Source organism: Pinus tabuliformis, chromosome 2_1 (assembly GCF_031772625.1).
Source record: "Pinus tabuliformis cultivar Carrire ecotype Pingquan chromosome 2_1, CPIR1, whole genome shotgun sequence".
Taxonomy (NCBI): Eukaryota; Viridiplantae; Streptophyta; class Pinopsida; order Pinales; family Pinaceae; genus Pinus; species Pinus tabuliformis.
In genome coordinates this window covers 740,729,726-740,801,814 of record NC_142299.1, presented here as the reverse complement: position 1 = coordinate 740,801,814, position 72,089 = coordinate 740,729,726, and the positions used below count along the sequence as shown (strand labels likewise).

Sequence of the window (72,089 nt, the reverse complement as noted above, 5' to 3'; positions counted from 1 at the left end):
CAGGGAATGAAATTCAGGAATAGTTTCATCTGGCATTATGACCCTCATGGGGTTATAAATAAGCTCAGATAAAAGGTCAAGCTGGGACCTTCCATCCACTACCTAAGACTTGACATTGAACAATATGTTAATCAGTCAGAATGGGTAGAGAATACATTGATTGACATGGACAACACAGTTGTGGATGTGGAGAACACCATGATTGATTTAGAGAACTAATTTGACCAGAGCTCTTTCCTACAAGTTCCAGAGTTGGAAGAACCAATGAACATCCCTCCTATCATTTAGACCCCTGCCAATGAGGAGAAGAATCCTAAAAGAAATAGGGATGAAGCATCAAGTTCTACCATGGAAATGACTCATGAGTAGTTCAAGCTAAACAAAAGACCCAAATTGAATCCTCTGTCTGAACAGGAGGAGAACATTGCATCAGAAGAAATGATTAACACTGAGGCAATGGGGAAGAGAAGTAAATAGAAAATAGAGACAAATACATCAGCAGAAACACAACAGCCGTCTACTTCCAACACACAGATCATACAGAGACAAAAGAGTGTTGAGGTGTCTTCCTTTGTCAGGCTAGCAGACAAGGAAACATATATCAAAGAACGATTTAAGGAAATAAAAATGAGGAACAAAAAGCTGAAGGCAGACACATATGTCAACTACCTGAAGATGACACCACCAAACAAGAACAGATTGATGTCAGCCTTTGACATCAAAGAAGGAAAAATGCGGGTGTTATTCCTAGAGCCCACTGTACAACAGCCCAAAACCTTAGCAGACTACAAGAATACCAATTTTGAGGTCTTGGCCAGGGATTTTCATCCCATTGATCAAATAAAATTTCACAAGCAGGCTGGAGAAATGATCTACTTCACCCTCATAGTAAAGGCCATGGCAACATTCAAACTGAAAGATTCATTGGACAATGTGACAGCCCAGTACAAACTGGAAAAGGCCTCCTCTAGCGCCAAAGACACCAGGATAAAGTCCTTGGATGACTTGGTTATTGAACTGGGCCATGACCGAAAGGACATCTAAGCTACTGAATAGTTAATCAAGAAGAAGAATGAGGATATTGCAACCCTCAAGAAATAGCTCAAGCTGCCTCAGTTACAACACCCATAAACAAAGGAGGTCTCAAAAAGCCAGACAAATCAGGAAGAGATGATGGACTTGCTGCTGAAACTCAATGACCAGTTGAAGGAGATGGAAAAGGAACTAGATAGCTTGATTCAACTCAAACAAGCTCGTATTGATAGTGCTCCTCCAACTATCATTCCAACAGTGACCACAATTGTACCTTCCACTCTCGCAACAACATTAGCTCCCACTGGTCCAATGGCCATTGCATTTCTAGCATCAACTTCAACTACATCAACAACAACATCAACTGGAATAGGTACCACAAGTGATGAAGCAAATAGGTTGGTCAAAGCAATGGAATAAATGTCCATTCACACCAATGAGATGAACAAATTGAAAGATAAAATCAGTATCCTTGAGACAGATTGCAAGCTTGCCCAAATTATGCATAAAGAAGAGCAACAAAAGGTTGCAAGGATGAGTGAAAGGATAAAAGGCCTGGAAAAAGAACTAACCTTGACTGAACCAATAGGAAAGCCTAAAGAGCAACTGTGGGCCAATATCATTGACTCTATCAATGATATTTGGCCATTCATCCAAGTCATATTTGAGAAGATAGATTTAATAAAGCAGGCTACAGAAACCATTGAAAAAGTTAAAACAGAACTTGGAGATATGCCAAAGGAAGCAACAAGAATCATCCACTTCCTCAACTCCAAGAATAAATATGAACTGCAAGATCTTGAGAAGCCTGACAGGACAGGTATAATTTTGGAAGTCGGAAGAGTCCTCACCAAGAGGAATTTGATGTTGAATTTAGAAGATAAGTGTTAAAACACCAAGCCTATAGTAATAGGAATCTTGATCTAGCCAACGGGAATTGTATCGTGTGAATCAAATGCCTTGCAAGTACTCTTGGTGATTTGGATATCATCATGGGTATAATGCATATTAAGTAGGGTGTCATAAGAGATCATGTTAACACTAGAACTATAATCAACCATGACACGCTTAATGGAGCATGGACCCAAAACGCACTTTAGAAAGAAAATAGGGTCACGAGTAGTAATAAGATCATTGTATAAGGGTAAGTACACCAAATCGAAAACAAAGTTCTAAGAACCTAGGGGCACCATTAGAAGTGACTCGATGCACTTAGGTGATGGTTTAGAGGGATACTTAGGTGAGATTCTATGTATGTGGTGGTCCTGAGGAGTGTCTTGCAGAGATGTGTCAGTGGCGTATGTTCCCAGTGACTAGTACATGGCCTGACTAAGCACATCTTATAGTGAGGGACATAAATAGAGTAGGTCTATAACAGAGATATTGGCCTTTAGCTTAGAAAAAGAAGCTACTATGGAATAGGGCTGAGTGAGCTACAAAGAAGGTTGACCTAAAAGATGCAATAACTAAGATGACTCAGGCTAAGTAAGAGGCATAGGATGAGTAGCGGGCAAAGCAGGTGGATTAGATAGTGGATGGCCTACTTTGATATGAGTAGTGATACATACGTCAGCCAAGGTTACCTCCTCAATGAACCCTATGATGAAATGTGCCTTTTGGATAGGAGTGCTTTGACCAGGTATAGCAGGTGCCATAGATGTAGATAAGGAGGTGAAAGATGAAGGGGACTAGCCGGATGACAACATGGCTAATAAACTAGCAAGCAATGACTAGCTATGCTGAGGAAATGAATTTGATATGTGTGGTTAGCCCGCATTCTTAGGATGGAGAGGCCCCTTTTGCTTTTCTTCTTATTGTTGTTGCTCACACTAAGCCCTACGATAAGCCATACACTACTCTATGTTGTGGTCATCAACCTAGTGGTATTCATATCATTTGTTAGGCTCAGGTCTAGTCCTACCCATACCTATCTAAGCACATCTGATCCTACTATGGAGGAGTGAAAATGTCTATAGGTGGTGGTGTAGTAGCAATGGGAGGAGCAACAATGGGTATTGGTTATGTCTAAGGCTATGAGGTTTGGTGGTTACGCTGTAAGATCTAGATGGGTGGTTATTATTGTTCAGGAGGCTATGCTGGGGAAGCCAGTGGCTATGTAGTAGATGATACAATGCCAATATGTGAGGACTCTACTACACCATCCCCTACAACGTTGTGCTCATGGTTCTTATCCCTTTACAGCCTAGGAAGGTCAATCATAGCATGAGACTCAAAAGAAGAAATATTGCAATCATATTTGAGAAGGTTATGATATACATAATAGGCCTCTAAGGCTAACACCTTATCCATAACATCCTTGAGCGATGGTAACTAAAGGTTGGTCGAGCAACTCAAGTTCCTCTCCTTATCAGTCGAGCGTGCTTTCGCATCCTCTTTAGGGGGTCCGATGGGAAATCTATCATCAGGACACAGAAGTCGATTTGATCTTTCATGAACATGGCACTTTGAGAACGTTTACCTATGACTGGATTGACCCGATTCAAGGCCTGCATCCCGCCATCAACAGCACCTACCGCACCCAAGAAGCCTTACCACACGCCCTACCTTCAAAGCCCTTGCCCTCGGAAGCGCAAGACCTCCGGACCTTACCCTTCTTTGAAAATAGATGTTAACATATATAAGATCAATTACGTAGTGGTTTCAGAAAAGAGAGATTATATACGCTACATGCCTTGAAATCTCGACCCACAAGGTGCCGCTTGACCGTAAGGGAGAGGGCAATCTCACTGTCATCTCCCTTACGATCAAGGGCAACTACTTATAATATAGTACGATCGATCAAGTCATGGTGGACTCAGTCACTCCCTGGTGGTGGAATCAGTCCAGTCCAGTATCAGTACATACACTAGTGGGATAGTCCAGTACTGAATGGATATACCAGTCACCTGATGACTGAAGCAACCGAACCATCTCACACCGAACCGAACCACCTAACCGTCAGTCTGAGCTCTCTGTAACCGTCAGTCTGAGCTCTCTGGATCAGTCAGGGTGAACTTCAATGATCGAAAGCTCCTTTCTTTGCCTTTCTTCTATCAATGTGGGATTGTCAGTTCATCTATCCCTACCATCTTGATCTATTCAATAACGAGACCCGAGCAGCAGACCAACCAAGGGGAAGATAGATATCACATACTTTGAGGAGAGATTGACCGGGATTCCTCCAATTTGTTGACTTTTGTCCATGGAATTGGGATCAAGTCACGAGGTATTGTCAAATGCTAAAATCCCATTTTGATGCGAATTTCCCGGGGTTTTCTCACTATCGATGTGAAATCCCTCACCATATGAATAGTGAGTGTGCTAATGCACCCTCTCCTGGATAGTCGAGTGTGCTAACGCACCCTCACCATATGAATAGTGAGTGACCCCTAAGAAGTAAGGGCCCTGGTTGCTTGAAGCTCTATTTCGATATCTTACACTACTGACTTCTGTGTGGTCTTCCTGACTAACCCATCAGATAGGGTATACTCCAGCTTATACTGACAACATGAATTCATACATATACCAAGTTGGACTACAAAGAAGATCTGGGAGAAGAGATTCATTTCACTGATGGGAATGATTCCTCAACTTCTCAGCCCACCTCTTCCTAACGACGAGCCCGATGAGCGTATCAATGGACTGACCTGTGAGCAGTGTATCAATGGAATGACCCGAGCAGACCAAGGGATCAAGGCAATAGCTACGCGCATCAAGGTGATACCTACACCGAGCGAACCTGACCGTACCGAGTGAATCATACCTTACCGTAGCGTACCATACTGAGTGAAACCGTGCCGAACCAAGGGAAGCCTATGATATCCCATACTTTTAGGCTCAAATCACGGGATTTCCCACTATGGAGTTCGATCTCTGGTTGCTGCTTTCAGTCTCTGTTCCGATATCTGGAATTGGACCAACAAACCAAGAAAGAAAGGAATGAGACACCTTGTGGGATTCATCCTTCTTCCTTTGGTGATTCTCTTTCAGGAACATTTCAATCAATGATTTCGGGAAGCTTTGTGACTGGGATTGGGCACCAAGAGAAGCAGGAATTAGACACCTTGTGGGATTCATCCTGATCCCTTTGGTTATTACTTCTCATCACATCCAACTACCGATCTCTTTCTATGAGTGAAATCCATTCTATAGCTGATTCCCATATGCTTATATAGTCCAATCAATTGAATGGCGATTCATCCACTAGAGAAGGGGAAGACTGATGCTACTACCGATACCAGGTATCCAGCAAGCCATACCGAGCTGGGTGAAAGAGAAAAAGGAATGGCACTAGCTAGAGAGAAGGATCAGACTGACTACTTGAAACTCTCATACACAGGGAAAGAAGGACACTACGGGTGAAAGATAACTGGAATGAGTTGAAAGAGAAGTGAAAAGATCATAGGAATGCACCATAGGGCTATGCTATTATCCTGCCGAGGGAAATCAACAGAGAGAGCCCGTACCGAGTCGAGGTTAATGAAAGATCACTGGAATGAATGGTTGAGGTAGAGGGTGAGGTTAAGGAAAGCTCAGCTAAGTTATCCCGTGATCCGATCGGGTCGAATCGGATCGATAAGAAGAACCGTATCGAAGACCTACCGAGCAAAGGTTTCAAGAGCACTGGAATGTGGTGAACCATACCGAGAGAAAGAGTACACACAGGAACCAACCATCAGGGGACATTCCTGATGAAGTCAATCAGAGAGGGAGTTATCTAATGGAGTGAGTGAAGACTATACTCTTTCTAGACTCTCTTTGTCCTCGAAGACAGACTCTTTCTCTACTAGATTTGTCTGTGATCAACTCTCTCGCTTCTTGCTTTGGTTGATGTCTATCTCGAGGAATGTGATTCTTTATCCCTCCCCATACTTTTATTGTAGTTCCTTCTCAGTGGAATCACGAACTGAGTGAACCATCCCGAGCGAAGGGATCAAGAGAAGAGGAACGGAACAGAACATCAACTACTTATCTCTTTCTTCCGAGCCATGGGACTATTATTCCACTACTGACTTCTGTGTGGTCTTCTTGATGGACTGATCTGGTATTCTCAGTCGACGAAGCTCAATACCTACAGCGGAAAGGTTAGGGTATAAGATTAGGACATATTTAGTGCTCTTATAGCTATAGATAGGCTCAAATCACGGTCTTTTCTCACGAGAGACGTTCCAATCAATGGTTGGATGATCAATGCCATGGAACTATTCCACTGCTGACTTGACTGACTAGCGGACTATCCTACTACTGTACTGACTGATACTGAACTGGACTGGACTGACTGTACTGACTTGACGGATTAACTGATCAATCCGGAAAGCAAACGAAGACTGATGGTTAGATGGTTCGCTTGGTGTAGTGTGGAAGACAGAAAGGGAATGTACCTATAGGATAATATTGACTACTTTCATATCAACTCCTATCAAGGCAGGGAAAGCAGACTGAGATACTACTACCGATACCGAGCGAACCATACCATATCGAACCTACCAAGCCGAACCATACCATACTGAGCAAAGGTTGAAGTGGTCGAGCGATTTTCATTCATTAACCAATCAACGATTTAGCTACCAACTTTCTTACTAATAGGAAGAGAATAGTAGGGAATAGATACCGGAAACAAGATTCCATATAGAGGGGAGACAAGTCATAGTTTCTCCCACCTCTCCTTATCTCCGCACCCACCACCTCGATATCTCTCCTACTATTACCTCCGACTACGATAACTACATACCACCTATAATAAGAAAGGAGATCAAATACAACCACTACTATTTCTTGTACGAGACCCACCTCTCCATGTACTCCACCCAACCTAACAACAACTACCCGCAACAATACTAATACAGGAACTCATTAACTCTAACTAAAGAAAGAGAATGATAGCCACCACTGATAAAGGAACTGATTGACATATATATTATACGTATTAACAATGGCAAATAATGAATGAGGGCACTTAAAGAAAGGGGAAGCTGTTTCATGGTCCACCGGGGAGGGATGAGCGACGGCATAAAAAGCAAGGTATGGATGATCGGGTGATGGCTCGACTGCTTTCCAGATAAGGCGATCAGTTTCTTTATTCCTCCCCTTTCTCTATTCTTTGGAGTCCACCCGGATACTCATATATAACTAGTGATACGCACCCAGATAAGAGTCCCTAACCCGATAAGGCAAGACCTCACTTTCAATTCAAATTGCCCCTGAAACTCAGCCTTACTTGGTGGGACCTTCTTACTTTGGTTCTTACCTTTGGTCAAGGCTGAAGTTCAGAGAGAAAAGCAGCCGTCGTCTTAGGTGTTTTCTGCCATAGAAGGGTCAGTGCAGTGGGATCAGCCAGCAGTCGAAAGAGGTGATCGCTCCTCTCCTCTCCCTCTCCTCTCCCTCTCCTCTCCTTATCAGTCGAGCCCCCTAAAGGGTCCTTAACAGTCGAGCACCTAAAGGTCCTCTCCTTAACAGTCGAGCCTGCTTACGCATCCTCTCCCTATGGTCGAGCACCTAAAGGTCCTCTCCTTAACAGTCGAGCCTGCTTACGCATCCTTATGGTCGAGCACCTAAAGGTTCAATTTACTTATTGGGTGGGGGGGCTATGGTCAAGCCTGCTTACACATCCTTAACAGTCGAGCACCTAAAGGTCCTCTCCTTAACAGTCGAGCCTGCTTACGCATCCTTATGGTCGAGCACCTAAAGGTCCTTATCAGTCGAGTCACTAACGTACCTCTCCCATAGGTCGAGTCACTAACGTACCTCACCCTGCCGGGGGCATGATGGCGGCCTTAACAGTCGAGCATGCTTACGCATCCTACTAATTTGGCCATTTTAGCTTGGCGGAGGTTTTTCAAGCCAGCAGCCCATTTCTACAACCCACCTAGTCTGGAGGTGGGCGAATCCGTCAATCCATAAATAGATTTATTGTATTACCCATATAACTCTGATGCTTGGCCATATCACTCTAATGACTGAGATTCTATATTATATATGTCATTTCAGACAATGAAAGAGAAAGCTTCCGAAACACATCTATATCGCCATTTCTTTAAGGCTAGACGCGCCCAAACTACCTAGCTCGCTGGGTAAGCCTAAAATGGCCATTTTCACGTGGCTCCATGACAATAGCGTATATAAAGAAACGGCATCGAAAGTAAGGTACAGATTCGTGCAGCTGTTCTCTCTTCCAGGAAGAGGTATGGAGAATGAAATGGAAGGGTACAAAATGAAAGGATAACTACGTCGAACGAAGTGGAAGGACCTAACTCAAACTAGACGACTTTTTTCTACGGGGGCTTGTAATCAGGTGGCTTCCTTCCGTCCGGCTTGTAACCAGGCGGCTTCCTTCCGTCCGGCTTGTAACCAGGCGGCTTCCTTCCGTCCCGTGGTCCCTCAAGTTTCGTGACACCCCTATTCCTTCTTCTCGCCCCTCTTTTCACTTCCATATAAGTTTCCAACCGCCGGCGCTGCCGATCCGGGTTTTTCAAGAATTTCCCCACGATGAAGTCATATTCTGCGGCATCTTGCTCAAATACTTCCGCATCAATATTACCTCTCTGAAAGGCGTGCTCGATGCTCTCGGATAAGATTCTTTTACACAAGCGGTCCCACCCCGCTATCCCCCTAACCTCGACCTGGACGGACGAGGCGACAACAGCTCGGATTCTCTCTCGTAGGCGGCGGCGTTTGGTATGCCCATGAATTTTGAGGGCCCCGTTATAAACTATACTCTCGAAACCCTTATCCGTCTTACGGAGGGTGAAGCCCTCGACCAATGCAAACCCGTGGACATCGGGAAAATGTTTCTTGTCCGTCGCCAGGGATACCTTGCGCGTCCAATTCAATTCTTTCATAACACGCTCCGACATTGGAAATATAGTTATCTGCCAGAATTGGTTGTCTTTTGCTCTCATTGTTCGTTCAGATGAAAATCTCACCATCTAGGGGCCCGTTTCCCTAGAGGCATACCGAAAAAACGATAGAGAAACCCTCTCCTGGACAGTCGAGTGTGCTTACGCACCCTCACCATATGAATAGTGAGTGACTCCGTCCCTTCTTTATTTCGAAGTTGATATTAGTTTCTCTATCTGGTGGAAAGAAAGTGACCATCCTGACCCTCACTTAGGAGGGAATTAGCTCTAACGGAGTGCTGTTTCGCCGAGAGAGCGCTTCTCCCAAAGTTCCTAGAGCTCAAGCGCTTCGCCGTGCCGAAACTTGATCGAAATGACATATATAATGTAGAGCAAGAGCCAATGAATTTCTCACAGAATCATGAGGCCCAGAGAACTGGGGAGGAAGGGGGGGTAGGGGGGGATGGGAGGGGGCGAGCCTAACATTTCACTCTACAACTACGTTCCTTCAAATTGTGGGGGCCTAAGCTTGCGGACCCTTCAAATGAAGGCCGCCATAAAAGAAACGATGGACGAAATGGTCGATCGATATTTCAAGGCCCGAGACCGCTACCACTTGATCCAGCCTTTCCCGAAAGAGTCTCTTCGCATCGCCGAGCCTACTCGAGATATCCATTATATATGTTATTTTCGTTAGTTCTACTTATTTCTTTCTTCTATAACACTTGTTCGAAAAAAAAGCGAACCACTCTCTTTCTCTCTCTCTAGATAACATCAGAGAACCTCTCTCTACACCGACGCTTAGCTGAGCGCCGTACCTCTCTTTCTCTGTGACCGAAGGTAGGCATTCTTTCTTTCTTTCTCACTAGATAACATCAGAGAACACCTATCTGGTCTCGAAGTAACCAATACTGGCATTTCCAAAAAGCCGGGCTTTTTTCTGGTGTGGCTTGGCTGGGCTGAGCTCCTATATATAGTCTTTTTTCTGGTGTGGCTTAGCTGGCCTAGCTCCTGAGCCTGCCCAATTTACTGACAAAATCTAGTCCAAGTTGGTTCCCCACCCATGCAACGTATATAATATATCGAATAAATTCCCCTCCTAACACGCACTGTGGATGGAGTACCGCTCACTGCACGGCTAAGGGAACTCTGTCTTGTATGCTAAGATAAAGTCTTCGGTACAACTCTTCTTTCCTCCGTTCACTCCTCTCCTAACGCAGGCAAGGCAACAAGAAAGCTCTTAGCGCTTCAGTCTTCCATTCCAGGTAAGCAATGCCCTCCTGTCTGTCCTTCTTAGAAAGTAGGTAAGCCTCTCTCCTGTCTGTTCACAAATCGTCTCTTTGAAAGAAGGAGTTCCGGTAAGCAAGTCGGATGTCTCCTAGCCAGCCTGCCCTGTCTCTTATCAAATCGGCTGTTGAAAGATCGGCTGCTCGAGTGAAAGTAGGAATGCCGGTTCTTGGTAGGATTCTATAATGCCTCCTTCTGCTTTTTAGACGAGGAAAGCAATCCAATCAGTGCGGTCAGTCCAGTCAAGTCCTTGACTTCGGTCGTAGGTTGAAAGTCAAGAAGTAGCTGCTCTCCTAGATGGACGAATGAGGATATAGAATAGAACAAGGTAATCCGCAAGTATCGAAAGAGCAGGTAATTCCATCTAAGGATGAGAAAGAGCTCTGCTCTCTTAGGCAAGCAGTAGGGCTAGAAAACTCGTCGATACCATCAGTAAAGTTCGGAAGACTACGACTGATCCTCGAAGTATAATGAACGGAAAAAAAAGCATGTCGTTCCAACATATGATCTTTATGATACCTGATATTATTTCTCGGATACCTGATTGTATTCGATCAGGACCGGATCTGATTTAAGGAATCAAATGGGTGGGAAATGTCTATTATATACCTAGATGGATGTATAATATGCTCATCCTTTCGGATCAAATGTGATAATTGTGAATAGGATTGAATCAATTTGCGGTTAAGTCGAATGAGTCAATGGAGAAAGCTATATGACTTGAATCATAAGTAGACCCATAGAAACGAGCTTCTGTTCCTCGTTCCAATTAAGCGAGCGAGGAATTCCCTTTACTGATCAGAAGTTAAGAGCAGTTTAGTACCCAATATCGGGAGGTTTTCCCTGAGTAGATCAGGGATTTATACACTCACAATGAGTCCTAAATACTCGAGTACAGATGTGTAAGATAAATAGTGTACTGACCAAGTTTATTAATTCCATGAGTCAGGAGAGCGATTGGTTGCCAGGATAAAAGATTTTCGTTCTTCCTTATGACGAATGAGATCCTTGGGTAGTAAATCTATAAAACATAGAATATTGATATCCGGATATATCTCTTTTTTCCTATCTTGTTCCGACTAGATCGCACCATGTATTTTATCAGAAATAAAGAGGTTATTCTCATGAACGAGGGCCATAGCTGAGGGTTGAAAATGGATGAGTTCCATAGATGCAGAAAGGAAGATAGCTTTTGGCAACAATGCTTTTTATATCCACTCTTTTTTCAGGAAGATCTTTACGCAATTTCTCATGATCATTATTTGGATGTATCAAGTTCCTCCAGACCGATGGAACATTTATGTTCCAATGATCAATTAAGTTTCCTAACTGTAAAACGTTTGATTGGTCAAATACGTCAACAAAATCATTCAATTGTTTTATTCGTGAATTGCGATCCAAATCCATTAGCTGATCGCAAGAAGAGTTTCTATTCTGAATCGGTACTAGAAGCACTTACATTGGTCCTGGAAGTTCCGTTCTCTATATGGTCAAAATCTTCTGTGGAAGGGATGAATGAATGTAAGAGTTTCCGGTCGATCCATTCAATATTTCCCTTCTTAGAGGATGAATTCCCGCATTCAAATTCTATATTAGATGCACGAATACCCTATTCTATTCATCCGGAAATTTTGGTTCGAACCTTTCGTCGCTGGATCCGAGATGCTCCCTCCTTGCACCCATTACGATCTGTTCTCTATGACTATAGAAATAGTCCAGAGAATTTACAAAGATCAATTATTGTTGTCCCAAGAGTAAATACAAGATTCTTCCTATTCCTGTTGAATTATTGTGTCTGTGAATGCGAATCCATTTTATTTTCCCATCTTAAATGAGCCTTTCATTCACGATCGTTGTCTCATGGATCTTTCCCTCAGCGAAATCATTTTCATTGAAAGATAAAACATATTATCATTTTTTCTCGTCGAAATTCACTGAAAAGTATCTGGTCGTTGAAGGATCCTAAAATTCACTATGTTAGATATGGCGAAAGACCTATTATAGCTATAAAGGGTGTTGATCTCCTAGTTAAAAAATGTAGATATTATCTTCTAATTTTTCGGCAATTTTATTTCCATCTTTGGTCCGAACCGTATAGGGTCTGTTCTCATCAATTATCCAAGAATTGTTCTTCTTCTCCAGGTTATTTTTTGAGGGTTCGGATGCACCCTCTTTTGGTCAGAAACAAAACGCTATATGAGTTATTCATCCCCATTCTTATTACCAATGAAATGGATCCAATAGTTCTGATTGTACCAATAATTGGATTATTGGCTACAGAAAAATTCTGTGACATATCAGGGCGGCCAATTAGTAAATTGTCTTGGACCAGTCTAACAGATGATGATATCCTCAATCGATTCGATCAAATTTGGAGAAATCTTTTTCATTACTACAGTGGATCCTTTGATCGAGATGGTTTATATCGTATAAAGTATATACTTTTATTATCATGTGCTAAAACTTTAGCCTGTAAACATAAAAGTACGATACGTGTAGTTCGGAAGGAATTAGGTCCAAAACTCTTTAAAAAATCGTTTTCAAAAGAACGAGAATTTGATTCTCTGCCTTTTTCATCAAAAGCAGTGGCCCGTTCGCAGAGAGAACGAATTTGGCATTCAGATATTCCCCAGATAAATCCCCTAGCTAATTCCTGGCAAAAGATACAGGATCTAAAAATAGAAAACTTATTTGACCAATGAAATGCTCTTTGAGTAATTGCCTCGATTCATAATCATTTTTATTTTTCTATCCGAGAACTAATAGGAAATAGATACATTACATGGTGAAAGCCGTGTGCAATGAGAATTGCAAGCACGGTTTGGGGAGAGATTTCTCGCTCTTACTGATACTGAAGAGTAGATCATCCACTCCATCCGACGAGCTCCGGGTTCGAGTCCCGGGCAACCCGGATCAAATTTCTGATAGGTACCTCTGTGCACTTATTCTGGTTCTGGATCTAATCAAGTTTTTTTTAATATTTGTTTCTATTCACAGGGAACGAACTATCGCACTACGGGTTCTCCAGAAAGGTGATAAATAATTGATATTCCACTCATATAAATTTATTAATAATTTGGTTCCAGAATTGCGTTGCACTTCGTTATAGCGAAAAAAAAAATACTTATTCGATCCTATCTGTTCTCATTCCAATTGATCTTCCATTTCTGGAACCAGGAATAAATAATTTGATGGAGTATCTAACCACAGATAGATCTATAGAGTGTGGAATATATCTAAAAAAGATAGAGTCTATCTAAAATACCTCTATATTCTATCCATATAGTATAGATTCAGTATCTATCCCGTTGGAATAGATATTTAAATTCCATCCCAGATATTGGTTGACATTGATACATGGATCATATTATACTGTAAAATAACAAGCCTTATGCTTGGGAGCCTCTGATGATTTTATAAACTAAGTTCTGACCATGACCACAATTATAGAAAGACGCGAAAGCGCAAATTTATGGAGTCGCTTCTGCGACTGGATCACTAGCACTGAAAACCGTCTTTACATTGGATGGTTCGGCGTCTTGATGATCCCTACCCTATTGACCGCAACCTCTATATTCATTATTGCTTTCATCGCAGCTCCTCCAGTAGATATTGATGGTATTCGTGAACCTGTTTCTGGTTCTCTTCTTTATGGAAACAATATTATCTCCGGTGCCATTATTCCTACCTCTGCAGCTATCGGTTTGCACTTCTATCCCATCTGGGAAGTAGCTTCCGTCGATGAATGGCTATACAATAGGGGTCCTTACGAGCTAATCGTTCTACACTTCCTACTTGGTGTAGCTTGCTATATGGGTCGTGAGTGGGAGCTTAGCTTCCGTCTAGGTATGCGTCCTTGGATTGCTGTTGCATACTCAGCTCCTGTTGCAGCTGCTACTGCCGTTTTCTTGATCTACCCTATTGGTCAAGGAAGCTTCTCTGACGGTATGCCTCTAGGAATCTTGTTCACTAATTATCAAAACGCGAGCAAACACGTATTATGGCTAATAGGCAGCAGGACCGGTTTGAACCAATCGATTCCTCAGTTGCGGTTGACCTGGTTCCAGCACCTAGCACCATTAGCAGCAGAGAAAGCATCTAAGCCGTCAGTAGCAGAGGAACTGAAACGATTATGTTTCATAGTTATAGGCAATAGAGCGCTTGACCTTCGCCCAGGCCCATAGCTCATTGTTCCTATCGACCCAGCGACAGATCGAGTTGGAGATTGAGTGAAATTACCAGTTCAAGGCCCAGATTCATGCAGATCAATTGACTACCCAATTAAGGCCACCTTTTCTTACTTGGTGGGCAACGCCACCTGGACTATGAATTTGAGCTGCCGAGGGATTGAACAATCAAAAAGGGAAAGGAAGAAAGCCTTATCTCAGGTATCTCTTTCACTAGGAATTGAGAAAGCATCACTCATCTTCGATTTGCAGATGACTCAGCATGGTCGGGCAAAACCTGAAACAAGATGGTGGGTAAGCGACTCTACTAGCTTACTAGTTGTCCCAATGCTTAGCCCCGGACTGACTCAACAGAATTAACAGCATCAACGTCTGCATCACTCGCTTAATCTACTGGATCAACAGAATAGACAGAAGCCAAATGCTGAAGCTTTATCACATTTATATACCCTCTAGAAAGCCATTACCCTCATTCTTACTACCTAAGGCAGAACCTCCTTCCATCGGACATCTCCCTTTCTCTCCTTATCAGTCGAGCCTGCTTACGCATCCTTAACAGTCGAGCATGCTTACGCATCCTACGAGATTGGCCATTTTACCTTGGCGGAGGTTAGGGAAGTTTGACTTCTCATTCAGAGAAGTACGGTGATTGGATTCGAGAAAGCGTAATTACATATATAATATATGCATTCACGCTCTATCGATCGAATATCGTATACAAATAGATATATATCATTATATATGTCATTATGCATTCATTCGTTGCTCAATATTCCAATAGGAAGTCAAGGCCCGGTAGGGTGAGCTTGCCGAACTCTCGACAAAGGCCGCCATCGACTCACTATTCATATGGTGAGGGCCGCCATCGCCGCCATCGAGATCTAAGATCTATTTACCCACCCACCCAGCGAAATCCTCTTCGGCGAAGACCCGAGCATAGGTCCGGTATTTTGTTTGGATGGTCCTTCCTTCCGACAAGATAGAGAATTGTAGACCTTCCTTCCCAAACAATCAATCGGGGGTGAAGGATGGAACCGAGGGTGAATGAAGGCTTGAACGGTTGAACGATTATTATAGTTGTTACTGATGGAGAGTCGAACTCCAACCCGACGAGGAGCACTGGAAAAGAAAGAACAATCGAACCCGAACCTGTCCTCACCCCCGCCCCGGTGAAGGATGGCTGCTTAACATCCGGAGGGAGGCAGCTTAGCGAGGGATATTTCATTTCTTTCGATTCTCCGCTGGGAGGGGAAATTAGAAAACCCTCCGCAAGGGAGAAGGGTTCTAACTAGGCTCCTCTAGTATGCGCGTTATTGCTTTATGGTGAATAATTACTATAGTTTCAGATATCTTGATTCATTCTTCTTCTGTTTCTGCTCCTCCCAATGATTCATCCCCCTATTGGGTCCCATTTTTTCCCTCCTTTATGGTTGGATAAAAAGAAGTGCTCAATCCTTTAGGAGAACTAAAAGTAATCATCTTTCTTCATATCTCTACCATTTATAATGCGTAATGCCCAAACCATTGTGATAGAGATACATAAAAAGAGCTGACTAATCTAGTGCAATTTGATCCTATTGATGAAACCCCCTTCTACATCTTAGTAGCTCAAAATAGGATCAATTCATTCATTAACAGCTTATATATGGTAATATTAGCCTGTATGTAATATTATTGGGAGCTATAAATATATTTGGATGTCTCCCCTAAAATTGGAAAGTCTAAATAATAATCATATGGGAGATCATGGATCAGAAACATAGTTTCGTTCTAGATATGTATATAATCAAACCATCCAATCAAAAAAATTATAAAGTGATGGTATAACCATTTATTGTTTGGAATCTAGCTGTTCTGATTCTTCCCATCGTAAGCGAAATAAGCGAAAATTTACATATATTCTTTGTACAATAACGCATGTGACTATTTCCAATTCTCTTTTGGAACAGCAGGATCTGAACCCACGACCTCCATCACCCCAAGATGGCGCGCTACCAAGCTGCGCCATGCTCCGTTATAACTATCAACCAACATAAAATTGATTCAAATGTTAATGCCCGAACTTAGATCTTATTTGGACTTATATTATATTCACAGATCACTCCCTCTGCTAGACACGTTCCATAACATTGACGATCTGGTGTAAATAAGCTAGTATGGTCCCTACGAAGCCGCCATGGTGAAATTGGTAGACACGCTGCTCTTAGGAAGCAGTGCGAGAGCATCTCGGTTCAAATCCGAGTGGCATTATTTTTCCAGGAAGATCTCATCAATCACTTCTTCCTATGTAACAATATATGTTCAATCTATTTTCATTGTGATGGATGAATCCTATCTTTCCATCATAGATCTCATTCGGGAATAAAACGAATAAATGAGTTTATTATGATATTCATAACTTTAGAACATATATTGGCTCACATCTCTTTTTCTCTCATTTTGGTTGTCACTCTCATTTATTGGGGAACCTTAGTTTATCGAATTGAAGGACTAAGTAGTTCGGGAGGAAAGGGCATGATAGTTACTTTTCTTTGTACAACGGGATTATTAATTAATCGTTGGCTTTATTCAGGACATTTACCGTTGAGTAATTTGTATGAATCATTCATGTTCCTTTCCTGGAGTTCATCCGTGTTCCATATACTTCTAGAAGTACGGAGTCAAGATGATCGGTGGTTAGGTGCAATCACCGCGCCAAGTGCTATGTTAACTCATGGGTTTGCTACTTTAGGTCTTTCGAAGGAAATGCAACGATCCGGAATGTTAGTACCCACGCTACAATCTCATTGGTCAATGATGCATGTAAGTATGATATTGTTCAGCTATGCAACCCTTTTATGTGGATCCCTAGCATCCATAGCTCTTCTAGTGATTATGTCCGGAGTAAATAGACAGGTTATTTTTGGTGCGATGGACAATTTATTTTCCCGAGCCATTCTTCCCAATGAAAATTTTTATTCACATGAAAAGCAAAAAAGTGATTTGCAATACACTGTTTATTTTTCATCAACGAATTATTGTAAATGTCAATTGATTAAACAATTAGATCATTGGAGTTATCGTGCGATTGGTCTCGGTTTTTCTCTTTCAACCATAGGTACTCTTTCTGGAGCAATATGGGCCAATGAAGCATCGGGATCTTATTGGAGCTGGGATCCAAAAGAGACTTGGGCATTAATTACTTGGACCATATTCGCAATCTATCTGCATACTAGAATGAATAAGGGTTGGCAGGGTGAGGAACCAGCAATTGTGGCTTATTTAGGATTTTCTATAGTTTGGATCCGTTATTTGGGGGTCAATCTATTAGGAATAGGGTTACACAGCTGTGGATGGTTGGAACCATAAATGGACCGAATTCCTGGAAGGAAAAGGAAGGATAGATTCGATCCAGTTCTTTTATGTGATTGATAAGTGACATCAATAACTGGTACAAGTTATTTCAAGTAGTGATTATAGAATGATGGAATCACTACTTGAAATAACTTGAACTATATTAGATTCAAATAAAAGAAAGACGATTTGAACCATTCCTATCATTACCAACCACAGCGAAAAGAAATATAAAATGAGTATGAGGTAGCAATTCCATGTTTGAATTAACCCATTCCCTTTTTTCAATGGAACTCCGGCTATTGAAGCATACATGTACTATAATAATGCGCTTACCCATGTAGGGTAACCGGGTATGTGAAAAAATTGGCGATTTCATTGTATAAGCGATGAAGAACCCTAAATAGAATACTATTTATTATCCAATATTCCTGAACCTAATGTTGGTCTATCAGATCTATAGAGACCTATACTTAAAGCTCCAATTAGCGGAAAGATAGAATTACTCGCAGTGTATTGTGGCCAAATAGAAACGTCTTTCCCCCCCCCCTCCCTCCGTACGGATAGAAGTGGGTGAACGAAAATTTATTCCAGTTCCCGCATAGGAAATAAAGGTATAATATACTGAGGATAATTGGCTACTGTATATTGCTAACATCAGTAAATGCAACAATCGAGGATTTTGAGTAATTGGCCAAGCAACTGAAATGGCCAAAGTGGTAACAAATCCTGTCAAATAGGTCCGATGGAAAATCCGTCAATTCCCATTCTCCAATGAAAATCAATAAGTCCAGTTATACTCTTTATTCTTTCAATTGGATCAATAATTTATCAAATTGGAAATGGTAATGGACGGAATGTATATATAATGAAAAGGAGTTAGAGTAAACAAATACCTAGAGTATACCATCGAATCAGATCATTCCCTCCTTCTATGGGTGGGAAATAATAGGACTAAGGAACCCCAGATATAGGCAAACCAACAATTATAGTTGAGCGAGCCAAGGTAATTCGCTCATTATAGAAGATACTTTGCATCTCCACTGATAAAAACCCATACTTGAGATCTTGGATCAAGTATGGGTTTTTATCAGTGGATAAAAAAAAATATTAATATGAAATGGATTTAACCTTTTTTATTGTGCATATTGATCAGTAAGCTAGACCCATACTGCGCGTTGTCTCATGCCATAAATAAACACGTACACTCAAGAAATCTATTGGACAAGCAAATTCACACTGCTTACAACCTGCGCAGTCTTCTGTTCTTGGAGCAGAAGCAATTTGCTTAGCTTTACATCCTTCCCAAGGTATCATTTCTAATACATCTGTGGGACAAGCTCGTACGCATTGGGTACAACCAATACATGTATCATAAATTTTGACCAAATGTGCCATTGGATCTCCATTAGTTAGTAAAAAGTTTTAATTTGATAAGATCATATATAGCCAAATCTTCTAATATATGCCCAATAAAGATGGCTAATAACGGGATATTATGAATATAAAACGAATCAATAATTGTAATCTCCATTATATTTGGAACTGATCTGTATTTTTTGGATCATTTCGATCCCCCCAGATCACCCCGAATATGGTCCAATCATGACAGGTAATTTTCCTAATGATTTTTATATGGATCAATCATGTTTTTGATCGACCGTAATACTATAGAGATTTTGATAGATTCTGGTCATATAGAATAGATATATCTTCTGAGATATACCTTATTTTTTGATAAGGTATAGATATACCGATATACGATACTTCATCACCATTTCGACAAATGAAATTGATCGATACGAATTGATTATATGATACGATGTCAGTAGCTAATAAAATAGCTGTTTCAGTGTCTACAATAGCTATAACAAAGATCGATAAGATGCCCTTGGACGGCTATATTTTAAGATAATCCGAATATGCTACTGAATTTGAATCGACCGTATGCAGTATTGGCGACACATAAGTGCTCTAACCATGTTTCGACTCGTAATACCAATAGATAATGAAGAAAGCACCTCGAACTCGAATAAGTGTATGCTCGAGCATAATAGATCAACCCCTTATACCTTTATCTTCTCAGATACAAAAGTTATATTTAGTTTTTTATTTTCCATTATCTAATGATCTTCTATTATAAGATCAGGAATAGAATTATACTTCTCATCATACTTATTAGACGAAAAATATATCCAAGTGGATTCATTATGTGCGCGAGAATTTCCAATATTCTGACTCATGATCGCATTCACTAAAAAAAAAAAAGTGACCTTATCCACATACCTAATCGGATTGAAATATTTGTATTTCAATGGATCTGGGAATTACATGAACTGGTCTATAATTCCGTTGGTTGATAATAGACTTTGATCAATAATACATGTGACATTCTTAATCAAATTATAAATATCCTGATCCTTATTTATGATCCATCCAGAAAAAAGGTATGGTCTCGACCCATCAGTCCTCTCTGATCGAATCCAAACTGAATCTGAAGAATTGGTAGAAATTCTTTAATCGGTCAGAATGTTCGTCCATAGTTCCTTCGGACAAACAAGTTAAACTTTGAATTGTTTTAATTCTCGAATCTTCTATCACCGATATGGGTAAACGTCCCGGAGAAATATAATCATAATTTCATTTATGACGATCATACATAGGTCAGGAGTTCATATTCTTCAATCATAAAAAGAAAATTTGATGAACAATACTCAACACAATTTCCACGAAAGATGCAAATTCCAGAATAAATACTATAAATTACCAATCGTTCGTTTTTCCAATCAACAACGGGTGGATTAATTAGGCATAAACGCATACTCCACAAGCAATACTTTGAAAGAATCTGAAGTGTATTCATCCACGAAATCAAGGATGGGAGATCCATTTTTTATAGGGAGATTTAATAGTCATAGGTAAACGATTCATGTGATATAATGATTATGCATCATTCGCATACCTGTAGCAGAAATAGATCATATATCATGTCCCTATCTCCAAAAATAGAAGAGAATGGAGTTTTAAATATAATAATAAAAAGTTTGAGCATCGACATTCACCATGAAAAAAACCAGGCTATAAAAAAAAAACTATACAACCCAACTTTAGCATAATCACTGTGCTATAGCTGGCCCTTTGGGATACATATTTCCCGATCGATCTTTTCGGCGCATTTACCTTTATTGCCTCTGCGAACATAGTAGCGCAATAATCCCATTGCGTTACATAGGGGAGATATTGTTCGGTTCTAAACAATTTGCTTCCTACCCCCTTATGTAACGCAATGGGATAGAGGTTCACAGCCAATAAAATCTTTACCATCTAGCAATAAGTCGAAGAACAACGTGTATCGATGGATAATGAGGACCCATACTTACCATCAGGGGGTCTTTCAGCAAGCATGATCATGTGTAACCCCTCTTCGATTCGTTTTTCTAAATGAGAAAAATAAAAAGAAAAAAGAACGACTGGATCCTGGATCTCTAAAAATTGGATTGGAATTGAAAACTTCGAAATTAACGGGTTTTTAGCCCACGGATACCCAATTGACCAATTAAATCATTGTAACGAAGTTTATCCCTCTTGGATAGATAAACCAGAAGTTGCTTACGTTTGCTCAAAATTTTCCACAAACCCCTTTGGGATGAATAGTCTCTTCCGTGCAATTGCAGATGCTGGGTAAGTCTTAGGACCCGATTGGTTAAATAAAATACCTGAGATTCAATAGATCCTCTATGTTTATCGGGAATCAGAGATGAACTAATGGACAAATTACTGATCATAAAAAAAAAACAAATTTTTCCAGGGCTTAATTTTTTTTCGAGCCAGAAAAAAGAATTAGATCCATTCTTTCATTTTCATGGTTCATATAATAATTCTTATTCGTTCCGTCCGACCATTTAAGAAAAAATGGTCGGATTCTTCCTATCTTCTTGGAGGAACATATGGTTTTAACCTATGGCAAAATATGATACGAGATGTAGAATCTTTTCACATTGATGAAACAGAACAAACAGATTGGTTCAATTTTTGCCATATCCTGAAACTCCATTGAATCAATCCATTCTTTTTTTTTACGAAAACGGAATTGAAGCAAAAAATTTATCAATTGACAGTTAGGGGATACATACGTATTCTCAACATCGCGGATCGACTCCCATCATTTGTATTGAACCAATATCTATTCATACAACTCGAATAACGTGGGATCTATCGAACCAATCTGCAAAGCTGTGTTAGTTGAAAACTAAAATCTAATAGGGAAAAACAATAATTATCACCCATGAGTGAATAGACAAAGGATCGATACGAAAGAAGAAAGATTCTTCTTTCACGTTCAAAAGAACGGAGGGAAGATGGGATCGGGATATTTCTCCGGGAGAAATACAAAATACTTCATATTTATCACATATTTGATAATAAGCCATACAACTTGTTCGAGAGTTGAGAGTTAGTCATCGATCTTGCTTTGATCCCCTATCAGAGGTCACCGACGACCCACATAAGAACAAATGTTAGCTCATTTTTTATTCTTGGAAGAAATGACTGTAGATAGATAAATTGGTTTTTTCGGGGTGGACGTAGCCAAGTGGACCAAGGCAGTGGATTGTGAATCCACCACGCGCGGGTTCAAGTCCCATCGTTCGCCTCATAAAAGAAGATAAAAACCGGACAGGATCCGAATCCGATTTGTTTTCATTTTCATATTTCGGTGAAAATATTTCTATCTATGTAATAGAAATGGACACCCGAGCCTTCTTTCTTCGTGGGAAACATGAGCCCTTTATCGGACTTGAACCGATGACTTACGCCTTACCATGGCGTTACTCTACCGCTGAGTTAAAAGGGCCCCCTCATCATATATGAATGAGTGAGTCTACTATGGTAGATGGACAACAAATTGGATATGGATGATCCATCTATCTTTATAGATATCAAGTTGAGATATATAGTAGTTGAGAACATATATTATAGTAGCTCGTAGGGTAAGGATCGCTATACTGGAAACTCTGGGCTGAGCTGATACAAAGCGGATGGAGAAAATTTATGCCTGAGAGCATTTGCTGAAATATGTTTGTATTGCTAGAAGAGACAAAGGCTCAACGGGTCAGGTCCTATTGCAATTACTTGAAATGCATTTGGATAATATTCTTTTTCGATTGGGTATGGCTCCCACCATTCCCGGAGCTAGACAATTAGTGAATCATGGACATATCCGGGTCAATGACCATATGGTAGATATACCAAGTTACCCTTGCAAACCTCAAGATGTGATTACTATAAGAGATCAACAAAGATTGAGAGCTAAGAATATGGAGCCATTCCAGTTTATGGCTCTTTTTCTTCCTGGAAGAGGAAGATCTTTCTAAAATGAATTAGAAAGAATTCAATTAGAAGATTAGAGGAGTTGAGCAAAAAAATTCCTTGATAAAGAGAAAGAACAACCTAGAATTTCTAAAACTAGAATGGATAGAATCCTTTGTTCTCTCTCGGAAATAGAAGAGAGAGAATTAAGGAATCCCGGAATTTGGATTCAAATGTGGAAGGAAAGAAGTGACGGAATATCCGTCAATGGGATTGTGGCGTGTATAGTTTAGTGATACAGGTGGGTTTTATTCGTTACATTATCAACTTAAATAGTTAAAGGATATTTGGATGGATCTCTGATCCATCCAAAGCTCTATCTATCTATAACTAAAGGGCCCGATACAACCATCAGAGTCAGAACAGTGAGCTGCGCAATAACTTCTAGATCCATTTGGTTTTCTTTCACCCTCCATCGACTGAATGTATGAATAAAATGTTGTCGGGATCAATCACTTTTCTTCTATTTTGTCTTCTTCGGACTCCTACCCATTGGTGTAGTTCGATCAGGAACCTATGGCCTTGAGCAACTGATATCTTTACAATAATACATAAAATAGATAGAGAACCCTAAATAGATAGAGAGCCCTTCAATATCTAGATAATAAAATTTGATTTTGGAGAGAAATAAATGGACTAATCCATGTAATGCATTTAATCAAACTGATTGGGGAGGGAATGAAGATATGGTAGAGCTTAAATTTTTGATAGCTTTTTTTCTTGCTTTTACAGCAGGTATTCTAGCTATCAAATTAGGTCAAGCACTGTATGACTGCTGATTTTTTCTGCTTTAGTCATACAGAACTATTTTTAACGAAATGAACGATACGATTGACTGGATTGTTCTTTATCCAACTGAATAATGGCAATATTCATTATATTGCCGATACAATCTGTACATACTATGATATACACCTTTACTCCACCATTCATTTTGTTACACATGAACTCTTCCATCTTGGAGAGATGGCTGAGCGGACCAAAGCGGCAGATTGCTAATCCGTAGTATGGATCATCCATACCGAGGGTTCGAATCCCTCTCTCTCCGTTCGTCCACTATTGATCCTGAAAACGAATAACCCCAAATCTTTCTACGGAACGGAAAAGGCCCATTAACCTAGACACTTCCTATTTTGACCTTTTTTTTCATTGCATAGCACAAAATGATAAAGTTATCATTTTGACTGAGCATTTGAACTCAGTATTTTATTTTTTTCCCACAGTGCAGTAAAGTATTACTGTTTATGGAACAGTAATAGCTCCACTCTTTAGTAGAAAAATGATATTTTTTTCATCAAAAATTATATCTGACTTAGTCCATAAATTGCAAAGGTATCGTTCATGAACGAATGGAAGGATTAGAATATCTCGTTTCTTTCCTCTTTTTTTATCAATATAAATGGGACCAATCCCTACATTGTGTATTGGTACATACAAACGATAAAATATCTTTGCCTCTCCCTGCTATTATGTATGAACAAAATTGTTTCAAACCTGTTCCATCATTAGCAATGTCCAAGTGAATATATGTTCACTTTCAAGATGATCCGGGTCTAGCTCGATAACATGATCTCTTCCAATCCAATGTGAGAAGGTTACATAGTGTCTACTTTTTCCGATAAAGGGGTGTTTGCATGGGTTTGCCTTGGTATCGCGTTCATACCATCGTATTGAATGATCCTAGACGGTTAATTTCTGTACATATAATGCATACAGCTCTAGTTGCTGGTTGGGCTGGTTCAATGACTCTGTACGAATTAGCAGTTTTTGATCCATCCGATCCTGTTCTTGATCCAATGTGGAGACAAGGTATGTTCGTTATACCTTTTATGACTCGTTTGGGAATAAAGGATTCATGGAGTGGATGGAACATCACTGGAGAAACTGTAATTAATCCCGGTATTTGGAGTTATGAAGGTGTGGCCGGGGCACATATCATGTTTTCTGGCCTGTGCTTTTTGGCAGCTATCTGGCATTGGGTATATTGGGATCTGGACATATTCTGTGATGAATGTACGGGAAAACGTTGTTTAGATTTGCCAAAAGTATTTGGAATTCATTTATTCCTCTCAGGAGTAGCTTGTTTCAGATTTGGAGCATTTCATGTAACGGGTTTGTATGGTCCTGGGATATGGGTGTCTGATCCTTATGGACTAACTGGAAAAATACAACTAGTGGATCCAGCATGGGGAGCTGAAGGTTTTGATCCTTTTGTTCCAGGAGGAATAGATTCTCATCATATAGCAGCGGGTATTTTGGGTATATTAGCAGGTCTATTCCATCTCAGTGTTCATCCTCCCCAACGTTTATACGTAGGATTACGCATGGGGAATATTGAAACGATCCTATCCAGCAGTATTGCTGCTGTGTTTTTTGCAGCTTTCATTGTTGCTGGGACCATGTGGTATGGCTCCGCAACTACTCCGGTCAAATTATTCGGTCCAACTCGTTACCAGTGGGATCAGGGATACTTCCAACAAGAAATAGATCGACGGTTTCGTGCCGGTCTGGCCGAAAATTTAAGCCTATCAGAAGCTTGGTCCAAAATTCCCGAGAAACTCGCTTTTTATGATTAAATTGGTAATAATCCAGCTAAGGGGGGGTTATTCAGAGCAGGTGCAATGGACAATGGAGATGGAATAGCTGTTGGTTGGTTAGGACACCCTATCTTCAAAGATAAGGAGGGAAATGAGCTTTTTGTACGTCGTATGCCTACCTTTTTCGAAACATTTCCAGTAGTTCTGGTGGACAAAGAAGGAATTGTGAAAGCCGATGTTCCTTTTAGGAGGGCAGAATCAAAGTATAGTGTTGAACAAGTAGGTGTAACTGTTGAGTTCTATGGTGGTGGACTTGACAAGGTTAGTTTTGGTGATCCTGCTATAGTTAAAAAATACGCTAGACGTGCTCAATTAGGTGAAATTTTTGAATTAGATCGTGCTACTCTAAAATCTGATGGTGTTTTTCGTAGTAGTCCAAGGGGTTGGTTTACTTTTGGACATGCTACATTTGCTCTCCTTTTCTTTTCTGGACACATTTGGCATGGTGCTAGGACCTTATTCAGAGATGTTTTTGTTGGTATAGACTCGGATCTGGATGATCGAATAGAATTTGGAGCATTCCAAAAACTGGGAGATCCAACTACTAAAAGACAAGTGGTATGATATTGCTCCTATCTCTTCTCTAATAAATATTAGTACGAAAGCTATCTCCATAATTGTAAATTACGATCAAATCAAATCTATGGAAGCATTGGTTTATACATTCCTGTTGGTATCGACCCTAGGGATAATCTTTTTCGCTATTTTCTTCTGAGAACCACCCAAACTTCCGACTAAAGGGGGGAAATAATTTTGCTTCTCCAAATCGTCATTCTTTCTCTCCCATCAAAGAAAGAATGACCTTCCCTATAGGGAAGGTCATTCTTTCAATTAGTCCTCGTGATCCTCAAAAGGATCCCTAAGTTGTTTAGAGGGTTGCCCAAAGGCGGTGTATAGGGCATAACCAGTAAAGCTTACAAGTAAACAAGATATGGAGATGGTGACTAAGGTTGCAGTTTCCATTATTAGGTGATCCCAATATCATGGTATGTTTACCATATAATAACAAAGTTAACAGATCTCAACCAATACAATAGTTTCTATGGCTACACAGACCATTGATGATACTTCCAAAACCACGCCAAAAGAAACCCTTGTAGGAACGACCTTAAAACCGCTTAATTCAGAATATGGTAAAGTAGCTCCTGGATGGGGAACTACTCCTCTTATGGGTTTTGCAATGGCTCTATTTGCAGTATTCCTATCTATTATCTTGGAGATTTATAATTCTTCCATTTTATTGGATGGGATTCCGGTTAGTTGGGGCTGAGAAACTCCAAAATTCACCTGGTGAGCTCTTGAAGAAAAAAAAAGAACTGAGGGATTCAAACCCAGACCAAATAGTGGCTTTGAGTTTTTAGCTTATCTTGTTCCAATAGTTTGATCGTGTAATTACTTTTCTCTAAGGATTTTTGGAATATGGGTGTGCGACTTGTTGAAATCGATCCATATTTATAGTACAGAAGACCGATCTGTTATCTTCATCAAGATGGTCCTACCTTGTTGGATATTTCATTTCTAGAATATTGAATCTCTAGAGCACGAGGTCTATCATAGATATGTTCCAGAAGATCTGAACTATGGTTTGTACCTATCATTTCCTCATCACCAGACTTCCAATAAAGAAATTGAAAGAGGTATTTCCTATAATAAATCGAAGGAAATATCCCCTCTCATAATTATGCTGATTATGACCAAAGAATGATATAGTATCTGATTTCTCTTAGTTAGCATATTTCGTCGAATGAGCGAAAATGAAAAGGTTATTACCCAGAGAACCTTTTGGGGATTTGATAAAATCATCGGGGTCTAATTGAAATCTGAGGTTTGGATTGATTCATCTATTGAGATCTCGACAAGATAATTCCTATAAATCGTCTATATTAGTTCTTTTCTAGGGAACTGATCACACGAATAGGGTAAAAGATCGTTCAAAGGGCCTATAGTGATTTATCATAGGGATGAGCCGACTTGAAATTTTGGCACTTTTTGAAATTTTGGCACTATAGAGTCTTCTAATAGAAATGCTGGATTGTTTCGAATGATCTTCATTTCTCCAGCCGGTCAGGCAACGAACCCTCAAGTATCTCTTTTCCAAAATTTATTTATTCGTGTCCAAAAGCATTTGCGTGTTCTTGTTCAAGCCGTATGAAGGGAAATTCTCATGTACGGTTTTCAGAGGGGGAATTTCAGTTTACCTATCTCAATAAAGTATACGATCGGTTCGAAGAGCGTCTCGAGATTTAGGCGATTGCGGATGATATCACCAGTAAATATGTTCCTCCTCATGTCAATATATTTTATTGTCTAGGGGGGATCACACTTACTTGTTTTTTAGTACAAGTAGCTACTGGTTTTGCTATGACTTTTTACTATCGTCCGACCGTTACAGAAGCTTTTGCCTCTGTTCAATACCTAATGACCGAAGTTAACTTTGGTTGGTTAATCCGATCAATTCATCGATGGTCGGCAAGTATGATGGTTCTAATGATGATCCTGCATGTATTCCGTGTTTATCTCACAGGTGGATTCAAAAAACCCCGTGAATTAACTTGGGTCACAGGTGTAATTTTGGCTGTGTTGACCGTATCCTTCGGTGTAACTGGTTATTCTTTGCCCTGGGATCAAATTGGTTATTGGGCAGTGAAAATTGTGACTGGTGTGCCTGAGGCTATTCCTGTAATAGGATCTCCTCTGGTAGAATTATTACGCGGAAGTGTTAGTGTGGGTCAATCTACCTTGACTCGTTTTTATAGTTTACACACTTTCATATTACCCCTTCTTACTGCTGTATTTATGCCAATGCACTTTCTAATGATCCGTAAGCAGGGTATTCCAGGTCCTTTATAGAGAGGAAAGATAGATTGAAAATAACTATTCATAACTTATCGTTCCGAATAACGACAGTAATATATCATCGCCGAATATTTATTATTCAAAAATGGAAATATCCATAGAAAATATGGTCCTCGGATTTCTCCTTTCGATTTTGGAGTATTATTCATCCAATACAAACAAATAATTGGAGTAGATTCTCAGACGGAGAAGATGGATTATGGGAGTGTGTGACTTGAACTATTGATTAGGCCATGCAGATACTTTCTCCGATCTACCACATAAATATTTCTGATAAAATGTGTCTCTGTCCCAATTTCCTTATCAGAAATAGGAAGTTTAGCACCTGGGTGGAAAGGCATTGGTCAGTTTGTTCCGTTCCAAGAGAATTCTTTCTATGATCGAATCCGAATCAGGAAGGGCTCCGTGAGATCTGGACAATGGGACAATATTTTCATATATTCAATAATTGGACTATATGACTTTACTTCTCCTTTTCATAGTGTGAAAATGCATCCATTTCCCTTGCATCCATTTCGATGGGAAAATTATTGGAGTGAAAGAAGGGATCTAAGGAAGGAGAGAGGCCAGATCAATAACAAGTCAATACCTTGTATGCTAAAAAACTTTTGAGGTCTATTCGTGGTGATAAACAAAAATTACAAGGACTAAGATGGTCTAAAAGGCATATCGATCATGATCGAATTTGTGAGCTTACTTGGGTCATGAGCATTTAACTGGAATAATAAAATGACCAATGATGGATGATCATAGACATTATTAGTTCCTAACTTTCCAATTTGTCTTCCATCACGGGAAAAAATAAGTGATATATACTTCCTCCAGTTATTGTTCGAGCCGGATGATAAAAATTGGCATGTCCGGTTCTTTCGGGGGATAGATCCATAAAGATCTACTTATCCCAATAACAAAGAAACCTTACCTAAATGATCCTGTATTAAGGGCTAAATTAGCTAAAGGTATGGGACATAATTATTATGGAGAGCCTGCTTGGCCCAATGATCTTTCATATATTTTTCCAGTAGTAATTTTAGGTACTATTGCATGTACAATAGGTTTAGCGGTTCTAGAACCATCAATGATTGGTGAACCAGCAAATCCATTTGCAACTCCTTTGGAGATATTGCCCGAATGGTATTTTTTCCCTGTATTCCAAATACTTCGTACAGTACCTAACAAATTATTAGGTGTCCTTTTAATGGGCTTAGTACCCACGGGATCATTGACGGTGCCTTTTCTAGAGAATGTGAATCAATTTCAGAATCCATTTCGTCGTCCAGTAGCTACAACAGTATCCTTGATCGGTACTGTAGTAGCCCTTTGGTTAGGTATTGGGGCAGCGTTGCCTATTGATGAATCTTTAACTTTAGGTCTTTTCCAATCCAATTTGATCCAACTGTCAAATATAAAAATATTTCAATTTTTTTATTCATATATCTAGGGAGTAGTTGCTTTAAGACAAATTATATCTCCCTAGATATACCCATCTTGTCAGATATTTCTTTCGAATATTCCATGAAAGAGAGATATGTCAAAGATTCTCATGACTCTCCAAAAGAACTTGGGTAAAGGAAATGAAGAGATGAAATGAAACCAACCATTTTATGAACCCGAAACTAATTCCTGGGTGGATCAATTGCAAAAAGTTTTTGTAGAACTTCCAATACCTGTTCGATAGATTCCTTCCCGAAGTGTTCAATTCTCATTAGATCTTCTCGACTGTAATTTAAGAGGTCCAATAATGTATGTATATTGGCTCTTCTAAGGAAGTTATAGGTTTTGGGGGGTAACTCTAATTGGTCAATGAAAATAAGTTGAAATGCTATTTTTTCTTTCGTTTCCCCCGTATCAGTCAATACGTGCGAAAGGGGGAAGGGAAGCATATTAGACCCTTTTTTATTGTTCATTCCATCGATGTTCTGTTCCTCTCCATGCAGGAAGGGAATAAATAAGTCGATCAAATTTCGAGAAGCTTCGCAAAGTGCCTCCCTAGGAGTTAACCCCCCATTCGTCCATATTTCCAGGAGAAGGACTTCTCGTATTTCATTTCCGCTCCCATAGGAATGAATATTATAATTCGCATCGCGAACAGGCATAAAAACAGCATCTATAGGAAAATTTCGTCCTGATAATTATTTGGACTATGTATAATATATCCGCGATTTTTTTCAATTTGTAATCAGATATCAGAAGTAATTGATTTAGTAAGTCTAGCTATATGTTGTGTAGTATCAATTATTTTCACAGAAGGTGGTAATATGATATATTGAGCAGTTACATTTCTGGGTCCAACAATATAAATAGAAGCTTCTCAGATTCCGTACGAGTCACTTCCAAATACAATTTCTTTTAGATTCATCAAAATGTCATGTACTGATTCTTCAATACCTATTATCGCGGAATATTTATGTTTTATGTTCTCTAATTTTACACGTGTGATACATGTTCCTTCTACTTCTCCAAGTAAAGCTCTTCGCATTGCGATGCCTATTGTATCGGCTCGACCTTTGCAGAGCGGGGATAGAGAAAAACGGCCATAATGAAGACGCTTACTGTATGCTCTAGATTCGATAGATTTCCATCGTAGTGTCTGAATAGAGACTGAGATTTCATCTCAAATCATACCAAGAATATTTGATCAGATCATTAAATCATTTCTTTCTCTTGAAATTCATTCAATTCTTACACACGTCTCTTTTTGGGAGGTCTACATCCATTATGTGGCATAGGGGTTACGTCACGTACAAAACTTAATAGTATGCCACTTCTATGAATGGTTTGTAATGCTGTATCTCTCCCTCGACCAGGGCCACTTATCATAACTTCTACTCGTTCCATACCCCAATCCATTAATGCACGAATAACATTTTCTGCTACAGTCTGGGCAGAAAATGGTGTACCTCTCCTTCTACCTTTGAATCCACAGGCACCAGCAGAAGACCAAGAAAGAACTTGTCCCCGTACATCTGTAGCAGTCACTATGGTATTGTTAAAACTTGCTTGAACGTAAATAACTCCTTTGAGTACTCGATGTTCATTCCTACGTGAACCAATTCTTTTTATAGTTTTTGACATATTAATCATTATGAGTTTAGTTCGAAAAATGCATATCGAAATCTATTTTACCACTAGATCCGTTAATTGATATAGAAGAGGATTACCCTTGTTTTTGCTTATGTCTTGGATTAGAACAAATTATCATAACTCGTTTCCGTCTACGAATTGGTCGACATTTTCCACAAATTCTACGAATAGAAGCACGAATTTTCATATTTGTGACCCTCCAATTTGCTCATATTACATTTTGTTTCCTGAGACAGAGAGTCTGTTTCATCTGTGATTCTCGATCCCTATCAGATGTTCAAAAGGTGATTCAATCGTTTAAAGATTTGTTGCTAACTCTATATATTATACGTCCTTTGGTTAAATCATAAGCACTTAATTCGACCTTGACCCTATCTCCTGGTAGTATTCATACGGAATTACGTCGAATCCTACCCGAAATATGAGTCAGAATCTGACATCCATTATCTGTCAGAACTCGAAACATACCGTTGGGGAGTGATTCAGTAACCAAACCTTCCGCATGGATCAGATTCTGTTTCTTCATCGAATCTCCTCCTCTTTTGATTCAAAAACTTGACTAACGTGCTTGGATGAAGATGAATGGTGTCTCAACTTGCTACGAATTTTCATACTATGGGGATATCTTACAGAATAAATATTTTTGGACAACATTTGGATTAATTACCTAGTCAATTTTAGGTATGTGAAATTACAAGTTACTCTTTTCAATAGGTGGAATTTCTGTAATATCGGGCTCTACTCGCTCTAATAATTAATATTGAAAAAACCTAATCCGTCTAGAGGGTTGAATGATTGGATCAATAAGATAGAGAAATGAAAGGACAAACTGGATATTCATATTCTTTCTTACACCTAAACGTGAAAATCACAAAACTTTGGCTATGTCTGTGGAGAGTTTTCTTCCGATCCGGTCTCTGGACCGATAGCTACTGGTAAAAAGATAATGCCAGGTGATCCAATCGTACTGATTGAGAATTCATTCACCCTGTAAGAAGATTACATTCGACAATTTGTGAAGGGGTTTGCCGGTGCTATTCATTAGTTGCTCGATGAATGATTTCTAGGATAATGAACAGATTTCTACTATAGATCTCCTCTCATCCATGTTCATTCATACATATCCTATAGTAGATATAGGAGAATTGGTACGAATTGGGACAATTGATCTTTTGTATTCTGATCTCAAGGTTATGAAAAGAAAAATTTAGGTAATTGTCTCATGAAGATATGTATAAACCATATTTCATTCAGTCCTTCCACGCCTACTATAACTATAATTAGTTATTTCAGTTTCTTATTGGCTTCTATCATTTTCACCCTAGTCCTATTCATTAGTTCGAGCAAGATACAACTTATTCAAAATGAAGGAAGGGGAAACCCTCTCAGTTCACTATTTCAATTTCAATAATTTTGTTTATTCCCTCTATATAAATTTCTGATCATTCAGATTCATAGCAAATTAAGGGTACTATCCAGTATAGCTATTATCCCTACTTATTTCGTTGAATAGAAATGATTGAGGCTTTGCCATCCGGAATTGTGTTAGGTCTAATTCCTATAACTTTGGCCGGATTATTCGTAACTGCATATTCACAAAACCGACGTGGTGATCAATTGGATATTTGATCCTGGAATATCCTCCAATTTCATTGGCCTCCTACTTTTCCTAGGAGGTCAGATTCCATTGCTCGTTCCAGTTGGATTGAATTATCGATAATTTTGAGGGTTGGATTTGATAGGAACAGAATCACGCTCTGTAGGATTTGAACCTACGGCATCAGGTTTTGGAGACCTACGTTCTACCGAACTGAACTAAGAGTGCTTTCTTTAATATTCGGAGATGAAGGAAAAATACCTTTTGTTGATACTCTTAGAGAAAAACACTTTCGCATCTAATACGATTCAATTATTTGATGTTCCAGTCGAATCAATATCAAATGATCTTTCATTCCTTTCTTTCCATAGAAAAGAAGGGAAAGGTAGGGATGACAGGATTTGAACCTGCGACATTTTGTACCCAAAACAAACACGCTACCAAGCTGCGCTACATCCCTTCTAATCATTAGACAATGTTATTTTAATTTTATTTTATAGAATTCGAAATATGTTTCCCACATTTTTCCACATTCATTTCTCTTCGGTCTCGTGAGTGAAAAGACTTTATACATGTAAGGTCTATTATCTAGAATATCACTATTTATTATGGTGATGAAACATCTTTTTCCTTTTCTATAAATAGGACCACAGCCCGGATCACATTATATATATATTCATCAGTTCCAAGTTTTCTCTAGGATTCATAACTATTGATACGGTTGAATCACTTACACATTATGATCAATAAGGAGAATTTACAATGCAAGATCTAAAGACCTATCTTTCCACAGCGCCTGTGTTAGCTATTTTATGCATCAGTTTTTTAGCCGCCCTATTGATAGAAATCAATCGTTTTTTTCCAGATGCTCTTATTCTTTCCTTTTTTTAATTTTTTTCCTCCCCTTAAAGCCAAGGGAAAAAAGATTGTGCTAGATTGACTTCTCCTACCTCTTGGAGAAATTAGTGCATTCAGCCCCAAAAAGGATCTAAGTTTAGGACTGGAAGGGGGTAGAATTCAAGTAGAAATATCGATCTAAAGATTCTTTCCACATTCAATTTTGTAAGTAAAACTGAAAACTCACTCCTGATCAATCATTTTTTTACTTTCAAATGTTTCACCGTAGGATCTCCGGCTATCAACTTCTATCCCTTTTTCCCTTTTTATTTTTGAGGTCGAAAAGCAAAACCAATATTCAGAGTAAGTTTATGGCCAAGAGCGGAGATATAAGAGTAACAATTACTTTGGAGTGCACTAGTTGTACCCAAGATAGTGTTTATAAAAGATTCCTGGGGATTTCTAGATATACGACTCGGAAAAATCGACGCAATACACCTATTCGATTGGAATCAAATAAATTTTGTCCCTATTGTTACAAGCATACCATTCATGGAGAGATAAAAAAAAAGAGATTAAACGTACTACCCATGGATAGGAATAAATCACAGATATAAAAAGAAATGGTATTTCAACAAGATCTTTAATGGAACAATATTTTAAAAAGATTTGGAATAAATAGTATTCAAAAGGTTCATGAAACAAACTATGGATAAACCCAAGCAATCTTTTCGTAGACATTTGAAACCAATTCGCAGACGTTTGAACCCAATTCGTAGACATTTGTCACCTATTAGGTCGGGAGATCGGATCGATTATAAAAATATGAGCCTAATTAGTCGATTTATTATTGAGCAAGGAAAAATATTATCCAGCCGAGTGAATAGATTAACTTCAAAACAACAACGTCTAATGACTAACGCTATTAAACGAGCTCGTATTCTATCTTTGTTACCTTTTCTTTATAATGAAAACTAATTTGATCCATGGGAAATAAGCCTACTCCTTAATCAAATCGGAGCTGGAATATATGTTCGATAAAGATGCAGATCTTGAGTCTATTGTTGAAAAAGTCAACAGGATTTCATTTTTGGAAAAGAATTGGATTGAATTCTTTTCGTTCATTTCCAATCCAATATGAAAAAACTTTTCAATATTTCGACCTTCCCGGAGGGAATTCTCCGGGAGAATCTGTTCTATCCATTCCATCTTTACCTATTTATTTCATCTATACCTAACCTATTTCATCATACGATAAGTTGTTAAAGATGGTGGAAAAGCAATTACTATCTAATACAGCTATTTGTGCAAGTGTTTTACGATTTGTAAGCAACTTCCTCTTGTACAAATATTGGATGAATCTATTATAAGAAACCCCATTGGCACGAGCTGCTGCATTGATCCGAGTAATCCACAAACGACTAAGATCTCTATTGCGTTTACCTCTATCTCGGTGGGCGGAAACTAAGGCTCTAGCTTTCCATTGGTTAGCAGTTCGAAAAAGTTTCGAATGGGCCCCTCGAGAGCCTGATACAAATGCAAGAATTTTTTTCCGACGTTTTCGAGCTATATATCCACGTTTCACTCTGGTCATTGAAGTTTACTCTCATGAATCGCTAATATTTTTCTCGGTTAGTCATTTGTTTTGTTTGGTCCATTGAGAATAACACTGATTCTTCTTATTTAGAAAATAAAAGTTCCAATGGCTTTTGCTACTGCAACCTTCCCAACCATAATTCCCTTTGGATAGGCATCTTCCTGGTAGGCAAGGACTGGGACCTTGTACTGAGAATGAGAAAAAATCATGGGTTTCATCGTTTCTATGGTTCTTTCTCCAACGGTAAGGTCCTCTCTATACGCCGGAGCCTTTTATTCATTTCCAAAATATGAGATGAGTATGTTATCGGTAACTTGTATGGTTTACCATCTCCAGCTCTACTCTTGAATCATTAAGTAATAAATACTCTCATTACAAGATCTATTAATACAGTAACGACATGTAATTCTGGGGTTGGCCAGGTAGCTGACCCTGTTGTTCCGTTCTCGCGGCAATATGAGCATAAACTTTATGCTTCTTCAATTTGCATGATTTCCCCGCTCAATGGATTGATGACCATTCGCTACCAATGAGGAATTGCTTTTCATCCCACATCAAGGTGATTGGATTTGCACCAATGGAAACCATAAATTTCATCCCCGGTAAGGTTAGATGATGGTTCTTTACTTGATTACAGCGGGAAAATTCTTCTGTTATTCCGTTGTCAGAATTTCCCAGTCTGTTTAAGTTTCTGATCCAAACGAGTCGCACATACACCCTAGCACATAATCCTCTACGCTGAGGACATCCTCGAAGAGCAGGAGATTTTTTTCTATTCTCTATTGGCTATCTTGCATTTCTAATAAGTTGTTGAATAGTGGGCATTCTAGCTGTATTGTATGCGGAATCAACTGGTTCGGATTGATCCTAACCATACCATATCAGGTGATTATGAAATGAATCACTTTCCCCCCCCTTTTTTTTTGAAAAGGAACAAAGAGATCACAGTTTACAGTTCATTATAAAAATAAATTAAAAAGAGGATCTTACGCTATGAGATCAACCTTCCGCTATGACATCAACAATGCCATAAGCTTGGGCTTCTGTTGCTGACATAAAAACATCTTTGTTCAGGTCCCGTTGAATTACCTCTCCGGGTTGGTCCGTTCTTTGTATATAACATCTGGTTATGTAATCGCAAAGCATCGTTACGTGTTTCGATTCGTTATGAAAATCTGCAGCCGATCTGTCATAATAGGAACTAGCAGGTTGGTGGATCATAACCCTAACGTGAGGTAATGCTATACGTTTAGGCATTTCTCCCCCGATTAGGATGAAAGATCCCATTGAAGCAGCTACCCCCATGCATATTGTATGTACATCTGGTACTATTGCTTGCATCATATCGAAAAGACCTACCCTTGGTATTACTGATCCACCGGGACAGTTGATAAATGAGAAAATATCTTTATTTGAATCTTCTGCACTCAAATATACCATGAGACCCATGAGTTGATTTGCAACCTCGTGATTGATATCCTGAGCCAAAAAAAGTAATCTCTCTCGATAAAGTCGGTTGTATAAGTCGACCCAAGTTGCATCTTCATCTCCAGGGGCTCGGAAATGCACTTTTGGAACACCAACGGGCATTTGTTTTAATGGAAAGAAGTGAAGCACTATACTCTAATATGGGAACGTAAAGTATATGAAGTTGTGTAACATATGAACTCTGGATGGATGGTATAGGGGAGGTTTTGAACCTATCTGGAAATAGAGCTTTAGATGGATCAAAGATCCATGTAAAAGATCCTTCCATTATTCGAGTTGATAATGTAACGAATCACACTTTTACCGCTAAACTATACCCGCCACGATCCGATTGTAACATACGGATCGATCTTTTGTCCAACCAACCCATTTATATTTTTTTGAGTCTTTTCCGGATAACTTCGATCAGAGAACGATAAGCCCCATTCACTATTAAAATTATTAAAATTATTAAAATTATTAAAATTATTAAAATTATTAAAATTATTAAAATTATTAAAATTATTAAAATTATCAAGCATGAAACATTTTGTATAATTTGAGTCCATAAAGTCTTTTTTATCGGAACTGGGCCGATGGATCACAAATAGAGATTCTGTAAATTGCTTTAGAGTTGTTTTAGTTGCAATAATTAATTTCTGAAGGGACTCCATTTTATCGATAGGCAAGTTTATTGAAAAAAAAAACTTGAGGAAACCAAGAATTCTGGTAATATTATTGACAACTTCCCGATCACTTTCATATTATAAAGAATAGATTGGTGGCCCCTATCGTCTAGTGGATCAGGACATCTCTCTTTCAAGGAGGCAATGGGGATTCAACTTCCCCTGGGGGTACCATGATCCATTCGTTAGGTATCCTAAATAATTTTCAATTACTGTCTTGTTCCTGGGTCGATGCCCGAGTGGTTAATGAGGACGGACTGTAAATCCGTTGGCAATATGCCTATGCTGGTTCAAATCCAGCTCGACCCAACCAATATAATAAATACCAATCTATCGGTATGGTTATATTCATGCTAATCATGAATGAAAAGATAATTGGTTATTAAACCCCGACATCGATATCTATTCATATCGTAGATGCCCAATTCCGTATGAATCGATACATTTCAAAAATGAAAGAGAAGGATAAGATATTTAATCGACCTAGCACTCGCATAATCTATATGACCTATCTAGCACCTATCATGAAATAAATATTATCTAATAGTAGGTGAACTGTACTGTAATGGGATTGTAGCTCAATTGGTTAGAGTACCTCCCTGTCAAGACGGAAGTTGCGGGTTCGAGAACCGTCAGTCCCGATCCAATAGTAAGTGAACTGTGAATGATCATGTCAGGATCTGGACGGACTAGTCCTTATCATTCCAGGGTCATGGGTGGGCCTCTGGATAAATTCGATATGGGATACTTCTTTCTATATCATCACCGAAGCGGGATAGATTCACAATTCCATCTAAATCGTGGAGATCCAAGCAAAATATCTCTCATGTCTGACGAACGTCTTCTGGAGGAGCATAAGGTTCTTATTCGTACGAATCCTATTCTTTTGAAATTATACCAGACATGTGTTGATCGGAACGTTTTCTGATGCACGTAAGTTTTTACTACTAGTCTTATCAAAAGTGATCGTATTAGGTTATACTATTTCCATCGAAGAATTCATTCAATCCATTAGTTAGATTTCGTTACTCGAACCAATTCTATCAATGACATACATCTATTTCATGGATCTTGAAAGAAAGATTCATTCATCTCTATGAGATCAAAATGAGATCAAATCTCGAGCTATTTTTGAACAAAGTTAAAATAAGGAGATCATGGAAGTAAATACCCTTGCATTTATTGTTGTTCTACTGTTCCTTGCAGTTCCTACTGCTTTTCTACTTATCCCTTACGTCAAAACGGCCAGTGCAAGCAGTGGAAGCAATTGATTTTGATGAAAATCAATTGATTGCTGATCACTAGATAGATCTTTATGATCCAGATCATAAGTATAAAATAGGTTATGAGATCTTTTATATTACAACAATATAGGGTGGATCTATTGTATTACAACAATACAGGGTAGGGATTGCTTTTAATTTTTTTTGAAAAGAAAAAAAAGTAGTACGGAGGAAAAGAATATCTAACCTTTTCTTTTGTAGTACTTCTTCTTTTACACCCATATATGGATAAATATATCTTAATGGTACTTATCCATATATGGTAAATGTAGGATGAAGGACCTCATACCATAAAATAGCGGAGCTGATCACATCACCTTCTTCCTGCTCCTGGAAAAATAGACCCAATGCAGACAGACTTAATTCTGAACGTACTTGCGGATTCTTTAGGATCAAAGTTGAACATCTTTTTTTCGGTACGAACATCTATATCTAGCACATGTTAGATATAGCACTTGAAATGGCATATGAAAAAGCAAAGGAATCTATGACTTATGTCCCATATTTTTCCGAGAACGGAATTCATATCAGATCCGATCAATTCAATTCGGAACCATCCGATAAAACAGGGACTCTTTCTATTCCTACTAAGAAAGAGAAGAGAGATCGTTCTTCAGTGGAAGAAATGAGATTATCGACTCATTCTAGAAAAGAACTAATGAATTCAAACCTGTTGAAGAAAATAAGATTTTTCATAGGAAAATGATAACGATAAGGGATTACGTACATCCCTTACGGGGATAAAGAGGAAATAATTCCATGTAGAGTGTTTCAATTTGGAACGAAGATTCGATATTACTGGATCCTTATGGAACATAATATATTACCATGCATGATATGGAAGGAATGCAATAATGGATTCTTAAGCATTACCATTATATCCCACTTCTCCCCCATACTACGAGTGAAAGGGAAAATGTAAAAACTACCATTAAAGCAGCCCAAGTTATACCGACTATATCCATACGGATCATGTTCTCTAAAAAATAATGATTTCATCATTGAGATGATAAGGGAACTATTAACCATAGTGCAAAGTTGAAGTTGAAATGAATGGTCCACCTTTGCATTCTGAACGTTACTGACGTTCGAGCTGATATGAGAGATCAATAAATCCATTTGTTCATTGACCAACAAGTTACTATAACTAACTCGAGGGTTGTACATTCACGACGGAATCAAGATCAAATGTACGTAACTCACTATCTATATTGGTAATATGTACCAATATGTCTCCAGATGTTCTGTAATGGAAATACAGACTTTTCCTTCCATTTACTTACCTCAACAAGGCGACACCCGAATTCGAACTGGGGATGGAGGATTTGCAGTCCTCTGCCTTACCGCTTGGCTATGTTGCCGAGATATGGGAATCCCATGGACAGATCGAATCTTTTGTCCTTTCAAGTCATTCATCCGTCCTTTAAGTATAGTATGAGATGTATGCTAAAGTCAACCATAAAGGAAATGGATCTAATTTGTTCTCCGTCTTTCTTTCGATCTGACTATTTTCATTAGGAAATTTTCTAAGTGAGATTAACATTTAAGAATGGTTTGATTCATTCGTTCATAGCTCCATTTCACGTGGTTGGAAGAAAGTATCAAAGTACCTCTTCCTTATCCTTTTTTTTTTTTAATTGGAATATCTGGATACGGGTAGAATTTCATGGGATATAATGAAGACTGAATATACATCCGAATCTTTTTTGTCGGATTGATCCATATAGATCAATCGGGAATAATTTAATAGATTTTTCTACAGATGGGAAACTTCCAATGCGATTAGATGAAAATGAGGGAGCGTTTACAATCCCTGAATTTGGTAAGATACAATTTGAAGGATTTTGTCGTTTTATCGATTAGGGCTTGATGGAAGAACTTCATAATTTTCCAAAAATTGAGGATACAGATAAAGAAATTGAATACAGGATTTTTGGTAATGAATATGAATTAGCAGAACCTTCCATGAAAGAGAGAGATGTTGTATATCAGTCCCTTACATATTACTCTGAATTATATGTACCAGCAAGATCGATTCGGAGGAATAGTAGGAAGATACAGAAACAAACTGTATTTCTCGGAAATATTCCTTTAATGAATTCCCATGGAACATTTGTAGTAAATGGGATTTACAGAGTCGTAGTTAATCAAATATTAATAAGTCCTGGTATTTATTACCGTTCGGAATTAGACCATAATAGAATTAATTATATATATACTGGCACTCTGATTTCAGATTGGGGAAGAAGATCGAAATTAGAGATCGATGTGGGAGAAAGGATATGGGCTCGTGTAAGCAGAAAACAAAAAATATCTATTCCAGTTCTATTATCAGCTATGGGTTTAAATCTCGAAGAGATTCTGGACAATACTCGCTATCTCGAAAGATTTTTATTTTTATTGAAGAAGAAGGAGAGGTGGGAGCGGGAGGAATATCTATGGTCGAGGGAAAAAGCCATTCTAGAGTTTTATAAAAAAACTCTACTGTATAAGTGGCGATTTGGTATTTTCCGAGTCTCTATGTAAAGAATTGCAAGAAAAAATTTTTCGAAAAAGATGTGAATTGGGAAAGATTGGTCGACGAAATCTGAACCAAAAACTGAACCTTGATATACCCGAGAACGAGATTTTTTCATTACCACAAGATGTATTGGCTGTTGTGGATTACCTTATCGGGGTGAAATTTGGAATGGGTACACTCGATGATATAGATCACCTCAGAAATCGACGGATTCATTCTGTAGCAGATTTATTACAGAATCAATTTAGATTAGCTCTAGGTCGTTTAGAAGATGCAGTTAAAAGAACTATACACAGAGCAACCAAGCGCAGATCAACTCCTTAGAACTTGGTCACTTCAACTCTATTAAAAAACACTTTTCAAGATTTTTTTGGTTCACACCCCTTATCCCAATTTTTGGATCAAACTAATCCATTGACGGAAATAGCTCATGGGCGAAAATTGAGCCATTTAGGTCCTGGGGGCTTAACAGGGCGAACTGCTAGTTTTCGGACACGGGATATTCATCCAAGTTATTATGGGCGTATTTGTCCAATCGATACGTCTGAAGGAATGAATGCTGGACTTGTTGCATCAATATCTATTCATGCAAAGATTGGTGATTGTGGTTCTTTACAAAGTCCATTCTATAAGATCTCCAAGAGATCGAGAGAAGAACATATGGTTTATCTACTACTGGGAGAAGATGAGGATGAATACTATCGGATAGCTACGGGAAATTCTTTGGCGTTAAATCAAGGAATTCAAGAGGAACAAATTACTCCAGCTCGATACCGACAAGAATTTATAGTTATTGCATGGGAACAAATCCATTTCAGAAGTATTTTTCCTTTCCAATATTTTTCCGTTGGAGTTTCCCTTATTCCTTTTCTCGAACATAATGATGCGAATCGCGCTCTAATGGGTTCTAATATGCAGCGTCAAGCAGTTCCACTTTTTCGACCCGAGAAGTGCATTGCCGGAACTGGGTTGGAAGGTCAAGCAGCTCTAGATTCAGGAAGTGTAGCTATAGCTACACAAGAGGGAAGGATCGAGTATATCGATGCTGTAAATATAACTTCATCGGTTAATGGAGACACTGTACGAACAGAATTGGTTATATATCAACGTTCTAATACCAATACTTATACGCATCAAAAATCTCAAATTCATCAAGGGGAATGTGTAAAGAAGGGACAAATTCTGGCGGATGGTGCGACTACGGTAGGCGGAGAACTATCTTTGGGAAAAAACGTTTTAGTAGCTTATATGCCATGGGAAGGATACAATTTCGAAGACGCAATACTCATTAGTGAACGTCTGGTATATGAAGATATTTATACCTCTTTCCATATCGTAAGATACAGGATTGAAATCTGTATGACGAGCCAAGGTCCTGAAAGAATCACTAGAGAAATACCTCATTTAGATGCTCATTCACTTCGTCATTTGGACGAAAATGGTCTTGTAATGCTAGGATCTTAGATAGAAACAGGTGATGTTTTGGTAAGTAAATTAACGCCTCAAACAATAGAAGAATCATTATGTACCCCAGAAGGAAGATTATTACAAACCATATTTGGTATTGAGCTATCCACTGCGAGAGAAAATTGTCTCAGAGCACCTATAGGTGGAAGGGGTCGAGTTATCGACGTGAGATGGATCAATAGAGTAGATGATTCCGGTGATAATGCGGAAACAGTACACATATATATATCACAAAAACGTAAGATACAAGTGGGTGATAAAGTAGCTGGAAGGCATGGTAATAAAGGTATTATTTCAATAGTTTTGCCCAGACAAGATATGCCCTATTTGCAAAATGGAATACCAGTTGATATGGTATTGAATCCATTAGGGGTATCTTCACGAATGAATGTAGGACAGATCTTTGAATGTTTGCCTGGTTTAACAGGAAACCCGATGAACAAACATTATAGAATAACACCTTTTGACGAAAAATACGAGCGAGAAGCTTCGAGAAAACTAGTGTTTCCTGAACTTTACAAAGCTAGTGAGCAAACAGCTAATCCATGGGTATTCGAACCAGATCATCCTGGAAAACATAGATTAATTGATGGAAGAATAGGAGATGTTTTTGAACAACCTGTTACAATAGGAAAAGCTTATATACGTATGTCTGCTCATAAAGCGCATAGAGTAATTAATCAAATTCGTGGTCGTTCATATGGACAAGCACTTATGATATTGGAACTGATGCCTTATGGGGCCTGTTATCCCATATCACAATTAATTCATTCTGCGGCGGCGAATGCAAATCACAATATGGGTTTGAACAAAGCCAATTTACTCGTTGGTAGAGTCGAAGTGAATGAGGGTGCTGTTTTTAAAAGGATTCAACCTAGAGCTCAGGGACACGGTTATCCAATACAGAAACCCACTTGTCATATAACTATTGTATCGGAGGAAATCTCCAAATCGAATGATCCGATTATGTCAATAGAATCCCAAAAAAAAGGATATGTATGGCGCAGAAAATAAATCCACTTGGTTTTAGACTTGGTGTAACTCAAAATGAGCGTTCCCATTGGTTCGCACAACAAAGGAATTATTCCAAAGATCTCCGAGAAGATCAAAAAATACGTACTTGCATTGAAAACTATGTACGAACGCATATAAAGAGCTCCTCGAATTATGGAGGAATTGGACGTGTAGAGATTCACAGAAAGATCGATTTGATTAAGGTCAAAATCTATATTGGATTTCCCAACTTGTTGTTAATAGAAGGTAGGGGTCAAGGAATTGAAAAATTAAGAAACGATGTACTAAATATGCTCGATTCTGTGGACCGAAAACTTCACATTGCTATAGAAAAAGTTGCGAAACCCTATAGAAAACCTAATATTCTTGCAGAGTATATTGCCCTACAACTAGAGAAGAGAGTTCCATTCATAAAAACAATGAAGAAAGCTATTGAACTAGCTGAATAGGAAGAGGTAGAAGGTATTCAGATGCAAATTGCAGGACGTCTCGATGGAAAGGAAATTGCCTGGGTCGAATGGGACAGGGGAGGTAGGGTTCCCCTACAGACAATTCGGGCTAGGATTGATTATTGTTATTATCCGGTTAAAACCATCTATGGAGTTTTAGGGATAAAAATTTGGATTTTAGAAGAGTAGGAATAATTGGTCTTTTTTTTCCAATCTGCCTGATCATGGATCATTAATTCTATCAGATCGAATAGAAATTAGATTTACCATTTTGGAACTGTGCTATGCTTAGTGTACGACTCATTGGAATCGAGCTTTTCATTCTTTTCCGAAGTTATGTTATGGAGAACTCGAAATAAGAACGGATTGGTCTCTATAAATAAACTAGAGACTAACTCATTGCTTCATATTGCCAAGATCCAATAACTATGGGTAGATACTATCACCTCATAAATACTTTCTTCCAGGAGAGAAAAAATGATATTTTGATCTCTCGTGAAGCGAGAAAGGTGTTTGGTAATGCGGAAAAAGAAGAAAAAGGAGAAATATTCTCCCAATATTGTATGGTTCATTAACTACCCTCCAAAAAGCAGTGTGATAAAGCATAAGAATCATCCTGATTCATTCAAGCAAGATTGAAGGAATTCAGTTTATGAAGGAGAAAGAGCTTCGGGTCGATGGAAACTAAGGAAATTGATTCCGTAACAGATGAAAAGAAAGCTCCATTGCGGAGGGAAGACCTGGGCATTTAGATAGAAGCTATGGAACGATGGAACCTATGACTGCATAAGATCATATAGGAATCTTAATCATTCATTGGATAGGATGGCGAAATAAACCAAAAACCAATTAATCTCATTGGAGTCTATAGGTAAGTCGACCCCATGGAGAAAATACTGGAAGAGTAAATATTCGCCTGTGAAATTCTTTATTAAGACATTGGATGGAAATTTAAGAGTTATTCGTCCTGTAAATTAGATTCTATATACAATATGTGTAATGCATAGATATAGACTCATTTATCTACACATTGATTATTCACGAGGAGCCGGATGAGAAGAAACTTTCATGTCCGGTTCTGGATTAGAGATGGGATCAAAATACTATTAACCATCGACTATAACCCAAAAAGAACAAAATTTCGTAAACAACATAGGGGAAGAATGAAAGGAGTATCTTACCGCGGCAATCACATTTGTTTCGGTAGATTCGCTCTTCAAGCACTTGAACCCACTTGGATCACATCTAGGCAGATAGAAGCCGGATGAAGAACGATTAATCGTTATGCCCGTCGTGGCGGAAAAATATGGGTACGTATATTTCCCGACAAACCTATTACAATGAGACCTGTAGAAACACGTATGGGTTCTGGGAAAGGATCTCCCGAATATTGGGTATCTGTCATCAGACCAGGTCGAATACTTTATGAAATGGGTGGAGTATCCGAAACCGTTGCTAGAGCAGCTGCTAGAATAGCTGCATACATACAACTAGTTGTTAACAGGTTCATGGCTAAATTTGAGCTGTTGAAGGAAAAGGGATTACCTAATCCGTTAGCTATAAATGATAAGTTAATGACACAGGAAAATTACAACAAGAAGATCAGGGAAGTGGCCAAAGAACAGGTGATCACATCATCTATGAAGGGCATGCCAACAAGCAAAGTCTTGTACCAAACTTTTCAAAACTTGTTTTACCTCGAGCATGAGGTAAAACACATGTTTATTAATAAGCCCACTTTTTCCAAATATACAAAGGCAGATGATATATAGAAAAAAATGATCAATATCCAATTACGAGATGAAGAAATATGGGAAAAACTAAATGATTTACTGTAGTAATAACACAGTAAAGTATAAATGTACAGTAAAAAGCGAAACATCAAAGTAAAAGGATATTGATATGTCAGCAGGATTAAAGTGTATCAGATGAAAGAGTATCAGGTGAAAGGTTAAAGTAAAATAGAGCATCCAACGTGAAAGCCAAATAGCCTATCAACATAAAGGGCTAAAAATCAAAGTCTACAGCCAGCAGAACCAAAATAAAAGGGACAACATGAAACAGTTCAATAGCTGTCTCTATCTTCTTGCAAGAAGATATTTTTTTTCCTAGATTAGTTCTGAAATACAGTTTCATATTTTTTTAATTCCTTTTGTCTAAATACTTCAAAATTCGAAGTATTATGGTAGATTATTTTACATTTGTAGAGTTATTTTGATCTGAAAACCTAAGGGTAATTGTACTATTTTCAAGTCAACAAACTGGAGCAAGTAATAAAAGCATTTCGCTACAGGATTCATGAGATGAGCCATTTGCAGTGAAGTACTTTCTTTTTGTGATTTTGTTACCTTTCTTATGGGTTTCATAATCTTAAATGTGTTCTAAATCTCAATGAATTAACTGGCAATATCACTCGGAATTTGTTTAATTACACTTTTTTTTGCACAGTTAGTCATTTACATGTTTTCCTCTAATACTTGGATTTGAGAACCCTTAATTGCTCTCCCATTCCGGTTGATTTCTTTCATTCTTTCCAAAGTCTGGCCTAGGGAACCCTTAATTGCTCCCTCGATCCGATTTTAAGCCACACACCATTTAGCCTTTGAGATCTGTAGTAACTTATCTGTCCTGCCATGTAGACATTGTTTTTAGAATTGAATCTAGTATTGTTTGTCAGACATCCAACTCCATAGCCCAATGGTAGAAGCCAAACCTCTGTTGATCTAAGTGAAGTGATCCCACCACCAAATTTTCAAAACAAAACCCAAGTGCAAGAAATAACTAGCCTAAAATCATCTTAACTAAAACAAAGTTAAATCTTAAAGAGGGAGCCCTCTCTGAGTATCAGGAAGGCTAGGTCCTATTCTCTAAAAGTGGTTTGTGGTTACCTCTATTATTTCCTTCTTCAAACTTTCAAAGGGAATTTTGGAGTGATAACACACCTAGTGGAGGAGAAGGCATTGGGTGTTTTCTGGGTGTGGCAACTGATCTAGTGTGTCTACAAAATAACAAAGGAAGAGGTACGGATTGATGAAGAATAAGTATCAATATTTATTTCAGTTTTACTATGCATATGATTTATGATTCTAGTTTATGATGGTTACAAGTGATTTATGATTTTGATCTATGATGGTTATGTTTTGATCTAAATTGATGTGATATTTTTATACATGATGATTTGGCCAAATATGCTTGTTTGACTTGTTGTGACATGAACTGAATAGAATTGCAAGTGTACCTTATTCATGAGCTACCACTGAGGTATGATGTGAATTTATTTCAATTTATTTTGAATCTAATGTAAGTTATGTTCTTGTTACACGAAGCACAGAAATGTCTAGTTGGGTGGTTAAAATCAGTTGCAACAAAAGAATTGGAATATGTAGCAGTATGTTCATAAAGCGCTTTAGGAACAAGGTCATTGTGGGACACTAGTACCCAATTGTGTCCATTGATTGCCACAAGTATGCTATGACCAGTATGATGGTTTTGAGGTAGGTATATGTCTTGTTTTTTGTATCTTCTGATACGAGGAAGCCTTGCCAAGGGATGGACTACTCGAGATGGGGGTGCCAATGGAACCTGGAAGGTGAGTGACTGCACAGAAGGGTTGACCAGATTGCCCGAGGGATTGTGTAGCAGAGAAGGGAAGGTCAAGGATGGATTTTTTTTGGTCATGAGCATTTCCAAATGGAATTAGATGCACATTGGGAATGTGCCCTAGAACAATGAGTTGGTAACTGTTCACTGAGAGGACAAGTGGCACGGGATTTCAGTGCTAGACATTGGATGCAACTTTGACTATGGCAGTAGATTCTAGACTTCTTGGGAAGGAGTTGAATCCTGGTACTACTTTGAGGGTGGAGGTGTGGGCCTCTGGATTCCATTGTTGATTGATACGGGCATCATATTCTCCTAAATTTTGGTTTAGGAGATGTGTATATGTGATTATTGTAAATATCGTAATGAGTTGTGTTATAAAGCTCCACTATGCGGTACGTTTTCATGTTGTCATGATGTTTTGTTTTAGCAGATGATCATTGTAAATACTGCAACGGGCTATGTTATAAAGCTCCATCAGTAGTATGTTTTGTTTTCAATAGTCTTGTTGGTTATATGTGTCACTGGACACCAAGGACAGTGTTCCCCCAAGCGGGAGTGTTCTGTAGCAACCCTCGTGAAAATTCCATGTAAAAATATATAAATACCATAGATGATGGGACATGTATTCCAAGATGAATGTTTGGTAGGAAATCCTAGTGTGTGTTCATTTGGTTGTTTATTTCTAAGGAAATTGGAAAAGGCAATGGCTAAGGCTTTAGCAAGGCATGAGGCATTTATTGGCATTTTATTTATGAAAATAATGGAAAATAGGAGGAAAGGAGGTGAAAGGTCACAGGTTGCATGTGAGGAGGAAAATGAACGAAAAGAATGGAAAATGAAGAAAATAGAGGCCTCATTGATAAAAAGGCTTCTAAGGATCAATTGGGAAGGCTTGATCAATTTAACTTTGGAGCTCTTTCATTACTCTCCCTCTCTCTCATACACTTGGACACATAGTTTTATTGGAGCACCTTGGCATTGGAGCAAGAAAGGAAAATAAGGCAAGAGGAAGCAAATATCAAGCAAGGAAAGGTAGGATCAAGCAGCTACAACAGGCTTCATTGCAGGTATCGACTTGCATTTTTCCTTGCTAGATTTCCCATGCATGGGTTTTGCCAGGTGTGAAAATATTTTTAGCCTAGCCTTGCCATTTCCTAATAGCTTTGATGAGATGGGTTCTCTCATTCGGTTTATGTGGGATGGTCGGATTGGATTTGAAGCTGAGTTGGATGGATCTTCGAATTGATAAACACATGTTGCAGTGATCCCTGAACCAGACTGAGGATGCACAAAGCCACTGGCCTAGTAAACTCTGAACCAGACTGTGGGTTGTGGTAAAGTGAGATTGTGTGCCTCAGTGGGCCTAGGAATCCTTGTTAGTGAATGGCGGGATATACTGTAAAGCCAAGAGGTGGATTTTATCTCCGTTGGGCCTAGTGATTCGGGGATGGAATGCATGGTAAAGCCTAGAGAGTATGTTTCGTTGTAGGGCCTTACGATCCATGGATCAAACTGTGGATGCATGGTAAAGCTTGATAGACTAGGAGGCACTCAAATTCCTCATGGTGTAGGAGGAGAAATCTAGTGGAATCCACATTGAGTGATGTTTTTGATGTGTTCTATGAGTCCCATATTCATGCTTGTAATATGGCATGGGGGTGATTAGCTAAAGAGAGACTTGGCTCAGGCAATCTATGCTCAGGTGGAACATGGTAGTCCCATATTTGGTTGGTTCATTGGATTAATTAATGAAAAATTCATTCCATTGATTTTCATGTGTAAATTTACTGGTGTATATATGGATTTTGATGGTTGATATGTTAATTGTATTTATGTTCCTATTATGTTGGTTTTATGTACATTTTATGATAGTAGCTATGTATGGCTCTCAACATGTTTTTACTTGTTTATGAATGGATAATGTTTCTATGACCTTGTTATCTCTCAAAATTCTGTTTCCAAAAATTGCTCAGATTAAGCTTAAAGGCAAAGTGTTTTCACAGCGCATGAATACGTTAGCAGTTTCGCAGCGCCATCTGTTTTAGTGATTTCGTAGCGAAAACACTGACCTTGCACTGGTTGCGCTACGAAATTGGGAAACGACACATATTTAAGGTGGTCTGATGGTTGTGAAAGCATTTTTCAAAAAACAACCTGATGTGCTTTGTATCTTAGGCTAGTGCAAAGACCTAAGAAATTCTGTTGATGTCTAATAAGGCAGTAAAGAGTTTGCAGTGGTTGACAGAATATTTCATTGTGATTGATTGGTTTTAGAGCTAAATGTGTAGCTCTGGTTGAATGTACATGGCTGCTATTTTCCAGCCACTTGGTAAATATCCCGTTGCCTCTTTAGCAGAAGATTTGTCAGGTTTATGCACAATCAAAGAATGGAGAGACAGAGTGCAGGCACTTATGCAATATGCGGAAAAAGTTGTATAAAAAGATTGTGCACTTGAAACATAATCATCTCTATTAAACACCTCTGTGATAGCACCTTTAATTCTATCATTAGGGCGGTGCTGACGTTACACCAATGCAGAAGCGTGTCAGATATGGGAGCTTTTCTAAAAACAGTTGTTAGTTCGATATGCCAATGCAATATCTAAAGGTAACATTAGAGGATGGCCGTCATTATGAAGATAATCTTTGGGTTAGTGCGCAAGAAACTTTCTGGATCAAAAGAAGCTACATACAAGGATGGTTCGGGTAGTGGAAAGCCAACACTCTATGTAAAGTCACCCATACAAATTTGGGAAACAGCTAATGGTGGAATAAATCTTACAGGTGTAACAGAGATAGATGTCACCGCTTAAGAAGAAATGGTTTCTGTTTTAGCTCAAGGGTCGTTGTGTCGAGCTACTGGAAGCACTAACATGAATAATCAATCCAGTCGTTCTCATGCTATCTTTACAATCAACATGGTGAAGAAGAGGAAATGGGATGCGGCATTAAGTGGTGATCCAGGTACTGCAGAAGATCGGTGTGAAGATTTTCTATATGCAAAGCTTCACTTAGTGGATCTTGCAGGTTCTGAACGAGCCAAGAGGACAGGTGCGGATGGTCTCCGTTTCAAAGAAGGTGTTCACATTAACAAGGGTTTATTGGCACTTGGAAATGTCATAAGTGCATTGGGAGATGAGGAAAAGCGCAAAGAAGGTGGTCATGGATTGGCGATCTTGCTTACAATTTACATTTTGCATTTGGGAGCGCATTTGTCACGCTCAGAACAAATGCTACCTCACACATCTCATGGTTAATTAAAATAGCATTGGTATTCTGTTGTTCTTTGCGCATTTGTCATTCTTGAGCGCATTTTGTTTTTGGGAGCGCATAAGCAAGGGCCTGCAACTTTAGTCTTCGGAACCAACAGAACCGTATTTGTCATCTCAAAATTGTGTACAATAATAATGGATATTTGTTACAGTCAATATGTTCAGTTGATGCAGAGTGTGATAAAGTATTGATTGTATTTTTATTCTGAACCGTGGGTATCAGAGAAAACGCAGAACTAGGTATCAGAGGTAGCCAATCTAAGGAGCAAATGGTTTGGGAATTCTCAGAAACTTGTGACTGCTGTGTTCATACTTGCGCAGAAGCTATAACTGGCTATCATATTTCTTGATGAGGTCGATAGTTTTTGGGACAGCGTTTACTGAATTTGCAACAATAGAAGCAGCTGAAGCTGCTATATCTGCAGCTGAAATAAAGCATGGTTTGGCAGATTCCGGGATAATAATGAAAGGCAGACCATTGACAGTCTTTAGGGCCACGGACAAAACAACAGCTAATCAAAAGGCAAAAGAAAATACAGAAAAGCAGGATCATGACCAGCGCAACCTATATCTTACAAAGGAAGGTCTTATTTTAGAAGGCACAGCTGCTGCTGTAGGAGTTTCAAGGGAAGATATATCCAAGCGCCAACTATTGGCACAGAAAAAGGCTATAAAACTTAGAAGTCCGAATTTTCATGTTTCAAAAACGAGGTTAGCTATGTACAATGTGCCAAAGTCCATGACTGAAAAGGAACTAACAACATCCAGGCTCTATTTATCAACACGTACCTTATCCAGAGAGCCAATATTGGCCTTTTCTTTCAGAGGTTCCTCCAACAGAGGCAATTATGTCAGTGTTAGAAGATTTGGGAATACATGGATCCTATGTCAATAGCATTCATTTTGGAAACAACAATTTCTTTGGTAACAGACCTGGTTTTAATTCTTATTTAATGCCCCCGAATGGTTTTTATGTCAGAGGCTTTATGACTACTGCTTTAAACAACTCTGTTCTGGTGGATGCTGCCATTCATTAGGATAGTATGAGACCAGCTATGGCGCAATGGATGGATCCAAGAAATATAGGGGACCCTCAGCATTGGAGCTCGTGTTCTGTTGTTAAGAACATTGGCTGATCAACTTTTCAAGATAATGCCAGAAAACCAATTTTGATTATACATCCAGGAGAGATGGACATTGACACCGCAAATGACTTTGTGATACAGATCATTCCAACAGTATTAGCTGGAGTATTTGACATTTCGAAGATGGCCTCTGGTTGCAATAATGTTAATACAGTGTTATTGGTTCAGTCAACTTCTCAGGTTGCAGAAATCCGATTTGAGGTTGCACCACAGCATCAAAACAATAAAAGAGCTCATAGTGACTCAAATCATAGTCAAAGTAACAAGAGAAACTACAGGTCAATTTGTTTTCTTTCTATTGAAAGTTGCAGCTTTAGAGGTGGTATGAAGGACTTCTGAAGCAAAATTTCCAGTAGTATGGAGGGGTAGACAAGGACTTGGGTTGCTTAAATGCCCACCTTTTAGCCGGTTGCAGAGGTGGACTCCATTCAGACTTCTTGCTAAGAGCACACAGGAATTCTCAAGGCCAGTGTTGTTTTTTTTCAATTGCTACCACATTTCTGGGTCAGTCCAAGGATTGTGACTTGTCTGCAGATTCTCAAGCAAATCATTTACCAACTACAGATTCATTTGCTACGGAACAAATAGAGGTTGTTAACAGCAGTTTCGTAGCGCGCTACGAAACTGCTGTAGATGACTGTTTATGAGAAAAAATGAAATTGATGCTGAGGTCAGCAAATCTTGAAGAGGATGACTCGAGGCCAGTAAGGAGACTATTCAAAACTATCCTAGCTGTTCAGAAGATGACAGATGTGCATTGCAAAAAGGTGAAATGTTTTGTTTCCAGCTAAAGTCTCGTTAAAGGTACTTTATGACCGAATTATTAGGGTTATGGTTTTAGTCTTCGGTGATCCGGTTTGTACACCTGTTCAGCTCATAAGGCTTCCAGCTCATTTGAAAGGTGTGGTGATATGTGTTGTTTGGGAAGAAGCTGCGAGCAGAGGACATGTTTTTAAAGTGATGAAGAGTGATGGGAGACAGAAGCCGTGAAAACAGAGCACCTCCCTTGATTAATTAATGAAGCCATCTACGTGACTGTAATCCGAGGCCAGCTCATTCAGTGTGTTCTCCTTCAAGATACCTCAACCGAAACAGAAAGAGGACATGTGGCAGCATTCACAAAAGCATCATGCATACGAGGAGATAGAGTTAGAATGTCAATGTGATTAGGACTCTATGTATTTACAGCGCAATACCTTTTGTATTTAATAAGTTTGTTTAGAAATAGATAAGGTTAATTAATGGTAGATCATCGAGCTCTCCCCTCATGCTTGTTGAGGAGACTCAAGGTAGTTTGAGTTTTGGTTTTCCTATATATAGGAGAAACTCTGATGTAAACAAGGTTGGAGATTTTATACAAAAACAGAGTTTATTTGGGCCAATGTAAAGACTTATTACAGTAATAGTAAAACAATGGTTTTTTCTTCTCAAGATTCTCAATGGATTATATTGTTCAAATGTGATGGTGGTTTATTTTCTTAATGTTCTTTTACAGCCTTGTTACAACATAATCACTCAGAATTCATATCTTATGCTCTGACTTCCTGTATGTTTAGCAAGCTGTGGTTTACGTGAAGTATGTTTGAACATCTAATGCAAAGAGCCTTGACTTCCATGAAATGACTGTGCTTTTGTTTACTAAGTGTGTGAGACTCCATAGCCCAATGAAGACTAATTTGATATGTGTCCAACCAGCTTTGTTTTTATAAATTTGTAAAGAGTTAGCCATCTGTTGTTGTGATTGATTTTTATCAAAAGTCTGTGAGAGAGCCCTCTCTGATCAAGGAGGCTAATCCTTGGTCTAAAGTCTGGTTGAAAGAGTTACATGAAATCTTGCTTGGCTGTAGCCCTTAGTACTGATTTTGTGATAACATTTTGGTGCGTCTGCCGGGAGTCTGATGATTACTTATTCCCAAAGTTTGAAGATTGAATTTCTGAAGGTAGTAGGAGTTCAAAGTGGTTTTTTGAGGCTGCAAATCTACCTTGGCGACTCCATTGTTGAAGAATTCAAAGTTCATACATTCATGGTGATTCCACTGGAGTTATGAAGGACCCAGAAGCTGCCATTCTTAGTTCAAGGTATGCATGCATAGATTTCTCAGGAATTCATGGTTTCCCAAATCATTTTCCCAAGGATGCATATTTTCTAAGGAATGGTCCCAAATTTAATGGAGAAGATTTGAGTTTAACTCTGAAGCATATCTCAGATTTCTGTCATTTTGCTGAGCTTCTGAGAGTTAAACATGAGGATGTTTGCATTATGTTATTTTATGATTCACTTCAAGGGAAATGCAAACAATGGATTGAAAGTTTTCCTACCAAATCTATTAAGTCATTTCAAGACTTTTGGCTTATGTTTTTGGAGGAATGGATAGATAGGTCAGAGTTGGTGGCAAACTCCCCTTCAGTTGAGGGTTTCAAACAATGGAATGATGATCATATTAATAAAGGAATAGGTGAAAATTTTTCTTTGTCCTTGTCCTCGTATCTAAAGTCCTTTGACTGTAAAGCAGAGGATAAGATGAGATTTTTTGATGAATTTGCCAAGGACATTGAGAAAGACCTTGAAGGTTTAGAAGGTCAAATTCAGGCATATAATTTTCATGATCATGATCATTATTTTCAGAAGTTATCTATGACAGAACACAAGGAGAGAGACAGAGACTGCCACTTCCTTACTCTGCAGAACACAAGGAGAAAGTGCCACTTCCTTTCTCTTTCACGTTTAAGGAGCTGTGTATTGTTGTTGAAGATCAGTTTGCACAACCTGAAAGTCACAAGAGTCATCAAGCTGATAATATATTCTGGGATCCTATAGCTGATTACATGGAAGAATTCTACTCTTCAGTGTTTCAGTTTCAGTTTTCTTATAAAGATCAGAGACAATTTCAGTGGCAGCGGTCATTACACCATCATATTGGCTCTGAACTCCAATGCAGTCAAAGAAATCAAATATCAGATAAAACAGAGGATTGGCTACATTGGAAATTTCATATTGATTGAGCAGAAGGAAGTTGAAATTGTTAGGGTAGGTAGGTATAGGTAAATGCAAATAAGCTCAAGGTCAACTGAGCATTTTTCAGTAGTAGTAGTTTCTTTCTCCTACAGTCATGCTTGTCAAGCAAGTTTCTGTTTGTCAAATAAATTCTATAAGGCACTGGAGCTGCATGTTCTTAGTGTACCACAAGGGCACACTATCCCAAGTGGAGCCACTGTTATCTCTCAAAATTCTGTTTCCAAAAATTGCTTAGATTAAGCTTAAAGGCAAAGTGTTTTCACAGCGCATGAATACGTTAGCAGTTTCGCAGCGCCATCTGTTTTAGTGATTTCGTAGCGAAAACACTGACCTTGCACTGGTTGCGCTACGAAATTGGGAAATGACACATATTTAAGGTGGTCTGATGGCTGTGAAAGCATTTTTCAAAAAACAACCTGATGTGCTTTGTATCTTAGGCTAGTGCAAAGACCTAAGAAATTCTGTTGATGTCTAATAAGGCAGTAAAGAGTTTGCAGTGGTTGACAGAATATTTCATTGTGATTGATTGGTTTTAGAGCTAAATGTGTAGCTCTGGTTGAATGTACATGGCTGCTATTTTCCAGCCACTTGGTAAATATCCCGTTGCCTCTTTAGCAGAAGATTTGTCAGGTTTATGCACAATCAAAGAATGGAGAGACAGAGTGCAGGCACTTATGCAATATGCGGAAAAAGTTGTATAAAAAGATTGTGCACTTGAAACATAATCATCTCTATTAAACACCTCTGTGATAGCACCTTTAATTCTATCATTAGGGCGGTGCTGACGTTACACCAATGCAGAAGCGTGTCAGATATGGGAGCTTTTCTAAAAACAGCTGTTAGTTCGAAATGCCAATGCAATATCTAAAGGTAACATTAGAGGATGGCCGTCATTATGAAGATAATCTTTGGGTTAGTGCGCAAGAAACTTTCTGGATCAAAAGAAGCTACATACAAGGATGGTTCGGGTAGTGGAAAGCCAACACTCTATGTAAAGTCACCCATACAAATTCGGGAAACAACTAATGGTGGAATAAATCTTACAGGTGTAACAGAGATAGATGTCACCACTTAAGAAGAAATGGTTTCTGTTTTAGCTCAAGGGTCGTTGTGTCGAGCTACTGGAAGCACTAACATGAATAATCAATCCAGTCGTTCTCATGCTATCTTTACAATCAACATGGTGAAGAAGAGGAAATGGGATGCGGCATTAAGTGGTGATCCAGGTACTGCAGAAGATCGGTGTGAAGATTTTCTATATGCAAAGCTTCACTTAGTGGATCTTGCAGGTTCTGAACGAGCCAAGAGGACAGGTGCGGATGGTCTCCGTTTCAAAGAAGGTGTTCACATTAACAAGGGTTTATTGGCACTTGGAAATGTCATAAGTGCATTGGGAGATGAGGAAAAGCGCAAAGAAGGTGGTCATGGATTGGCGATCTTGCTTACAATTTACATTTTGCATTTGGGAGCGCATTTGTCACGCTCAGAACAAATGCTACCTCACACATCTCATGGTTAATTAAAATAGCATTGGTATTCTGTTGTTCTTTGCGCATTTGTCATTCTTGAGCGCATTTTGTTTTTGGGAGCGCATAAGCAAGGGCCTGCAACTTTAGTCTTCGGAACCAACAGAACCGTATTTGTCATCTCAAAATTGTGTACAATAATAATGGATATTTGTTACAGTCAATATGTTCAGTTGATGCAGAGTGTGATAAAGTATTGATTGTATTTTTATTCTGAACCGTGGGTATCAGAGAAAACGCAGAACTAGGTATCAGAGGTAGCCAATCTAAGGAGCAAATGGTTTGGGAATTCTCATAAACTTGTGACTGTTGTGTTCATACTTGCGCAAAAGCTATAACTGGCTATCATATTTCTTGATGAGGTCGATAGTTTTTGGGACAGCGTTTATTGAATTTGCAACAATAGAAGCAGCTGAAGCTGCTATATCTGCAACTGAAATAAAACATGGTTTGGCAGATTCCGGGATAATAATGAAAGGCAGACCATTGACAGTCTTTAGGGCCACGGACAAAACAACAGCTAATCAGAAGGCAAAAGAAAATACAGAAAAGCAGGATCATGACCAGCGCAACCTATATCTTACAAAGGAAGGTCTTATTTTAGAAGGCACAGCTGCTGCTGTAGGAGTTTCAAGGGAAGATATATCCAAGCGCCAACTATTGGCACAGAAAAAGGCTATAAAACTTAGAAGTCCGAATTTTCATGTTTCAAAAACGAGGTTAGCTATGTACAATGTGCCAAAGTCCATGACTGAAAAGGAACTAACAACATCCAGGCTCTATTTATCAACACGTACCTTATCCAGAGAGCCAATATTGGCCTTTTCTTTCAGAGGTTCCTCCAACAGAGGCAATTATGTCAGTGTTAGAAGATTTGGGAATACATGGATCCTATGTCAATAGCATTCATTTTGGAAACAACAATTTCTTTGGTAACAGACCTGGTTTTAATTCTTATTTAATGCCCCCGAATGGTTTTTATGTCAGAGGCTTTATGCCTACTGCTTTAAACAACTCTGTTCTGGTGGATGCTGCCATTCATTAGGATAGTATGAGACCAGCTATGGCGCAATGGATGGATCCAAGAAATATAGGGGACCCTCAGCATTGGAGCTCATGTTCTGTTGTTAAGAACATTGGCTGATCAACTTTTCAAGATAATGCCAGAAAACCAATTTTGATTATACATCCAGGAGAGATGGACATTGACACCGCAAATGACTTTGTGATACAGATCATTCCAACAGTATTAGCTGGAGTATTTGACATCTCGAAGATGGCCTCTGGTTGCAATAATGTTAATATAGTGTTATTGGTTCAGTCAACTTCTCAGGTTGCAGAAATCCGATTTGAGGTTGCACCACAGCATCAAAACAATAAAAGAGCTCATAGTGACTCAAATCATAGTCAAAGTAACAAGAGAAACTACAGGTCAATTTGTTTTCTTTCTATTGAAAGTTGCAGCTTTAGAGGTGGTATGAAGGACTTCTGAAGCAAAATTTCCAGTAGTATGGAGGGGTAGACAAGGACTTGGGTCGCTTAAATGCCCACCTTTTAGCCGGTTGCAGAGGTGGACTCCATTCAGACTTCTTGCTAAGAGCACACAGGAATTCTCAAGGCCAATGTTGTTTTTTTTCAATTGCTACCACATTTCTGGGTCAGTCCAAGGATTGTGACTTGTCTGCAGATTCTCAAGCAAATCATTTACCAACTACAGATTCATTTGCTACGGAACAAATAGAGGTTGTTAACAGCAGTTTCGTAGCGCGCTACGAAACTGCTGTAGATGACTGTTTATGAGAAAAAATGAAATTGATGCTGAGGTCAGCAAATCTTGAAGAGGATGACTCGAGGCCAGTAAGGAGACTATTCAAAACTATCCTAGCTGTTCAGAAGATGACAGATGTGCATTGCAAAAAGGTGAAATGTTTTGTTTCCAGCTAAAGTCTCGTTAAAGGTACTTTATGACCGAATTATTAGGGTTATGGTTTTAGTCTTCGGTGATCCGGTTTGTACACCTGTTCAGCTCATAAGGCTTCCAGCTCATTTGAAAGGTGTGGTGATATGCGTTGTTTGGGAAGAATTAAAGAGCAGAGGACATGTTTTTAAAGTGATGAAGAGTGATGGGAGACAGAAGCCGTGAAAACAGAGCACCTCCCTTGGTTAATTAATGAAGCCATCTACGTGACTGGAATCCGAGGCCAGCTCATTCAGTGTGTTCTCCTTCAAGATACCTCAACCGAAACAGAAAGAGGACATGTGGCAGCATTCACAAAAGCATCATGCATACGAGGAGATAGAGTTAGAATGTCAATGTGATTAGGACTCTATGTATTTACAGCGCAATACCTTTTGTATTTAATAAGTTTGTTTAGAAATAGATAAGGTTAATTAATGGTAGATCATCGAGCTCTCCCCTCATGCTTGTTGAGGAGACTCAAGGTAGTTTGAGTTTTGGTTTTCCTATATATAGGAGAAACTCTGATGTAAACAAGGTTGGAGATTTTATACAAAAACAGAGTTTATTTGGGCCAATGTAAAGACTTATTACAGTAATAGTAAAACAGTGGTTTTTTCTTCTCAAGATTCTCAATGGATTATATTGTTCAAATGTGATGGTGGTTTATTTTCTTAATGTTCTTTTACAGCCTTGTTACAACATAATCACTCAGAATTCATATCTTATGCTCTGACTTCCTGTATGTTTAGCAAGCTGTGGTTTACGTGAAGTATGTTTGAACATCTAATGCAAAGAGCCTTGACTTCCATGAAATGACTGTGCTTTTGTTTACTAAGTGTGTGAGACTCCATAGCCCAATGAAGACTAATTTGATATGTGTCCAACCAGCTTTGTTTTTATAAATTTGTAAAGAGTTAGCCATCTGTTGTTGTGATTGATTTTTATCAAAAGTCTGTGAGAGAGCCCTCTCTGATCAAGGAGGCTAATCCTTGGTCTAAAGTCTGGTTGAAAGAGTTACATGAAATCTTGCTTGGCTGCAGCCCTTAGTACTGATTTTGTGATAACATTTTGGTGCGTCTGCCGGGAGTCTGATGATTACTTATTCCCGAAGTTTGAAGATTGAATTTCTGAAGGTAGTAGGAGTTCAAAGTGGTTTTTTGAGGCTGCAAATCTACCTTGGCGACTCCATTGTTGAAGAATTCAAAGTTCATACATTCATGGTGATTCCACTGGAGTTATGAAGGACCCAGAAGCTGCCATTCTTAGTTCAAGGTATGCATGCATAGATTTCTCAGGAATTCATGGTTTCCCAAATCATTTTCCCAAGGATGCATATTTTCTAAGGAATGGTCCCAAATTTAATGGAGAAGATTTGAGTTTAACTCTGAAGCATATCTCAGATTTCTGTCATTTTGCTGAGCTTCTGAGAGTTAAACATGAGGATGTTTGCATTATGTTATTTTATGATTCACTTCAAGGGAAATGCAAACAATGGATTGAAAGTTTTCCTACCAAATCTATTAAGTCATTTCAAGACTTTTGGCTTATGTTTTTGGAGGAATGGATAGATAGGTCAGAGTTGGTGGCAAACTCCCCTTCAGTTGAGGGTTTCAAACAATGGAATGATGATCATATTAATAAAGGAATAGGTGAAAATTTTTCTTTTTCCTTGTCCTCGTATCTAAAGTCCTTTGACTGTAAAGCAGAGGATAAGATGAGATTTTTTGATGAATTTGCCAAGGACATTGAGAAAGACCTTGAAGGTTTAGAAGGTCAAATTCAAGCATATAATTTTCATGATCATGATCATTATTTTCAGAAGTTATCTATGACAGAACACAAGGAGAGAGAGAGACTGCCACTTCCTTACTCTGCAGAACACAAGGAGAAAGTGCCACTTCCTTTCTCTTTCACGTTTAAGGAGCTGTGTATTGTTGTTGAAGATCAGTTTGCACAACCTGAAAGTCACAAGAGTCATCAAGCTGATAATATATTCTGGGATCCTATAGCTGATTACATGGAAGAATTCTACTCTTCAGTGTTTCAGTTTCAGTTTTCTTATAAAGATCAGAGACAATTTCAGTGGCAGCGGTCATTACACCATCATATTGGCTCTGAACTCCAATGCAGTCAAAGAAATCAAATATTAGATAAAACAGAGGATTGGCTACATTGGAAATTTCATATTGATTGAGCAGAAGGAAGTTGAAATTGTTAGGGTAGGTAGGTATAGGTAAATGCAAATAAGCTCAAGGTCAACTGAGCATTTTTCAGTAGCAGTAGTTTCTTTCTCCTACAGTCATGCTTGTCAAGCAAGTTTCTGTTTGTCAAATAAATTCTATAAGGCACTGGAGCTGCATGTTCTTAGTGTACCACAAGGGCACACTATCCCAAGTGGAGCCACTGTTATCTCTCAAAATTCTGTTTCCAAAAATTGCTCAGATTAAGCTTAAAGGCAAAGTGTTTTCACAGCGCATGAATACGTTAGCAATTTCGCAGCGCCATCTGTTTTAGTGATTTCGTAGCGAAAACACTGACCTTGCACTGGTTGCGCTACGAAATTGGGAAACGACACATATTTAAGGTGGTCTGATGGCTGTGAAAGCATTTTTCAAAAAACAACCTGATGTGCTTTGTATCTTAGGCTAGTGCAAAGACCTAAGAAATTTTGTTGATGTCTAATAAGGCAGTAAAGAGTTTGCAGTGGTTGACAGAATATTTCATTGTGACTGATTGGTTTTAGAGCTAAATGTGTAGCTCTGGTTGAATGTACATGGCTGCTATTTTCCAGCCACTTGGTAAATATCCCGTTGCCTCTTTAGCAGAAGATTTGTCAGGTTTATGCACAATCAAAGAATGGAGAGAAAGAGTGCAGGCACTTATGCAATATGCGGAAAAAGTTGTATAAAAAGATTGTGCACTTGAAACATAATCATCTCTATTAAACACCTCTGTGATAGCACCTTTAATTCTATCATTAGGGCGGTGCTGACGTTACACCAATGCAGAAGCGTGTCAGATATGGGAGCTTTTCTAAAAACAGCTGTTAGTTCGAAATGCCAATGCAATATCTAAAGGTAACATTAGAGGATGGCCGTCATTATGAAGATAATCTTTGGGTTAGTGTGCAAGAAACTTTCTGGATCAAAAGAAGCTACATACAAGGATGGTCCGGGTAGTGGAAAGCCAACACTCTATGTAAAGTCACCCATACAAATTCGGGAAACAGCTAATGGTGGAATAAATCTTACAGGTGTAACAGAGATAGATGTCACCGCTTAAGAAGAAATGGTTTCTGTTTTAGCTCAAGGGTCGTTGTGTCGAGCTACTGGAAGCACTAACATGAATAATCAATCCATTCGTTCTCATGCTATCTTTACAATCAACATGGTGAAGAAGAGGAAATGGGATGTGGCATTAAGTGGTGATCCAGGTACTGCAGAAGATCGGTGTGAAGATTTTCTATATGCAAAGCTTCACTTAGTGGATCTTGCAGGTTCTGAACGAGCCAAGAGGACAGGTGCGGATGGTCTCCGTTTCAAAGAAGGTGTTCACATTAACAAGGGTTTATTGGCACTTGGAAATGTCATAAGTGCATTGGGAGATGGGGAAAAGCGCAAAGAAGGTGGTCATGGATTGGCGATCTTGCTTACAATTTACATTTTGCATTTGGAAGCGCATTTGTCACGCTCAGAACAAATGCTACCTCACACATCTCATGGTTAATTAAAATAGCATTGGTATTCTGTTGTTCTTTGCGCATTTGTCATTCTTGAGCACATTTTGTTTTTGGGAGCGCATAAGCAAGGGCCTGCAACTTTAGTCTTCGGAACCAACAGAACCGTATTTGTCATCTCAAAATTGTGTACAATAATAATGGATATTTGTTACAGTCAATATGTTCAGTTGATGCAGAGTGTGATAAAGTATTGATTGTATTTTTATTCTGAACCGTGGGTATCAGAGAAAACGCAGAACTAGGTATCAGAGGTAGCCAATCTAAGGAGCAAATGGTTTGGGAATTCTCAGAAACTTGTGACTGCTGTGTTCATACTTGCGCAGAAGCTATAACTGGCTATCATATTTCTTGATGAGGTCGATAGTTTTTGGGACAGCGTTTATTGAATTTGCAACAATAGAAGCAGCTGAAGCTACTATATCTGCAGCTGAAATAAAACATGGTTTGGCAGATTCCGGGATAATAATGAAAGGCAGACCATTGACAGTCTTTAGGGCCACGAACAAAACAACAGCTAATCAGAAGGCAAAAGAAAATACAGAAAAGCAGGATCATGACCAGCGCAACCTATATCTTACAAAGGAAGGTCTTATTTTAGAAGGCACAGCTGCTGCTGTAGGAGTTTCAAGGGAAGATATATCCAAGCGCCAACTATTGGCACAGAAAAAGGCTATAAAACTTAGAAGTCCGAATTTTCATGTTTCAAAAACGAGGTTAGCTATGTACAATGTGCCAAAGTCCATGACTGAAAAGGAACTAACAACATCCAGGCTCTATTTATCAACACGTACCTTATCCAGAGAGCCAATATTGGCCTTTTCTTTCAGAGGTTCCTCCAACAGAGGCAATTATGTCAGTGTTAGAAGATTTGGGAATACATGGATCCTATGTCAATAGCATTCATTTTGGAAACAACAATTTCTTTGGTAACAGACCTGGTTTTAATTCTTATTTAATGCCCCCGAATGGTTTTTATGTCAGAGGCTTTATGCCTACTGCTTTAAACAACTCTGTTCTAGTGGATGCTGCCATTCATTAGGATAGTATGAGACCAGCTATGGCGCAATGGATGGATCCAAGAAATATAGGGGACCCTCAGCATTGGAGCTCGTGTTCTGTTGTTAAGAACATTGGCTGATCAACTTTTCAAGATAATGCCAGAAAACCAATTTTGATTATACATCCAGGAGAGATGGACATTGACACCGCAAATGACTTTGTGATACAGATCATTCCAACAGTATTAGCTGGAGTATTTGACATTTCGAAGATGGCCTCTGGTTGCAATAATGTTAATACAGTGTTATTGGTTCACTCAACTTCTTAGGTTGCAGAAATTCGATTTGAGGTTGCACCACAACATCAAAACAATAAAAGAGCTCATAGTGACTCAAATCATAGTCAAAGTAACAAGAGAAACTACAGGTCAATTTGTTTTCTTTCTATTGAAAGTTGCAGCTTTAGAGGTGGTATGAAGGACTTCTGAAGCAAAATTTCCAGTAGTATGGAGGGGTAGACAAGGACTTGGGTTGCTTAAATGCCCACCTTTTAGCCGGTTGCAGAGGTGGACTCCATTCAGACTTCTTGCTAAGAGCACACAGGAATTCTCAAGGCCAGTGTTGTTCTTTTTCAATTGCTACCACATTTCTGGGTCAGTCCAAGGATTGTGACTTGTCTGCAGATTCTCAAGCAAATCATTTACCAACTACAGATTCATTTGCTACGGAACAAATAGAGGTTGTTAACAGCAGTTTCGTAGCGCGCTACGAAACTGCTGTAGATGACTGTTTATGAGAAAAAATGAAATTGATGCTGAGGTCAGCAAATCTTGAAGAGGATGACTCGAGGCCAGTAAGGAGACTATTCAAAACTATCCTAGCTGTTCAGAAGATGACAGATGTGCATTGCAAAAAGGTGAAATGTTTTGTTTCCAGCTAAAGTCTCGTTAAAGGTACTTTATGACCGAATTATTAGGGTTATGGTTTTAGTCTTCGGTGATCCGGTTTGTACACCTGTTCAGCTCATAAGGCTTCCAGCTCATTTGAAAGGTGTGGTGATATGCGTTGTTTGGGAAGAATTAAAGAGCAGAGGACATGTTTTTAAAGTGATGAAGAGTGATGGGAGACAGAAGCCGTGAAAACAGAGCACCTCCCTTGATTAATTAATGAAGCCATCTACGTGACTGTAATCCGAGGCCAGCTCATTCAGTGTGTTCTCCTTCAAGATACCTCAACCGAAACAGAAAGAGGACATGTGGCAGCATTCACAAAAGCATCATGCATACAAGGAGATAGAGTTAGAATGTCAATGTGATTAGGACTCTATGTATTTACAGCGCAATACCTTTTGTATTTAATAAGTTTGTTTAGAAATAGATAAGGTTAATTAAAGGTAGATCATCGAGCTCTCCCCTCATGCTTGTTGAGGAGACTCAAGGTAGTTTGAGTTTTGGTTTTCCTATATATAGGAGAAACTCTGATGTAAACAAGGTTGGAGATTTTATACAAAAACAGAGTTTATTTGGGCCAATGTAAAGACTTATTACAGTAATAGTAAAACAATGGTTTTTTCTTCTCAAGATTCTCAATGGATTATATTGTTCAAATGTGATGGTGGTTTATTTTCTTAATGTTCTTTTACAGCCTTGTTACAACATAATCACCCAGAATTCATATCTTATGCTCTGACTTCCTGTATGTTTAGCAAGCTGTGGTTTACGTGAAGTATGTTTGAACATCTAATGCAAAGAGCCTTGACTTCCATGAAATGACTGTGCTTTTGTTTACTAAGTGTGTGAGACTCCATAGCCCAATGAAGACTAATTTGATATGTGTCCAACCAGCTTTGTTTTTATAAATTTGTAAAGAGTTAGCCATCTGTTGTTGTGATTGATTTTTATCAAAAGTCTGTGAGAGAGCCCTCTCTGATCAAGGAGGCTAATCCTTGGTCTAAAGTCTGGTTGAAAGAGTTACATGAAATCTTGCTTGGCTGTAGCCCTTAGTACTGATTTTGTGATAACAGACCTAATAGATGAATATGTCGCAAATGGCACGAGGAAACAATGGTTTATAACAATTCTCAGATAAGTATGAGATCCCTACACTAAATCTTGTTGTTTACACCTATAGGTTACATGTCGATGATATGTTTGACGAAATACCTGTCAAGGCTAGTGGGGATCTGGTTAAGGTCTTGTTGAGGTTACTACCTTTGCTTCATTCTTTTCCTATACTTTTATGGATTTAATGCTATCATTCCATTTGGGGTAGTTGCCTGGGCTCTGGGCCTGAAAAAGTGGCTTAAATCCCAGGGTTGTTGGCACATAATTAGCATGTTTGGTCCACATTCGCTGGCATGCAGGCCTATGAGAGCGGGTTTAGGTCTCTCGTCACTCCCTTGCCCATAACATGAGAGTGACTATGGCCTCAGAGGTCCAGAACAACAGTGGGACCCAGGGATAAGTTGTCTTAGTGGCTGACTTGTTTCTTGAGAGTTTTGTTGATGATGTTGGATGACTATGTGTGATGTTCCATCAATTCCACTTCCTTAATGTTACCTAGGAGGTTGAATATGATCATAGTAGCCTCTTGTCTCATGTTTACCCTGATTGGCATGGTTACTTGGGTGGATGTGGGAGGAGGGTGTTACACTGAGCCTGCCGTCAGTTAGGGATCCATTGTTTGAGGTCTCATGCCATTCACTCTGATTGTTCGACACATTGAGGTAAAGGCATATAACATGAACTTTCAATTTTGCTAACCTCCAATATCCAAGTCTTAGTCTTTACAGAGACCAAAATCATGAGAAATGAAGCACAGAATAAGAAGGTTTAAAAACAACATTCAGAGTGCCAATGTAGATTCTTTTATACAATAGACCTCTAAGATGAGCAACAAAATTAGAGTTTGGGCTCTTCTCATGGATCCCTTTGGATCCTTACTATTATAAATCCTTTAGTCCATCTTTGATATTTCAATATGGAATGACATGGGCTTCTGACTAAAAGAATATACTAACACAACCACATTTACCAATGTAGTTGATATACGCCGATAGGCATATATGAAACATATATACAACCACATTTTCCAATGTAGTTGATATACGCCGATAGGCATATATGAAACATATATACAACCACATTTTCCAATGTAGTTGATATACGCCAATAGACTTATATCAACCACAATAATAATTATCATAGGTATTTTTTTAAACACCAACTATTTATGATTATTAATAACTATTTAAATAATAACAACCATATTGTTTATATATATTATTATATAATTATTATATTAATATAATAATAATAATAATAATAATAATATAAAATCATAAAAATAATAATACCAATATATTTATTATTATACTATTATAATAATAATAATATTAATCATAATAATATTAATTAATAATAATAATATCTGATAATAATATTATATTATCATTATATTCTTATAATAATATAAAAATATAATTATTATTATATTATTATAATAATAATATAATTAATATTATTATAACAATAATATTAACTCATAATAATAACCATGATCCAATAATAATTAGAATTGTGATAAGTGAATTATTATGTGTAATCTTTTAAAGACCAACTATTTATGATTATTAATAATTATATAAATAATAACAACGATATTCTTAAATATTTATATATTTTTGATTATTATGTTAATATTATTATAATAATATAAAGTCATAATAATATTAGCAATATTAATTAATTAATTAATGATTATTATTATTATTATTATTAGGCTTTATTAATTCAACCATGTTTATTTTAGTATTTTTAATATTTATCTTAGGGTTTGTATACATTGGGTTTATATTATATTATATCATATGATATGTTGGGATTATATTATAACATAATAATAGTTATATTATTGTAATAATATAATATATTTATTATATTATTATTACCGAAGGGATTTATACCAAAATCCCAAGGGATTATGAACCCAAGGGAATAATATTAAACAAAATGGACTAATATTATAAACCCCACGAACTAATAAACCCAACCATCTAATATTATAAACCCAAGGAATTAGTGAACTCAACGGATAAATATTAAAAACCTAAGTGATGAAGAAGCACAGGGGCTTGATATTACAATCACAAGATACTAATAAAGCTAGTCATGATTGATATTATAAACCCAAGTTAATAATAAACCCAAAGGATTAATACTAAAATCCCAAGGGATTATGAACCCAAGGAAATAATATTAAACCCAAGGGACTAATATTATAAACCCAACATTGGTAAAGCCTAATATAAATATTAGAATGGCTAAAATAAACATGCTTTATTTTCATGGTGAGACAATCCTTGTCACAATGTCACGTTCAACCATGGTTGACCATGGTTGGCTATGATTGATAATGGTTGACCATGATCGATATTATAAACCTAAGGGAATAATAAACCCAAGGGATTGATATTATAAACCTAAAGAAATAATAAAACTAAGGGATTAATACTAAAACCCCAAGGGATTATGAACCCAAGGGAATAATATTAAACCCATGGGACTAATATTATAAACCCAACATTGGTAAACCCAAATATAAATACTACAAACACTAAAATAAACATGGTTTATTTTGATGGTGTGACAATCTTTGTCACAATGCAACATTCCAATATGGTTGGCCATGGTTTGCTATGATTGACAATGGTTTACCATGATTAATATTATAAACCTAAGGGAATAATAAACCCAAGGGATTTATATTATAAACCCAACTGAATAATAAACCCAAGGGATTAATACTCTAAACCCAAGGGATTAATATTCAACCCAAGGGACTAATATTATAAACCCAACATTTGTAAACCAAAATATAAATATTACAAACACTAAAATAAACATGATTTATTTTCATGGTGAGATAATATTTGTCTCAATGTGACATTCAACCATGGTTGAGCATGGTTTACCATGATTGATATTATAAACCTAAGGGAATAATAAACCCGAGGAATTGATATTATAAACCCAAATGAATAATAAACCCAAGGCATTAAAACTAAAACCGAAAGGGATTATGAACCCAAGGTATTAATATTAAACCCAAGGGACTAATATTAGAAACCCAACATTAGTAAACCCAAATATAAATATTACAAAGACTAAAATAAACATGATTTATTTTCATGGTGAGACAATCCTTGTCACAATGTGACATTCAATGATTGTTGAGAATGGTTGACCATGGTTGATATTATAAACCTAAGAGAATAATAAACACAAGGGATTGATATTATAAACCCAAATGAATAATAAAACCAAGGGATTAATACTAAAAACCGATTTGATTAGGAACCCAAGGGAATAATATTATAAACCGAACATTCGTAAACCCAAATATAAATATTAAAAAGCTTAAAATAAACATGATTTATTTTCATGGTCAGAAAATATTTCTCAAAATGTGACATTCAACGATCAGACTAATATGGTAAACCCAAATATAAATATTACAAACACTAAAATAAACATGGTTTATTTTCATGGCGAGACAATCTTTGTCAAAATCAAACATTCAACCATGGGACTAATATTATAAACCCAACATTGGAAAACCCAAATATAAATACTACAAACACTAAAATAAACATGGTTTATTTTTATGGTGAGACAATCCTTGTCACAATGAGACATTCAACCATGGTTGACCATGGTTGGCTATCTTGACAATAGTTGACCATGATTGATATTATAAAACTAAGGGAATAATAAATCTAAGGGATTGATATTATAAACTCAAATGAATAATAAACCCAAGGGATTAATACTAAAACCCCAAGGTATTATCAACCCAAGGGACTAATATTATAAACCCAACATTCATAAACCAAAATATAAATATTACAAAGACCAAAATAAACATGATTTATTTTCATGGTGATACAATCCTTGTCACAATGTAACATTCAACCATGGTTGACCATGGTTGGCTATGATTGACAATGGTTGACCATGATTGATATTATAAACCTAAGGGAATAATAAACCCAAAGGATTGATATTATAAACCCAAAGGAATAATAAAACTAAGGTATTAATACTAAAACCCCAAGGGATTATGAACCCAAGGGAATAATATCAAACCAAAGGGACTAATATTATAAACCAAACATTGGTAAACCCAAATATAAATACTGCAAACACTAAAATAAACATGGCTTATCTTGATGGTGAGTCAATCCTTGTCACAATGCAACATTCAAACATGATTGACCATGGCTGGCTATGATTGGCAATGGTTGACCATGATTGATATTATAAACTTAAGGGAATAATAAACCCAAGGGATTGATATTATAAACCCAAATGAATAATAAAACCAAGGGATTAATATTAAAACCCAAGGAATTATGAACCCAAGGGAATAATATTAAACCCAAGGGACTAATATTATAAACCCAACATTCGTAAACCCAAATAAAGATATTACAAAGACTAAAATAAACATGATTTATTTTCATGGTGAGACAATCCTTGTCACAATGTGACATTCAACCATGGTTGACCATGATTGGTATTATAAACCTAAGCGAATAATAAACCCAAGGGATTGATATTATAAACCCAAATGAATAATAAACCCAAGGGATTATGAACTCAAGGGAATAATATTAAACCCAAGGGACTAATATTATAAACCCAACATCCGTAAACCCAAATATAAGTATTACAAAGACTAAAATAAACATGATTCATTTTCATGGTGAGACAATCCTTGTCACAATGTGACATTCAACCATGGTTGAACATGGTTGACCATGATTGATATTATAAACATAACGGAATAATAAACCCAATGGATTGATATGATAAACCCAAATGAATAATAAACCCAAGGGATTAATCCTAAAACCCCAAGGGATTATGAACCCAAGGGAATAATATTAAACCGAAGGGACTAATATTATAAACCCAACATTCGTAAACCCAAATACAAATCTTACAAAGACCGAAATAAACATGATTTATTTTCATGGTGAGACAATATTTGTCAAAATGTGACATTGAACCATGGGACTAATGTGGTAAGCCCAAATATAAATATTACAAACACTAAAATAAACATGTTTTATTTTCATGGCGAGACAATATTTGTCAAAATGTGACATTGAACCTGGTACTAATATGGTAAGCCCAAATATAAATATTACAAACACTAAAATAAACATGGTTTATTTTCATGGTGGGACAATCTTTGTCAAAATGTGACATTCAAGCATGGGACTAATATTATAAACCCAACATTGGTAAATCCAAATATAAATACTACAAACAGTAAAATAAACATGATTTATTTTGACGGTGAGACAATCCTTGTCACAATGTGACATTCAACCATGGTTGTGTTGAAAATGGCAACAAGAAATGCTAAAAATAGAAGCGCTAAAAATAGCAGTTTGGGTACCAGTGTTGGACATAGCAACAAGGAATGAAGAATGGAAGTGCTAAAAATAGCATTGCTATAAATAGCATTTCGGGTTAGATTCCTATTTTAGTTAGTCCCTGAAATAAAATAGAGAAGTAAAATTCGAATTTGATCTTAGCAGTTGTTTGTAAAATAACTAATTAATTCACCATGAGTTAATTAGTTGTAGAAAATCAAACATGAAGTCTATGTGGGGACATGCAACAGTTTCTCCATTGATTGAAGAATTTATCCATCAATTAAAGAGATAAGGATGAGTTGTAATATTGAGTTGTAATTAGTTAGTTCAATTATCTAATTTAAGTCCAGTTAGATTAATTCAAACAGTTTGTTGAATTAATTGTGAATTCAGTTAGTTAATGCTTGCATGCATGTAACTTCTGCACTTCAGATAACTGAATATTCTCTCATAAATAACTCTTGCATGTCAGTTCGGTCAAAGACACAGTTGAGATGAGAGGAGGGACAATGTACTATGAGTTGGATGAATTTTTCCTATAAAGGAAACTCATCCATGCAAAAGGATTTATCTCCTTCAGGTTTATGTAGTTATTTCTGATCCAAGTGAGTAGTGTGAGGTGGGAATTCACACAAGTGGAAGCACTGGACCCCAAGAAAAACTACGCAAGGAAATAGGAGGCTTGGAGGGTAGAGGAGAAGGTTGTGAGAGCCTTTGACTATCTGTGAGCAACATTGTTTGATTGCAGAGAGAGCAGGATAGCTTGTGAGCTGATTCTTTTTGTAATCTGAACATATTTCCACTTGTATGATAATACAGAGATTGGGGTTTTAGGCTGAGGCTTTCCCCGGGTTATTTCTTCTGTGTTATGTGTGATTGATTTCTCA

At 38.1% G+C, this 72,089-nt stretch overlaps 3 non-coding genes across 3 annotated transcripts; 1 reads left to right on the top strand and 2 right to left on the bottom strand.

The window, feature by feature from the left end:
• Positions 1-22,454: 22,454 nt before the first annotated feature.
• On the bottom strand, positions 22,455-22,526 carry TRNAT-GGU (transfer RNA threonine (anticodon GGU)). Its single transcript has one exon. It is a non-coding gene; the product is annotated as a tRNA-Thr (tRNA).
• An 11,035-nt stretch (positions 22,527-33,561) lies between these two features.
• TRNAP-UGG (transfer RNA proline (anticodon UGG)) lies at positions 33,562-33,635 on the bottom strand. The gene has a single exon. It is a non-coding gene; the product is annotated as a tRNA-Pro (tRNA).
• A 4,352-nt stretch (positions 33,636-37,987) lies between these two features.
• On the top strand, positions 37,988-38,071 carry TRNAY-GUA (transfer RNA tyrosine (anticodon GUA)). Its single transcript has one exon. It is a non-coding gene; the product is annotated as a tRNA-Tyr (tRNA).
• The last annotated feature ends 34,018 nt before the right edge of the window (positions 38,072-72,089 follow it).